Source organism: Manihot esculenta, chromosome 8 (assembly GCF_001659605.2).
Source record: "Manihot esculenta cultivar AM560-2 chromosome 8, M.esculenta_v8, whole genome shotgun sequence".
Taxonomy (NCBI): Eukaryota; Viridiplantae; Streptophyta; class Magnoliopsida; order Malpighiales; family Euphorbiaceae; genus Manihot; species Manihot esculenta.
Genome location: NC_035168.2, coordinates 18,569,569 through 18,641,657, shown reverse-complemented (window position 1 = coordinate 18,641,657; position 72,089 = coordinate 18,569,569). Strand labels below are relative to the sequence as shown.

The 72,089-nt window shown below is 37.8% G+C and overlaps 1 protein-coding gene across 5 annotated transcripts; it reads left to right on the top strand.

The window, feature by feature from the left end:
- Window positions 1-13,417: 13,417 nt before the first annotated feature.
- On the top strand, window positions 13,418-41,411 carry LOC110607443 (increased DNA methylation 1). 5 transcript variants are annotated; one of them, XM_021746549.2, is made up of 18 exons: window positions 13,418-14,791; window positions 14,916-14,984; window positions 15,078-15,279; window positions 15,700-15,784; window positions 27,138-27,209; window positions 27,325-27,406; window positions 27,511-27,570; window positions 27,799-27,851; window positions 27,931-28,097; window positions 28,517-28,673; window positions 31,579-31,636; window positions 31,743-31,799; window positions 31,890-32,141; window positions 32,583-32,644; window positions 36,290-36,346; window positions 36,491-36,584; window positions 36,676-36,816; window positions 41,050-41,411. In XM_021746549.2, exons 1-18 carry the CDS (start codon window positions 14,018-14,020, stop codon window positions 41,134-41,136), a joined length of 2,529 nt encoding a protein of 842 aa, XP_021602241.1. In that variant the 5' UTR covers window positions 13,418-14,017; the 3' UTR covers window positions 41,137-41,411. The 5 variants fall into 5 exon arrangements, with proteins under 5 accessions (XP_021602241.1, XP_021602242.1, XP_021602243.1 ...); XM_021746550.2 differs by having other exon boundaries at window positions 13,419-14,791; window positions 15,081-15,279; XM_021746551.2 differs by having other exon boundaries at window positions 13,419-14,791; window positions 27,156-27,209.
- Window positions 41,412-72,089: the final 30,678 nt, after the last annotated feature.

Sequence of the window (72,089 nt, the reverse complement as noted above, 5' to 3'; positions counted from 1 at the left end):
CCTTTGCATGCAGTTGTGGTAGAGTTTTTAGGGTTAATTGCAGAAGCAAAATCAGGCTTGGCATAAAGCCAAAATCCAGGTTCGGACATCGAAGGTTCCTTCAGCCGTCGAACCTACACTTAAGGCAACCATCTTTTTCCACCACAAGTGCCTCTGAAAGGTGGACTTTTGGATCTATAATAGAACTTTCAGCCGCTGAATCTGCCATTGAAAGTCTGTTATTCAGCCATCTCCAGTCCGTTTTCTGCATGTTTTCTTGTATGCTTTTAGGAGTGTTTTAGGATAGTTTTAAGAGTTGTAAAAATTATGTTTGGTTTCTCATTCGGATCCATCAGTGTAAGATCAAACTTAGGAGACTGTAGAGGCCAGTAGTGAAGCAACTACTTTAGAGAGAGGTTAGTGTCTGCTAAAGGTGAGTAGAATTAAACTAAACTCTTATTTTCATCAAATCAAATGTTTTAAACATGCTCATGCATCATAAATACATGTATATTTGAGTAGATTTTTTTGTATTAGATTCACAAATTTGATGCATTGTATATTTAATTGTTGTTGTGGATGGATATTGGATGACCACTAGCCTCGAGCATGATATGGTGTGTATGTATGATGGATATGAAAGTCCAGGTCGAGACTCATTTTATGCCCTTAACATTATGTAAGAAAAAGACCAGGGTGCCCATTCTACGCCCCTAACACTGTAGGTATGTTATGTTTAAGAGAAAGTCTTGAGGAGCACTTGTTGTGGGCTGAGGCACTATTGGATTTTATAGAGGGTTACTGGTGACAAGTCCATCTTGCTGTGAATTATTTATGTTATTATGCATACATGCAAGCATATGTTTTATGGAACTGTTTTATGCCATATTTTTACTCACTAAGCTATGGTAGCTTATCATTTTTTTCTAACCCTAGGTTTGCAAGATCAGAGTTGGCATGAGAGCTCAATAGCTTCCTTGGGTATAGTTTCTTGTGTAACAGTTTAGTTGTGGACATGTAATATATTATGTATTAGTATTGTGCTTTGCCTAGTTTCTTTTATGATCCCCTTATTAATGATCTTAGTATGTAAAAAGTTTTAATTTCATACTATGTTTGAACAAACTGTGGTATGTAATGATAACTATACTGGAGTATTTGATGAGAACTCTAGTATAGGTTTATATTTACAGTGATTTATGTATGCATATACCGAGTTTGGTTCATGTTATAATAATATTTTATGTATATTTTTAAGATCATATGGGGTTTGTACCAGATGTAACATGAAGTATAGTAGGCTTGCTACGGATTTTGGTAACATTAAATCTATTTGAACCCTAGCGCCAATAACTATTCAATTATTGAGTCATTATAAATTGTTATTAGAGTCCTAGGTTTATATGGTTGTATCTAGAGCGTTGGGCTCATAGATATTAGAGGGCAAGCACAATTACGAAAATACATGTCCACTAGGGATAGGATATGGAGTCCTATCTTGATGTATATATATTTATGTGTAATGCCCTGACTATGTGCATGTGCATTAATGATATGATATATATATTGTAGGTTCATGTGTATCCAAATGAACCATATGATGCTAATGTTTATATATTTAATGTTGTTTTCCAGAAGATAAGATGCATGGCTCACATCGGTCTGTATGATTGACCAATGTCTCACCTGAAAATGAGGGTATGGATACCCTTCCTCCTACTACTCCATCAAGAGCACAGGCAAGCAGAAGTAATAGAGGAGAATCATCAAGGGACCTTAGGGGGTCTTTTTATGTAAACAAAAGAGGACAGATCAGGGTAGGATGTCTACAAACGTCAGAGAATCAGTGGGAGATGAGTGGAGGAGAGACAGAAGTTTGGGCATGAGTTTTTAAAGAAAGAGTGTGGGAGAGTCTGAAGGAAGAATAGGAGGCGCTTAGGCCTCATGATCAGCTTATCCATTTCAGTACCAGTTTTACCCACAAGGACCTGGGTATCCGGGTTCATCGGATTTTTTCAGCTATCACGTTTGTCCCTTACACATGCTCTATCCTTCATATTACCCACTATATCCACCCTACCCCATGTATTCATCTCCACCATATCACTAGAATCTAGCAAATCCTAACCTAGGAAATGCAACACCACCACCTCCTCCCCCAATAAAACTAGTAATTTCTGAAATTCAACCACCTAGACCTGAGTCATCAACAGAAAGCAAGGTAAAGATGACAAATTATGTGAAGTTGGATGCTTATAACTATAAGGAGGGAGATGACCTATTTGAGTATATCAAAGCAATAAAGATAATAGCTGACGAGTTAGAAGCTAGTGATAGTAGAGCCATTCAGATGGCAAGGTTCACTCTAAAGTGAAAGAAAGCTTAGGAGTGGTTCAAGAACTACATGGAACCGAAATTGGACTGCTTGTCCTGAGAATGATTTGCAAATGAGTTTGCAAGATGGGATTTTCTAAATAGTTCAAGGGAGTTGAAGGTGATAGAGTTGGTACAGTTAAGGTAGACCGAAGAGATGAGTGTAGATGAGTACACAGACAAGTTTTTAGAGTTGCTACAGTATATAGATCAGGCTTATGACATAAAGTATGCCATGAGACTCCACTCTAGGTATTCCACAGTATAGTGGACACATATAGAAAGATGGAGGCTAGTGCCATCATTCAGGGAATAGTGAGATAGCAAGTAGCATAATCATTAGGTTTTAAAGCCTCAAGGATGGGAAAGTTTGATCTCTCTTCTCTAAGTGCAACAACCATAAGAAGTAAAAAGTGGAATAAGTCCACTAAGAAGACCAAGAAGAACAAGTTCTGGAATAGGTTGAAGTCTGGTCTAGAAATGGGAAGTAGTTCAAGTTCTAGTTCAGATAGCACTAGATATGTCAGATGTAGAAAGTTGCACAAGGCCTTATCGGTTTGGGACTATAGCTTGTTACTGATGTGGACAGGAGGGATACATGGTGCGTAAGTGTTCTAATGCAGCCAAGATGGCACAGTCCCAGCAAATAGCTTTTGGTAGTGTGGCTTAGCTCGTAGTTTTAGCCACATCTCACGGCAGAAGGCAAGGTAAAGGTAAAAGGGCAACCTTTTCTTCAGTAGGTTCCCAAAGAGAAGCTCCTTCAGCACCGGCACAGATCTTCACCATGACGTAGCAAGAGGCCAACACATCAAACATAATAGTGTCAAGTAAGGTCACTATCAGGTGTTCTGATGTGTATACTCTTATGGATCTTGTGCCTCTCATTCTTTTGTTTTTTCAAGGGTCATAGACAGTTTGGGTTTAATAGCTTCTAGGCTCGAATGTCCTCTTTAGGTCAATAGGCCCAAGTGTGGTCCGTCTTTAATAAAGTTAGTCTGTCGGCTCATTCTACTCGATGACAGATGCCTTCCAGTCGACCTTATAGTTCTAGAAAGATGGATTGTCTCTCTACTCATGATGCTACCTTGGTTTGTAAAATCAAAGTAGTTAGGTTCACAAGATATGATGGATCAAAGGTTGTCTTTCGAGGGAATAGGTCAATTACACCTAGGGGTTTGATATCTATTTTACAGGCTCATAGGTTGCTTATGAGGGGTTGTTAGGTGTTTCTTGCTTATGTAAAGAGTTTGACGGTTAGCTTATAGAACTCGCTTCAGTGCCTGTAGTTAAAGAATTCCTAAATATTTTTTCAGAGGATCTACTAGGTTTACCACCTTATAGAGAAATAGAGTTTAAAATTGAGGTGTTTCCAAGTACCAAATCCATCTCTATTCCTCCCTATAGGATGGTATCTTCTGAGTTGAAAAAGCTATAAAAGCAGTTCAACAAGGCAAGAAAAGTGAATTTAAGTTTGACAATGGAGGGATCCTCCGTTATGGCAATAGATTTGAAAAGAGATATTACGAGAAAAGCTCATAATGCCCGGTATAGTGTCCATCCTAGAGCTAACAAGATGTATCAGTATTTGAAGAAGGTATACTGGTGGCCTTCTATAAGGAGGGAAGTGGCTCAGTTTGTGTTTGCTTATGAGGTATGTCAGATGGTGAAGTTATAGCATCAGAGGCCAACTAGAATGCTCAACCCACTACCAATTCTAGAATGGAAATAGGAGCACTTGGCAATAGACTTTGTAGTTGGGTTACCAATAAAATCCAACAGACGCGACTCTATATAGGTAATGATGGATAGATTGACCAAATCTACTCATTTTATTCCAGTTAGAAGTGGTTACTTTGTGGACAAGCCAGCATAGATCTATATGGAGGAGATCATCAGGTTGCATGGGGCTCTAGTTTCTATAGTGTCAAATCAGGGACCTTAGTTTACCTCTAGATTTTGATGGAGTCTAGAAAATGCTATGGGCACAAGGTTATATTTCAGCACTACTTTCTACCCACAGATTGATAAACAGTCAGAAAGGACCATCCAAACCATAGAGGACATAATGAGGATGTGTGTGTGTTAGAATTTGGTGGCTCTTGGAAGCAACATCTACCATTAATAGAGTTTGCTTAGAATAACAGTTACTATGATAGCATTGGATGGCTCCCAATGAGATTTTGCATGGGAGGAAGTCCAAATCACATGCTTGTTGAGAAGAATTAGGAGAAAGGGTTTTAGCAGGGCTAGAGTTAGTAGAGATCACCAACAGAGTAGTGTCCATTATCAGAGAAAGAATCAGAATAACTTTAAATAGGCAGAAGAGCTATGCAGACATCCGCAGAAAAAGAATTGTCTTCCAGGAAGGAGATATAGTATTGCTTAAGGTTTCTCCTATAAAAAGAGTGATTCACTTCGGAAGAAAAGGTAAACTAGCTCCAAGGTACATTGGATCCTTTGAAATCTTGCAAAATATTGAAAATATATCTTACAAGTTAGATTTACCTGCTTCTATGGAGAGAATTCATCCGATTTTCTATATTTTTATGTTACGAAAGTTCGTGCCAAATTCGAGTAAGGTTCTTGGTGAGCCTGATATAGAGATCCTAGGAGATCTCACCTATGTTGAGCAGTTAATAAAGATTATAGACATGCAAATCAAAAAACTGAGAAATAAAGAAATCCCAATGGTAAAGGTTTTACAAAATCACCACAATATGGAAGAATGTACCTAGAAGACTAGAGAGTCGATACTTAAGTAGTACCCTCATCTCTTATGAAGTAAGTTGATAGATAGTTTTATGTGCTTCTTTGTTATATGTGCTACGTGTTTTATGTGTGTGATTGAACATTCAAGGATGAATGTTCTTAAGGGGGAAGAATGTAATACTTAGCTAAAATTCAGTGTCGAAATTTGAAATTTCTGATGGAATCCCTATCAAAATTTGAAATCTCAGAACCAGAAACTTTAGAATGGTAAAATGGGTTTTTACAAAAAAATTTAAGTATTTTGAAAATGTATTTTGAGTTAAAAAAAATCAAAAGCTTTAATGTTTGGCCGCGAACCTCTCAAGTTTGGCCGCTGAACATTAGCAAACAGACCCATCTATAAGAGGCCCTCAACTTGAAAGGGAGAAAAAGCTTTCTCCATTCAAGCAGAGATGAGTCTCAGACCCATTTTTCTGCATAACGCGAAGTTTTCAACAAATTTATCATGGATTTTATCTTGATTTGAAGATTTTTGGTTTGGAATCTCAAGTTTTGCAAGGATTGGCTTTATCTACGAGTTCTTTTGTTCCTCCTTCCAAATTTACTATTGTGTCAAGAGCTAAGCTTGTGTTTTTTCAATTTTTTATTGCTTTGGGTTACAATGTGAGATAATATGCTGCGTGGGTTTGCTCGATTAGAATGCATGCATGTCTCGATGTCTTATGAGTTTGAGAGTTGACAAATAAATAAGAAGGTTGATGCTTTTGTTTGATGCATAGTGAAGTTTAGGTTAGATTGGAGTAGTCTTTTGTATTCTGCGTTGATAATATATGGTTTCTAGCCTTTGTATGCAGTTGTGATAAAGTTTTTGGGGCTGGTTGCAAAAGTGGAATCGAGCTTGGCATGAAGCCAAAACCCAGGTTTGACCGTCGAAAGTCCCTTCGGTCATTGAACCTACACTTAAGGCAGCCATCTTTGGCCACCACAAGTGCTTCTAAAAGTTGGACTTTTCAGATCTATAAGGGAACTTTCGGCTGCCAAAAATCCCCTGTTCAGTTGTTTCCAGTCTGTTTTCTATAGATTTTTTTATATGCTTTTAGGGGTGTCTTAGGGTAGTTTTAAGAGTTATAAAAATTATGTTTGGTCCCTCATTTGGGTTCGTCTATATAGGATTGAACTTAGAAGACTATAGAGACCAGGAGTGAAGTAACTGCTTTGGAGAGAGGCCGATGTCTGCCAGATGTGAGTAGAATTAAATTAAACTCTTATTTTAATCAAATCAAATATTTTAAACATGCTCATATATCATAAATACCATATATATTTGAATAGGTTATTTTGCATTAGATTTGCGAATATGATGCATTGCATATTTATTGTTATTATGGATGGAAGTTGGATGACCCACTAGCCCTCGAGTAAGATATAATATATGTGTATGACATATATGAAAGTCTAGATCGAGACCCATTCTACACCCCTGACATTATGTAAGAGAAATACTAGAGTGCTCATTTTATGCCCCTAATACTATAGATATGTTATGTTTAAGAGAAAATCCTAAGAAGCACCCGTTGTGGGTCGGGCACTATTGGATTTTATAAAGGATTATTGGTGACAAGTTTATCTTGCTATGAAATTTTTTGTGTTACATGCGAGTATATGTTTTATGCCATGTTTCTACTTATTAGGGTATAGTAAATTATCCCTTTCCCCTAACCCTAGGTTTGCAGGATCAGAGTTAGTGTGAGAGTTCAGCAACTTCCTTGGGTATAGTTCCTTGTGTAATAGTTTAGTTGTAGACGTATAATGTATTATGGATTAGTATTGTGCTTTGCCTAGTTTTCTTTTATGATTCCCTTATTAATGATCTTAGTATGTAAAAAGTTTTAATTTCATGTTATGTTTGAACAAATTGTGGTGTGTAATGATAACTATACTGGAGCATTTGATGAGTGTTCTAGTATAGATTTATGTTTACAGTGATGTATGTATGCATATACCGAGTTTAGTTCATATTATGATAATGTTCTGTATATTTTTCAAGATCAAGTGAGGGTTGTATCAAATATAATAGGATGTATAATAGACTTGCTATGGGCTTCGATGACCTTAAATCGATCTAAATCCGAGCACCGATAATGATCCAATTATGGGTCGTTATATTGATTATATCTTCTGGTTGATCTTTTACGTGCTTACTTTTCAATATCATGTAGTCAAAGCAAACTTCATTGGTTTTCATAATCAAATATTTAAAAAGTTTGGTCATATAGGTTGCTCCTACATTTTTTAGCCCAAAGGATATTTATAGCAAAACACGGCCTTATTCATGATGATGGCTATTTTTTTTTTGCATCTTCAGGATCTATGAGGATATGGTATTATCCCGATATGGTGTCCAAGAATGAGACTATCGCATGTCCTATTGTAAAGTTGACCAATTTATCAATAAATGGGAGGTGTAATGATGCTTCCGACATGCCTTGTTCAGGTTTGAGCCACATTGGCCAACGATGTTGGGTATTAGACTAATCCTACAGTAAACAATTTATTAATTTTCTCCTTTATTATCTATCGTCTCTCGGAAGGAACCTTCCTCTTTTTTATTGTATTGGTTTGACATTTTCATTGATACTTAGCTTGTAGGTAATAATCTCTAGGTTTACCCATGTTACTTTCTCAAGACTCCAAGCAAAATGTAATGCCCGGCTAGACTCCGGTATCGGAATTCCTACCGTCCGGTGGAATCTCGGGTGTTGGAGACCTCTAGAAGGGTAAAATCATGTTTTTTTAAAAAAATGTTTTAATGTATTTTATGTTTTTAATCTAGAAGGAAAATGAGTTTTTGCATGAAAATAGCTTTGGAGGAAAACTCAGGTTCGGCCGCCGAACCTCAAGTTCGGCAGCCGAACATGCATGCACTTCGGGAGCACTTTAGGCCCCCGAAAGCATAAGTGGGGGAAGTCCAGGTTCGGCCGCCGAACATGGCATGCATGCGGAGGCACGTTCGGCTCCCGAATGTGGCCTGGCCAGCCACCTATAAAGGGGTTCCTTAGCCGAAATGGGCGAGCTTTTCTCCCCATTGTCGGCCAAGGTGAGCTCTCCGCCATCCCTCGCCGATTTTGAGTTCCTTCCTTCAAATCTTTCACGATTTTCACAAGTTTTCACTTTGTTTTGAAGATTTTCGAGTATAAAGCAAGTTTTGGAGCTTTGAGGTTCAAGAAACTCAATCTCTCCCATCTCCGAGCTAGGGTCGTTTTCCTCTCGATCTTCAAGAGGTAAGGGCCAATCTTGAGCTCACTATATGTCTTAAACAAGTTTTAAGTTGATTCTTGGGGTAGAAATGTATGTTTATGTTAGTTGAGCATTTTTAGGTTTTATGTGTTTTATGGGCAATGTATGTTGGATATGCATGTTTGATGTGTTGTAGATGGGGTTTAGGATAGTTTGAAGCCCCTAGGAGCTGATGTATGTATCTATGCATGTTTTGGTTGAGTTGTATGCTTGATTGAAGGTTTTGGGAGGCAAATGTGCATGAGGAGCCGAGTTTCTGCCCTTTTGGCAGAAACCAGGTTCGGCAGCCGAAGGACTTTCGGCCGCCGAACCTGCCTGGGAGGCAAGCCTTTCAGCTGCCGAAGTCTGCCCCCGAAAATGGACTTTCGTCTCTGGAGGGCACTTTCGGCCGCCGAAGGTGCCGCCGAACCTGCCTGACTTTCGGCTCTGGAGGGACTTTCGACCGCCGAACCTGCCGCCGAAAGTGTCCTGTTCAGCCTTCCTTTGCATGTTTTGCATGTTTGTTTTGAGGTGTTTTAGGGGGTTTTTGGGGGATGTTTTAGAGTCATGTTTTAGTATGTTTGGTCTCTCATTTGAGTCCGCCTGTGTAGGTTCGGACCCGAGGAACCGAGGACCCCAGCAGTGAGTCAGCTGCTTCAGTCATTGTCAGAGCTAGCTGAGGTGAGTAGAATAAACCTTTACGTTTTAAGGCAAATAAATTATAAAGTTTTGAGCATGTTCATGCATCATGAATGCCATGTGATATCCTAGGCTGTTTGCATTAGAGTTCACGAATATGTTGCATTGCATTCTATGATATTGATGTGGATTGGTTATTGGATGATCCTTTAGTCCTCATATGATATGATGTGATATGGTACGGTATGTCATGGTATAGAAGTCCGGTTGACCCATTCTACGTCCCGGCACTATATAAGAGAAAGACCGGTTGACCCATTCTACGTCCCGACACTTTGGAATGTAGAGGACTATTGGTGACAATACCATCCGTGATGTGATTTGTCTGTGATGTGTTGCATTCCATTATAGCATATGATTTAAATGTTTTTATTATTCTGCTCACTGGGCTCTAGTAGCTCACCCCCTTTCCCTAATCCCCCAGGGTTGCAGGTACGGGCTAGACAGAGAAGTCAAGGTGGATGAAGTCATGTGTATGTAATAGTTAGATGTGGACATGATAAAATGTAAAGTTTTGAATAGTTATGTTATGTAAAAATGATATTGAGGATTAGAGGTTGTGCTTGACCCTATGTGTATGGTGATCCCTTTTGTATACATGATCTATGTTTTATGATGTTTATGTTCCACCAAGCTTGTGTATGAGGAGATGCCCCATCGGAGCATTTGATGAGAGCTCCAGTGTGGGGTTTATGTTTATGTTTATGTATATGTTTATGGGCATGCACAGGTTGAGCTTGGTAAAATAAAAGTTTAAATTTTTATGTATATGTTGATCATGTATGGGATTAAACAGGTTTACAGGTGGTATGTCAGGCTTGCTACGGGTCCCGGCGGCCTTAAGCCGATCTGGATCCTAGCGCCGGTAGCGGTCCGATTTTCGGGTCGTTACACAAAAGTCATTTTCTTATCTTTTAATATCTGAGTCATTTTATCCATAACCTCTCCTTGTAAGGCAGTCCCAAAGTGTACCATGTTCCCTTGTTCTAAGATAATAGTCTCGCCTAAATTTGGAGGCTCATGCTTTACATAAGACTCAAGTTTTTCTAAGAGTTCATTGGGAATTCTGACTTTTTTGATCTTTGGTGGAGTGCTTGCAAAACTTCTAGGCTGACTTTTGACTTCCTCGCATAATTGCTATGCCACTTGGAGTTGGCATCTTTAAACACAAAAGACCTATATAAATTAAAATATCATGATTACTCAAGATTGATCTTCCGAGTATGACATTATAAGCCAATGGTCTGTGAACCACTTCAAACTCTACATACATCTTCCTTTCATACTTTTTATCTCTTAGTATTAGAGAGAGATTGACCATTCCTTAAAAGTGCCATAGTTTTGTCTCCTAACTCAACTAACAAGTAAGATATTTTGGCTAGGTTACTTTTGCTTAAACCCAGCTTACTAAAAACATCTAAAGTGAGAAGGTTCAATGAGCTACCTGTATCGACCAACACCTGTTTGACATCGTACTTGTTTAATTGGACATTCACCATCATTAGGTTATTGTAGGGTGAGTTTATTACCTTATTATAGGGTCCAAATGTCACTTCTTGCTTAGCTCAATGATCCTTTTCTATTGACAACACATTCTCGGGTCCTCTCTTTTTTTTGTCTTGTGATTGTTTGGCTCAACTGCAATTACATTGATAACCCTAAGGGGCTCATCATTTTCAGGATTACATTGCCTTTGTCTACAGGCTCAGTTCTTCTCTCTTCTCGGTCATTTCGTGCAAAGCTTCTTAGAGTTCCAACCCTTGTAAGCCTTTTAATCTCATCATTCAACTACCGACATTCCTCGGTTGTATGCTTGTGATCTTCATGGAAATAACAATACTTAATTTTGGCATGCCTACTTACTTTATCTGGGTTGAGCTTCCTAGGCCAACTAACCTCATTATCACTTTTCCTGATCCATATCAAAATTCAAGTTTGTGAATTTTAATGGGGTATAGTTCATGTACTTACCTCAGTCATCTTTTTTCCAAGAGATACAGTAGCTCCTCCTATCTCTCCCTCCCTCATGTCCACGTCTTTTTGTTTTCAACGCCTTCACCTAGTTGGCCTTTTTGTCTTCCCTTAAGACCTGGACCTTGTCATCCAAACGAATGTGCTTTTGTGTCTTCTCCATCAAGAGTTGGTATGTGGCTTTTGGATTCTTAATCAATGAATCCACGAATTCGATGTTCCTTATTCCCTTATTTAGGGCTTCACACACTATCTCATAGTTCAGGTCTTCTACCTGTATTACCTTTGCATTGAATCGTGAGATATAACTCCATAAAGACTCCCCCACTCCCTGACTAATCTTACACAGGTTTAAGGAAAACTTTTCTGGAGGGATGCAAGTAACAGATTTTGACTTAAAAGCTACTGCTAGCTAAGTAAAGTTTTGGATTGAACTTGGGTGAGATGTTGATACCACTTTTATTCCAAACCTATCAGGGTTGATAGGGAGACACGACATAACATGAAGTCATTGACGTTCAAGAGCTATATTGTTGTCTAGAAGATTGCCAAGTGAATTTTGAAGTCAGTGTTCCTATCATACTTATTCAAGCTAAGCAATTTGAACTTGGGCGTAGAAAGACTTGGATAAAAACTCCTCTGAAAGAAGTGAGGCATCCCCTAGCTCATAATTGGCATCTTGCTCCTTTTGAAACCTTTGGACAACCCGTATAAGCTTCCAATCTATGTCTTTAAAGGTCTTATCAAACGCCTCCTCATCCTCTGTCTTCTTTTTCCCTTTGGACTTACTCATGGTCCCTATTCTTGCCAAGCCGACCCTAGTGGTTCTAAGGGACGTTTCCTCTTTGGCTCTATATCGCTCTAACATTGCGCAGCCTCCTAGTCATCATCATCATGTCCACCTCAGAAGCTACAAGTAGCATATTTTGCCCACTTCCTATTATGGTAGATCCCATTGTTTCAGCAATCCTATGAATAACATATTTTGACATAGCACATGAATTTTCTGCCATCCATGAAAAGGAAATAATGAGAAAGAAAAAGAGTGATAGTCAAGAGAGAGGAAAATGTAGCTTTTCCAAATGAAGAAGTGATGTTGTCTTTAGATCTCGATAACAAAATCAAATGATATTGTTTGTGAATATTCTTTGACTTTTTAACCTGAATTTATTTGCAAATAATAATAATAATAAGGTGGTTGGTGCCTTGTTGACAATTACTCCGATATTCAAGCCTATAATCTATATAAATGAATGAGCTTAGAGAGTGATTAAATACTTTGAATGCTTAAAATTACGTACCTTAAATGTTACTATTATATTTATACTATAAAAAAATAAAGTTAATTATCTAATTTTCATGAAAAACTACTAGTTGATAGATAATGAATCTCATGTTTTTTTTTTAAATTCTATTGCAATTGCCAACAAAGGTCAAGCGATAAATATTAGGCTCGACTATAACAAACGAGGCTTGTCAAGACTGAGTCAAGAGCAGCATTTTTGAGGTCATCAACCTTTGATTGAGTAACAATTATGTTATTATTTTGACTCAATTAATAAGAGAAGAGTTAAACTATAACAACATTATCACTGAAGGCCGATTGAAAAAGTGTTCACGAAATGGACGAGGCATGAGTCATTTCAAGTATCAACAGTCTTCTCTTCCTAGGTAAAAGGTATTCCTTTTCATAAGCTAATCAAATTAGTGGCTCGTGACAAATCCTGCACATCAACGACCACTTGAGGCCGTGTACATGTATGGTGTACTCTTAACCGGGTGGAATAATATTTAATTTAAATCGAAAAAGTTAATCGAATTAAATTAATTTAAAAATTTTATTCGATTTTTTATTTATTTCGGTTTAGTTCGATTTTTAATTTAAAATTTTTGATTATTTTAATTTAATTCGATTTTAATTTTAAAAAAAATTAAAAAAATCAAATTGAACTAATAAGTAATAATAGTATATTATTTTTAATAATTTAGAGATATTATATTATATTAAAATTAAAATATTTTAATTAAATTTTAAAATATTAAAAATAAAATGTAAAAAATAAAAAATTTATTAAAAATTTAAATGAATGAAACTGAATTAAATCAAATTGAATTAATTTGATTTAATTTTTAATTAAAATTAAATTAATTTAATTTTTATAAATATTAAAATTTTAATATTTAATTTATTCAATTAAATTTAATTTTAAATTGAATTATTGAATGGTCACTCTACCGTCAATCAAAAAATCTTTTCGGAATAGTTAAAAATTAAAACCACGTGGAAAGGTTTGCCCCAACAGATTTCATCGAAGAAATGGTCCCACTCCTCATCCATGCGGCAATACCAAAGCTCCTCTCGATCTCTTTTTCTTTTTTCTTTTTAAAATAAATTAATGACTAGATTTTTCTCCAGTCTCTAGTCTATCTCCTTTCTTATATAGTTAAATCTGGACCGCGAACAATGCTTCTTCCACTGGTTTCTTGCCGCTCTGCACGTTCCCGCTGTATTGTTAACAGAATTTAAACCCTAACCCTAATTAGATTTAGATTTCCCATAAATCTGAGATCTACAAGATTCCAAACCTGACTTCTAGCTTCTTTATTGCGTTCTTTTATTTGAATTCCTGTACCTGTGTTTCGTTTCGATCTGGAGAGGCTCCCTTGATTCGGTTTCCGAGATTTCAATTTGATTTTCGATGTCATGGCGTTGTTATTTTACACGTGTCCAAGTTTTTTATTCTTCCAATTGATACAGCGGTTTAGCGGTTAATGACAATTTCAAAAACTATTGGGATTGATTGGAATTTCGTGATGCTTGGTTTCAGAGTTTTGGGTTGTGTTGGGCATTGACTATATGTTTGCAAATGTGAATTCTTACGCAAGTTACCAGAGAACCAATTTGGATTCAATCACCATTGAATTTGGGTTTATTTCTTGGTATTGCTTCTACCCTGAATGCTGTCGTCTGGTTTTGCGCTTCTCATAGTTGTGAGTGTGGACTTTGCCAATGGGGAAGGGTGCAGTTTGTCTGGACATCTCAACAGAGGTGGTGGGTATTGGAAAAGAGAATGCGTCAAGAACTGAATTGAAGAGAGACCATCATTTTCTGATACATGACACAGTACCAGAAGCCTTTCCTAATAAGAAACAAGCAAAAGAAGCTTCAAATGAGGATATAAAATCTGAAGTTTCCAATCCTGTAATTTCTCCAAAAGATAATGCTTCCACTTGCCAGGATATCACTAGCCAACCAAATGAATTGACCGCAGGTAAGCAAGTGGGTGCTGGCGAGGTCACATCAACGTGTTCTGGACATTCGAGTCCGCTGGACACCCTGAGCGAGGGTGGAAAACATAGGAGTCAGATCGATCCTTCTCAATGCGACCTTACTCTTAATGGTACTTCTGATTCTGTCACTACAACTCATGTTGTATTGGAGATCCCCAAGCATGCTAGGTCATCTGGTATTAGGAAGATTACATTGAAGTTTAGCAAAAGAAAAGATGATTATGATACCCAGAACTTCACTTCAGTTGCTAATCGTCTAGGTAATGGGATAGGTCAAAAACATTTTTGTAGTAAAGAACGCGGGAAGAACTACTCTGCTTGGGTTGATTCAGGAACAGAAATTCTTGCAAGTGAAGATAGATATTTTTGTGCTCCCAATATGGAATTGAAGATGTTTAAGAAGGTTGCTCCCAGCAACTACCCCACAAATGTCAAAAAGTTGCTATCAACTGGTATACTTGATGGAGCTATGGTTAAGTATTTTTCTCCGGAGGTAAGTTTTTTCATTTTTATTTTTATTTTTTTTAATTAGTCCTCTCTGGTATGTTTTTAGTTTTGCAGAAACTGTTATTTGTTTTATTACATGTATCAGTCTTGAGTGTTTAATGGCTTGCCAGCGAGAGCTAGATGGAATTATATGTGGTGGTGGATACTTGTGTGGCTGTAGACTGTGTAATTTCTCAAAAGTAAGTTTTCCATAATTAATAAAAGTATTGCTTACTCTGGAGCTTTTATTCTGTAACTTCTATTACTGGGGTTGACTGAATGGTAAATATTAGCAGGTTCTTAGTGCCTATGAGTTTGAGCAACATGCTGGTGGTAAAACTAGACATCCAAACAATCACATATACTTGGAGAATGGGAAACCAATTTGCAGTATTATTCAAGAACTAAAAACTGCTCCGCTTAGTGTGTTGGATGAAGTTATGAAAGATGTTGCTGGTCCGTCCTTAAATGAGGAATTCTTCCAGGCTTGGAAAGGTGATATTTGATTTGTCCTTTTGTCTTTATTGGCTTGGAGGCGTTTTTGATGGTGCTAAGATGAATCAATCTGTTATGGAGAAAGAGTTGTGTGTTGTGATGTAATGTTTATTGTGGTTGCTTTTTTAGCCAACCCAAGAAAATGTGGGAGAAAAGGAATATCTTGGTTGTGTTTATGTCTTGCCTAATACAGATTTTTTGCCTATCGGACATAAGCTTATAATTATATGACGCTAGTGTTAAACAAACCAATGGAATAGTTGGAACTAAGGAACATTTGCAGCCCGATACTTGTGCTTTGTGATGTAATGTTTATCATTGTTGCTCCATGGCTGAAAAAGGACTTTCTTGGTTGTATTTATGTCTTTCCCAGTGCATAGATTTTCTGATTGTTTGACGTAAGCTTATAATTATGTGCAGCTAGTCTTCAACAAAGCAATGGAATAACTGGACCAGAGAGAACATGCTACAGCATGCTTCCTTGTTCACCTAGTTCGCTTGCAAGGTAATTATACAACATTTATAACTTCAAACATTTCCGTGTTAATGCCTGAAAGAAATCACTCTAAGTGGCTTATTAGCATTTATTATTTTTCTTATTTGATGTTCTCAAGGAAAATTTTGGATTGTCATTCTAAACGGTTTATAGCTGTCAGCTATTTTTTGTCTGAATGAGAAAGATAGGTGAAAATAGTCTTCCTAAAATCTGAGTACACACTGTTAATTATTAGTAAGTTAGGTTTAAAAGATAACTGTTGAATTCCACATCTGTTATAGAAAGGGGTAATGTGCCCCTTGTATGGGCCATAGGCACTCCTCCCCCTTGAGCTAGCTTTTGGGATGAGTTAGGTGTGGCTCAAATTTAACATGGTATCAGAGCCTCCCTCCCCATCTGATGTTTGGCCTCCTATAAATATGTCAAACACCAGTAAAATTCTGGGCATGAGGGGGTGTGTTGAATTCTACATCGATTGTAGAAAGGGGTAATGTGCCCCTTATATGGGCCATAGGCACTCTTCTCCCTTGAGCTATTTTTTGGAGTGAATTAGGTTTGGCCCAAATTTAACAATAACCTTATTCCCTTTTCTTTTCTTTGACACCTTTGCACATTGATCCGAGTTTTCTCTTATTTGAGCACTAATTGGAATGAGGACAAATCAAATTTGTGAACCTGCTGTTGTTAATGCATTAATCGTTTATGAGCTAGGTTTCAAAATCAACCTTATTGCATCTTTCTTGTTGCATTATACTTTGGTAGGAAGTTTTTAGAGGCAAGGTAAGAGTTTCTAAAGTAATGCTCTTATTTGGAGGAAGTTTTTTTAAGCGAAGTAAGGTTTTGGAGGTTTCAGAACTTCCAAAAACTTACTTGCTCAACCCACCAAATTAGTGGATGGGGGAGGTTTTGGTCCCTTATTCCATTACCTTGCTTTATTTTTGTTGACTTATTTGTTGATCCTAACTGATTCTAGGGATATGATTTGATTTGATTAGAATCCTTAATTATCTTTGTAATTATTATTTGATTATTTGCTTCCTGTTTAGATATAATTCTTTGTGTATAAATAGGCATATAGACCACTTGTAAAGATTAAGAGTGAAATACAAGAATTCTCTAAATTTTTTCAAAATTCTTCATGGTATCAGAGTTTTTTCCTGATTTTAGGGTTCAATTTTTTCCTCTTTAGGGTTTCAAAACCCAGATCTACCTTTTTTGGTACTAACCCATTTAGGAGTCTTTCCTCCTCTCACCGCCGGCACCAGGACTGTCGCCGGCCGATCGTCCAGCTCCAACGCCGGAAAAGCCTGCGCCGCGTCCCGGCGTGTGACCAATCGCCTGACGCTACTTCGCCGCTCCGATCACTCCGGCGACGATTTCGACCATCTTTCTGGCCTTCCCGTGCTGCTGCCCGGTCTTTTGGTGAATCAATTGGGCTCTCTTGTGTGTACAACCTTGGGTACCTTCTATTCTTTCACGGTTCATAAATCTTTACTATGGCAGAAGGTAAAAGGGTCTCGATTCCTGACTCTGATTACTTGTCCTCCTGTGCCACATCTAATTTTGTAAAGTCAGGTAATGCTTCCTCTCTTAATAATGTTCCATGGATTATCGATTTTGGTGCGAATAGACACATGACAGACTCTTCTAAAGGTTTTCTCAATTATTTTCCTTCTCTAACCAAAGATAGTGTCAGAATTGATGATGACTCTTTTACTCCCATATCCGGAACAGGTTCTATTATTTGCACATCCAACATTAAATTATCATCTATCCTTCATGTTCTCCACTTTTCTGTCAACCTTTTATCCGTCAGTGCTATCACCAATGCCATTAATTGTAAAATTGAATTCTTTCCTGATCATTGTGTTATTCAGGACTTCGCACAGGAAAGAGGATTAGCAATGGTAGGCTGCATGATGGCTTATATATGTTAGAGGGTGATCCAGGTTCTTCGATATCTCAAGCCTGTTTTGGAGAAAATAAGGATGTCAATCAGGAAATAATACAGTGGCACATACGGTTAGGGCATCCATTATTTTTTTCCTTAGAAAAATTTTATCCTAATTTTTTTGCTAGAACTCAGTTTGATTCTCTATTTTGTGATGCTTGTGAAATGCTAAACACACTAGAACATTCTATTATTTGAGTCATAATAAAAGTCAAATTCCTTTTACAACTATTCATTATGATATTTGGGGGCCTACTCAAACTGTCTTATTGTCTGGTAATCGATGGTTTGTCACCTTTATTGATTGTTGCACTCGAATGATTTGGGTATATTTGATTAAAACTAAAAGTGATGTCTTTTCTTGTTTTCAATCCTTTCATAAGATGGTTTGTACTTAATTTGATACTAAGGTGAAAATTTTGAGAACTAATAACGGAAGAGAATACATGGATAGTAGCTCTTCTGCTTATTTGGAGAGTAATGAGATAATACACCAGACTAGTTGTCCTTATACTAGTGCTCAAAATAGAGTTGCTGAGAGAAAAAATAGGCATCTATTGGAGATCGCTCGATCTCTTATGTTCACTATGAATCTACCCAAAGCATATTGGGGAGATGCAATCCTTGCATCTGCTTATCTTATCAATAGAATGCCTCTCAAGACCCTTGACTTTATGAGTCCTTTGGCGGTTCTACAAGAAAAAAATTCATACGTTGTTCCACCAAAAGTATTTAGGTGTGTTTGCTTTGTCCATACTAGGATGGCAGAGAAATTGGATCCCAAGGCTCTTAAATGTGTGTTTGTTGGGTATTCTCCAACACAGAAGGGATACAAGTGTTATCATCATCCCTCTAGGAAATACTTAATCAATATGTATGTTACCTTTCGAGAAACTGAACCCTACTTCAGTACCACCCATTCATCTCTTCAGGGGGAGAATAATGAGCAAGAAGAGGTGATCCCGAATTCTGTGATTCTGAATGATATGGTTCAACTAAAAATTTTGAGTTCTAGTAGACAGGGGAGATGTCCAATTAAGGAGAGAGAATTGGTCGTTTGGACAAACCAGATTTGAGAAGGTATTCGAGGAGAGACAAGGCAGAAGAAGCCATCATGCAGTCTACTCAGAGTCAAGAATCTTCTTCTGGTGAGTTACTCAGTCAAGAATCTTCTTCTAGTGAGTTACCCACAACTCTTGAATGCTCTAATGACTTAGATAAACCTATTGCACAAAGAAAAGGGGTCAGATATTGTACTAACTTTGTTTCTTATGAATCCTTGTCTCTTTCTTTTAGAGCCTTTGCTTTGTCTATTTCCTCCGTCTATTTCACAGGATTGGAAGAAAGCTCTTGCAGATCCTAAATGGAAGGAAGAAATGATTGAAGAGATGAAAGCATTGGCTAAAAATGAGACCTGGGAGCTTGTCACTCTCCCACCTGGGAAGAAACTCGTTGGCTGTAAATGGGTGTTCACAGTGAAACACAAACCTGATGGCACAATTGAACGATTTAAGGCCAGATTGGTTGCTAAAGGATTCACCCAAACCTATGTAGTGGATTACCAAGAGACATTTGCCCCATGTTGCAAAAATGAACTCAATCAGAGTTCTGTTATCCTGCGCAGCCAACTTAGTCTGGGATTTGCAACAATTTGATGTGAAGAATGCTTTCCTCCATGGAGATTTAGAGGAAGAAGTGTTCATGGAAATTCCTCCTAGGTTCGCTAATGAGAAGACACAAGGAAAGGTGTGCAGGTTAAAAAAAGTTTTGTATGGGCTAAAACAATCTCCCAGAGCTTGGTTTGACAAGTTCAACAGAGCCATGATGTCCTTTGGTTACCAACAAAGTAATGCTGATCACACTCTATTTATCAAACATCACAAGGGTAAGATCACCCTTCTTATGATTACATTTTGGATCTTTTGGAAGAAACTGGTATGATGGGGTGTAAACCAGCATAATCTCCCATTGAAATTAATCAGAAGTTGGAAGTAGGAACTGGTGAGTTTGTGGATATTGGAAGATACCAGAGATTGGTAGGAATGTTGATTTATCTCTCACATACTCGATCGAATATAGCCTATGCTGTTAGCTTAGTTAGCCAATTCGTGCATAACTCTTGCGAGACTCATATGCAGGCTGTACTTCGCATCTTAAGATACTTAAAGTCTGCGCCAGGGAAAGGGCTTCTTTACTCCAAACATGGTCACCTCTGAGTTGAAGTTTTTACAGATGCAAATTGGGCAGGATCTCTTGATGACAGGAGATCCACCTCTGGCTACTGTACAGTTGTGGGAGGGAACCTTGTCACCTGGAGGAGCAAAAAACAAAGTGTTGTTGCTCGGTCAAGTGCTGAAGCAGAATACAGAGCAATGGCTCAAGGTGTGTGTGAACTCTTATGGTTACAGAAGTTATTGGAGGAGTTTAGGTTGCTTGAGAGAGACAAAATAACTTTGTATTGTGACAATAAAGCTGCTATAAATATAACACAAAATCCGGTCCAACATAACCGGACAAAGTACATTGAAATTGATCGGCACTTCATTAAAGAAAAATTAACAGACGGTGTCTTGAGCCTAGTTCATGCGACTTCTACTGGGCAACTTGCGTATGTGTTTACTAAAGGACTCAACAACAAGATCTACCATAATCTGATTTGCAAGTTGGGTATGTGCGACATCTTTGCACCAACTTGAGGGGGGAGTGTTGACTTATTTGCTGATCCTAACTGATTCTAGGGATATGATTTGATTTGATTAGGATCCTTAATTATCTCTGTAATTATTATTTGATTATTTGCTTCCTATTTAGATATAATTTTTTGTGCATAAGTAGTCATATAGACCAATTGTAAAGATTAAGAGTGAAATACAAGAATTCTCTAAATTTTTCCAAAATTCTTCAATTTTACTTTGTGAAACCTCCCCTCATTCCATTGGAAAACACTGTTGGACTTAATAACTTTTTCCCTCTATAGTGAGTTCGGCAAATGGAAAAGAGTATATGAGAGTTACTAATACGGCGTAGGGTTGTGTTTGGTTGTTAGAATTGCTAAGGAAAGTAACTTGGGAATGTCAAATTCTTTTATTTGGTTGGGATGACAGCCTTTTTCCTAGGAAATTAAATTCTTAAGTTTGTGGGAACTTTACTTTCCCATCTCAAAAGGTTGGATAGTTACTCCTCTGTTGGTTAATATAGTTGAAAGTAATAAATTTATATTATTTTCCTAATATACTCTCAACTCATTTTTCAATTATTAATTTATCTTTAAAATTAAATTAATAAATTTTACTTTTTCCAATCCATATTAAATGAGAGTGTATTAAGAATCTAATTGAGATTACTATCTCAGAAAGGAAAGTGGCCTATGATTTAGGATGGATAAAAAAGAAAGACAAACCCATCTTTATGGGATGGAGGAGTGATATTTAACTAAAAATGGCCTCCTATATATCAGTATTTACAAAAAAAATAGCAAGTACATAATTCTTTTAAAAACCTCTAGAATTATTTTAGGTCTTATCATATAGGTGGTGAGTTGTTGAAATCAATATTTTTTTTTGGCTACTCTAATTCACATTGTTTTATCCTGGTTATGATGTAATTTTCTATGACAAAATTGTTTATAGTTGTAGATTATCAAATCAAATATATTTAAATTAGAAATAGCATACATGATCTACTTCACTTTATTTGTATTTTTTTCGTATATTAAACAAATGCATTCATTATAGATGAATTTGGAGAATCTCTTAGTGTATTTTTGCATTTCTCACTTAATCTTTACAAGTAATTTACATACCTATTTATACACTAAGGATTACAACTATAAAAAGAAAGAAAATAATTACATAATTACAAAAATAATTAAGGATTTTAATTTGTATCTAGAATCAGTAATGTAATCAAATCAAATCATATCACTAGAAATTAGTAAATAAGTCAACGCTTCCCCTCAAGCTGGTGTATAGATGTCGCATATGCCCAACTTGCAAATCATATTATGATAGGTCCTATTGTTAAGCCCTTTAGTAAACACATCTGCAAGCTGTCCAGCAAAAATCACATGAACTAGACTCAAGACGCCGTCCATTAATTTTTCTTTAATTAAGTGCCCATCAATCTCAATGTGATTCATTCGGCACATGCTGAACTGGATTTTGTGCTATACTGATGATGGCTTTATTGTCAGAATACAAAGTTATCTTATCCCTCTCGGGCAACCTCAGCTCCTCTAATAACTTTTGCAACTATAAAAGTTCACACACGCCTTGGACCATTACTTTATATTCTATTTCAGCACTTGATCGAGCAACAACTTGGAGCTTGCTTCTCCAAGTGACAAGGTACCCTTTCACAACTGTGAATTAGCCAGAGGTTGATCCCCTGTCATCAAGAGACCCCGTCTAATCTGTATTTGTAAAAGGTTCAACTCGGAGATAACCATATTTGGAGTAAATAAGCCATTTTCTCGGCACAGACTTTAGGTATCTCAAGATGTGAAAGACAGCCTGCATATGAGTCTCGTGAGGGTCCTACATGAATTGTCTGACTAAGCTAACAGCATAAACTATATTCGTCGAGTGTGTAAGAGATAAATCAACCGCCCTACTAATTTTTTGGTATCCTTCAATATCCACCGGCGCACTAGTTCTTGCTTGTATCTTGTGGTTACTTTCAATGGAAGATTTTGTTGGTTTACGATCCAACATACCAGTTTTCTACAAAAGATCCAAAGGTACTTTTTTTGGAGATAAAGATCTCTTTTTCTGATCTAGCCACTTCAATACCTAAGAAATATTGATAAGTGATTTTGCTCTTGTGATGGTTAATAAACATACACAATAAGAAGTGTGATTTTACCTTTGTGATGGTTAATAAACATGGTATGATCAGTATTGCTCTGTTGGTAATAAAAAGATATCATGGCTTTGCTAAACTTATCAAACCAACCTCTTCAAGAATGTTTTAGTCCATACAAAATCTTTTTTATTCTGCGCATCTTTTCTTATTGTTCTCCCCCCTGAAGAGGGGTGAGTGGTGATACTAACATAGGGTTTAGTTTTTCTCAAGGCAACATCCATGCTGAGAAAGTACTTCCTAAATGGGGGGTGATAACACCTGTATACTTTCTGTGTCGGAAAATATCCAGCAAACACACATTTAAGAGCTTTTGGATCCAACTTTCTTGCCGTCATACTATGGACAAAGCAAACACACCCAAATACTTTTGGTGGAACAACGTATGAATTCTTTTCTTGTAGAACCTCTAAAGGACATAAAGTTGAGAGTCTTGAGGGGCATTTGATTGATAAGATAAGCAGACAAAGGACTACATCTCTTCAATATGCTTTGGGTAGATTCATGGTGAACAAAAGAGATTGAGTTACCTCTAGTAGATGCTGATTTTTCCTTTTAGCAACTCTATTTTGTACACTAGTATAGGGACAACTGGTTTAGTGTACTATCCCCATTTGATTCTAAATAAGTAGAAAATTGACTATCCATATATTCTCTTCCATTATCAGTTCTTAAAATTTTCATTTTAGCATCAAATTGAGTACAAATCATCTTACGAAAAGATTGAAAACAAGAAAATACATCACTTTTAACTTTAATCAAATATATCCAAGTCATTCGAGTGTAATAATCAACAAAAGTGACAAACCATCGATTACTAGATAAAAAAATAGTTGGAATAGGCCTCCAAACATCAGAATAGATAGTCACAAAAGAAATTTAGCTTTTATTATGACTCAAAAGATTAGAGTTTCTAGTGTGCTTAGCATACTCACATGACTGCATCCTTAGTACAGTCTAGTCTGCCAGTACTGATAGTAGTCAAGCTCTTGCCACTAGCCACATAGCTCACAATAAAATTTGAAGGCAATCACTTCTTTGCGTTTAATGTAATGTATCTTATTCCGAATATCATAAATTTGGACATTATTCCCAATTTTGAAGTAAAAAACAATGCTTTCCATATCTTGCAGCAGTATCAAGCAACAATTAAGACTTAGAGATATAAGGTTGCATAGAGATAAGTAACCACGTCATAACAAGATAATTATTGAGTCCCATCGAGAAAAATTTGGATCACTCTCATCCATTTGCCTTTTATTATCAGTGATATAACCATGTAGTCCTCTAGTTTTGATAAACAATAAACAAGGTCTCGATCAAGCAAGATAATTTTTTCCATCAAGTTTTGCGGAACTAATTTGTAAGGAAGGGTTATCATTACTTGCAACATGGGCTTCTTTTCTGCTGCCATGGAAAATAAGAAAGAAACTATATGAAAAGAAATTTACTGTAAACACTAAAGAGACCTCTTATCCACACCGAACGGAGCCAAATACAGCAAAAAGGCACTGGAAAAACTGACGAGACACTGTTGACGTCAATTAGAAAGCAGAACAATGCCGAAAAGGGTTGCTACGTGTCGACAGAGGCGGTGCGTGTGATGCATGCGCCAGGATCTGGGTTGCCAGAGTGGATGATCGGCCATAGAGGAGGTTTTGACGGCTCTGAGGATGGTGCTGAGAGTGGAAGAAGGGTCTACTTGGGAGAGTACCAAAATGGGTGAGTTCTATTTTTGGGAGAAATTGCCAAAATTGGCAGAAATTGAGCACCAAATCAAGTTATACAATATGGATTACAACTACAAAGGAAGAAAATAATCAAATAATTACAAAAATAATTAAGAATCATAATTTATGTCTAGAATTAGTAATCAAATCAAATCATATTACTAGAAATCAGCAAATAAGTCAACAATTATACATTTCAAAGAAAATTTAAATTTATTCAAACGTGATAATGTTACATTCCTAGAATCATTTTGTTGAAAATCTACTCTCATAAGAAAATGATTCCAGATAGGAATATTGATTCCAACAACCAAACACGAGATGGAAAAGGCAACTTTTCTGGGTTCTCTTCTCCATATGGCCTTTCCAGATAGATCCATATTCTTTCCTTTTTGTGGATTGTCCTGTTGAATGAAAGGGTTAGGTTTTTCCCCTGAAAGTTTGAGTCTCACATGGTTGTGCGTCAGTTATATGTAATTTAGGTTTAAATTTAACCTTATCTCCATTCTCCTTTCTCTAAAGCTTTTCTATCTGGATCCAACCTTCTAGAGGTTGGGTGAAAATAATTTTCTTAGACAGAGTGCAAGTTGGTTTGCAATAGTTATAAGTAACCGACATTTAAATGGCTACCTAATCTTGCTATCTTTTGTTGAGGCCTTTCTAGATAAAAATATAGATAAAATGGTTGTTCTTGGTTACGCTAACAATGGCAATTTAGTTATCTCAGCATTTTTATTGAATTATATCTTAAATGTTAACTTAATAATTTCAATATTACAAAAAGGAAAATTATGATATTTGGTGGTTATTTTCATTATTGAATTTATTTTCATTTATGTTATTTTTTCTATTTGATTTCACTTCCAATATTTTCTGCAATTGCTAGTTGCTTGAACCTACTTAATTGATCCGTATGCTCTCTGATTTTTTTATAATTTGGAGTGAAAGTAAAATAATGATGAGTTTTGGTGAAATAAAAATGATGATTTATTGAAATGATTTTCATGAAGGTAAAAGTTGGTTTATGGCGTGATCTTTTTTTTTTCCTTTTTTTCACTTTGAAAATTTCTTTGGGTAAATATGATTTTTTAAACTTGCAGATACTCTAGTCAATCTTTAGAAGATAGTTTAGCATTGCTTCAAGCCCCTTTGTGTATGATAGCTCTGTTAGACAACAAAAATATATGGAGAGTTCAGAAGAGCAAAAACGTGCACCGAAGCTGTTCACTCGCTCTCTATTCTTTTCATTTAAGTTCTCATAGATACTGGATCTTTTATTGTGATCTAGTATAAATGAAATGTGGTAGAGCTACTAGCTAAAGGAAGGGGCCTCCTAATGGCCTAAAAGAATAATCATAATGAAAAAGGTGTATAGATTTGTTATAGGTTATAGGAGGTAAATATGTTAATATAGGAAGTAAATATTGATAGATGGATCAGTTGCTTAATCTTAGGGATTGTATAATTATAGGCTTGATTTTCTTTTCTGTTTAGATACCGTTTATCATGTATAAATATCATGTATAAATAGGTTGTAACCTCTACTGTGAAATACAACAAATATTATCTTTCTACATGATATCAGAGCTCTGTTCATTTGGGTTACCAATAAAGGGTAACGTTTGGAGACTTAGAGCTCTGTTCATTTGGATTACCAATAAAGGTAACATTTGAAGACTTAGGGCTCTGTTCATTTGAGTTACCCCTAAAGGGTAACATTTGGAAACTTAGGGCTCTGTTCATCGAGTATTGTTCACGGGAATTGTTCATCGGGTAGTGTTCACGAGTACCGTTCATCGGTTACTGTTCACGGGTACTATTCTTCTGATCCTTTGTTTGTTTTGATTGTTTTGGGTTGGTTGTCTTTATGGCTAAGTTAAAACTACCTTAACTGATGTGATTCTTGTGATGACTAAAATCATGGAACACAAATTAAATAGATCTAATTTTTTGGATTGGAGTAAGACTATTCGTATTTATTTACGAAGTACTGAAATGGATGATCATCTTACCAAGAATCCTCCAACTGATGAAACTCGTAGAGATTGGATGAGGGATGATGCTCGTTTATTTCTGTAGATTCGAAATTCTATTCATAGTGAGGTGATTAGTGTTATTAATCACTATGAATTTGTTAAAGAATCAATGGAGTATTTGGAATTTCTATATTCTGGCAAAGGAAATATTTTTTATATTTATGATGTGTGTAAAGCGTTTTACTGAGCTGAGAAAATGTGGTCTCCCGTTCTAGTGCTGAACCTGAATGTCGAGCCATGGCACAAGCCGTTTGTGAAGTCTTGTGGGTACATCAACTATTGGAAGAAGTTGGGTTCACAAATTCGGTGCCTGCTAAGTTGTGGTGTGATAATTAAGCAGCTATCCACGTTGCCTTCAATCCAGTATTTCACGAGAGGACTAAACACATCGAGATTGATTGTCATTTTGTTCGTGAAAAGATCCAACAAAAGATAATATCAACAGGATATATCCGAATTGGAGAACAATTAAGAGATATTTTCGCTAAAACTCTAAATGGGCTCGAGTTGATTATATATGTAACAAGTTGGGCATGATTAACATTTATGCTCCAACTTGAGGGGGAGTATTATAGGTTATAGGAGGTAAACATGTTAATATAGGAAGTAAATATTGATAGATGGGTCAATTGCTTAATCTTAGGGGTTGTATAATTATAGACTTGATTTTCCTTCCTGTTTAAATACCATTTATCATGTATAAATAGGTTGTAACCTCTACTGTGAAATACAATAAATATTATCTTTCTAAAAAATTCTTCTATTGTGCATTTGTGTTTACCTAGATTACAATCGTTTTACAGACCTGCATCACTTTTGCAACAAAAGAAGACAAATGGAGGAGGCACCAAGAGAAGGTTCTCCATTAATTTATTTATTTTTTAATTATTTCCTGGTCTATTCTCTTTTTATGCTATGGAATTTTCATTTGATGAAGTTTGTAACCTGGAACTTCATTCTATATGTTGAAAGGGATAACGATCTTCACCGCTTACTTTTCATGCCAAATGGTCTTCCAGATGGGGCTGAATTGGCTTATTTTGTCAAAGGACAAGTGAGCTGTTTGACATTTAAATGAAATGGTTTTTAAAATATTTTTTAATTAATCTCAATATATTGATGAATATAGTTGACAAATTTTAAATGATGTCTTTCCAGGAACTGTTGACTGGTTACAAGCAGGGAAATGGAGTAGTCTGCAGTTGCTGTGATAACGAGGTGATACCATTAAGCTGTATATTCACATTAGATTTAGAATTCTTCATCTGATTCTAGGAAGGCCTTTCTTTTAGTGGTCATTGTGCTGTCATTTCATTTGTGAATAGATTAGCCCATCTCAGTTTAATCATTAGACACAAATTCACATTAGATTTAGAAGTTTGTATATGTTGCTTGGAATCCTCTCTTATTCACTCATAATTATGTCGTTGTTTTATTGGTGGTTAGATTAGCCCATCTCAATTTGAAGCACATGCTGGAATGGCTGCCAGGCGTCAACCGTAAGCAAATCTCAAAAGTGGTTGGCATGTTGGAGTGAATTGGATTTTTTTTCCTAAAAATTTATAGCATCCTTTGCAGATACCGTCACATTTATACTTCTAACGGTTTGACGCTCCATGATATAGCTATTTCATTGGCTAATGGGCAAAGCATTACAACTGGTGTAAGTGATGATATGTGTGCAAAATGTGGTGAAGGAGGAGATTTAATCTTTTGTGAGAGTTGTCCTCAAGCTTTTCATCTAGGTAGATTCCTTGTGCTTTCTATCATCAAATTTTTTTCTGTTGATGGCTTGATGCTATGATTTTGCATATATTTCAGTTGCTTCCTAGCAGAACTCGTGCTTTTCCATTGTTCTCTTGGCATTTTTAGTATATATAATTTTCTCTATACGTTAGGTTTGCTTAAATTATTCATAGTTTTAAAAGCCTTCTCTCCCTATAGGTTGTTTGGGATAGGGACCTTGTCACCACCCAATCCCTATTTCTCTTTCTACTAGAGCATTTATTACTCATTGTGACCGTGATGCACATACTAGTTAATTATGCTCTCTAACCTTTCATTAGAGAAAATAGATTAAAAAGTTTTACCTTTATGAGCTTATGGATCGATAGAAGTCATTTTTAGTTCTTTTTGATTCGGTTGGATTTTTTTTTTGTGGCAGTGTGTTTGGATTTGCAGTGTGTTCCGGAAGGTGTTTGGCGATGTTCAAACTGTAATACATTTGCACATGGGGCGAATTTTGCAAGGCCAATTGTTATTCGATTGACTCGAGTAGTTAAACCTCCAGAATATGAAGTTGGTGGTTGTGTTTTTTGCAGGTTAGTTCCTCGAGAATTTCTAGTCTTTTATATTTTGCAAAATAGTTATAGGTATTTTGTGTATATAGCTTGTTACCGTCCGGGTCACGGATTGTTAAATAAAAATAAACCCCTTATACAGTAGGTAGAGGTTCATACAATCATAGAAATTCTAATTAAAAGAGAAAATTAATTATTTAGATAATAAATTATTAAGATAAAGTAAGATAATCAAAATCTAATGACAAACTAATTAGACAAGTTGAGATAATAGACATGAGACTAGTAATAACATATAATTTGTTTGTTATGGATTTGATCTATCCGTTATCCATAACATAGCTAAGAAAAAAGGATTTGATGTTAGCCTTTGTGGGAAAAAAAACTCAGTTTTCCTCCTTGTTTATGTGCAAAGGAATAAAATTCATAGCACAAGGGATTGCAATCCACAGTTAAAAACAGCGAATAATTTACACGAAAGAGAATCAACAAAATTTATGGCTTCTACTCAACACAGACTCACAAAAGCAGCAACTAATTTACATGATTGACAAAAGCAGAAAAGCTTCTTGTTCTATCTTATCTGAAACACCAAGAAATCAGCTCCCAACACATATTCACAACTGAGCATGCAAACATTCAGATCTTCTCAGTGCATTTAGAATGTAAAAGCAAAGTGATTGACTGATTTTGTCTCACTTTTACAGGAAAAAAAAATTTAATTAAAATCTTCCCTTGAGGGCATCTATGGTTTGGATTTCTACTCTAATAAAGTTATGTGCATATGTGTCCTCAATAGCATTTCATGAAAAATTAGATCTACCTTTCTCTGTGGTCTGTTGACAATAGTGAAATATAAAATTTCACGCAAAGGCAACCCATATCAGATCTCATTCATGCTGCCTTGTTTCTCTACTCATTCCAAGCACCATATATATCTATTTATATGTATATATATTGAATCCAAGAACATTGGAAGTATCTCTTATCTTCTAATATTGTGTTTTGTATAAAAGGTATATCAAAGATATTTGCTTGCTATAAACAACATTGAATCTCTTTCTGAGACAACAAATAGAAACAAATTTGGCTATTTTAGGGGAATTTATGACACTAAAACTTCATGTTGAAAAAGAATAAATATACTAATGCTCCAAAACTTATGGAAGAAATGTTTGTGTTCCTTGTCCCTATATTACTCTCTCATCTTTTCATCCTTTGAAATCCATCTACCATGACCCTTGTCATGGTTCATTTGCAACACTCCTAAAATGCAAATATAATTTCTGTAACATTAAACCTTCCAAATTGGGATGGCAAAGTCGAGTACTTTTAGGCACTTGATTTGACTGGACCCTATTGAGAAGGATTTGAGTAGTATATGACAAGGTCTCATCGTGGTCGGTTGTAGGTTAGGAATTAATACCCATGGTAGGTTCGGTTAGTTTGAGCTTATATGTTGGATACCCACCTGTTTATGGAAATGATTATTGAATATAAAAAATATATTTTTATGATGATTTTGTAAACTTTTATAAATTCTATTTTTAAAGAAATATACTTTAAAATTTAATGAATATAAAAAATATATTTTTATGATGATTTTGTAAACTTTTATAAATTCTATTTTTAAAGAAATAGAATTTAAATATTTTATAGAAGTATTAAATTTTAAAGTATAAATTATTAATGAAGAATATTTTTACATAGATTATTAATTATTATATATGAAATGAAACGGGTTTGGTATTATTTGAGCAATAATATGGGGTTTAGAACGTATTCTAATCGGGTTTGTGATGGGTTTAAAGATTGAAATTGCTAATTGAGTTTGGATAAGGTGATATTTCCTGATTCTCTACCTGTTGCCATTCCTGCTTTCTAACTTCTCACCTAAGAGAGCCATGCTACCCAAAGAATCATGCTCAAATTGAGTGAATTTGATTTTAGCAAAAGATAATTTTGCTTGTGTATCTTAGGTTTCCTTCATTCATGTTATTGTTTGAAATACCCATTTGGTTAAAAAAGTAATAACTTTTGTCTGTCATAAGACCCTTGCATGCTCATGTTACTACGGAAGAAAAAACTGCAAGTGAATTTTCTTGAATCATAAAGGTCCATACATCAAAGTTAAACTATGTTTTATTCATCATTTTTATATGTCAACTCAACTATACCCAACTTTCTCTCAAGTTAGTTATATGTGGATGTTTTTGCTTGTTGTTCCTACCGCATATGAGGATATTTCTTTTCACTATTGTATGTTTATTGTGTAGCATGTTGTTAGAATTATATGATTCTTATGGTATGATTCTCTAGCCTACCAATGCAATTCTATTAAACAAATGAAAGGTATCTTGAATTAAGGCTGTTTCAGTGAACCAGTTGCGAATCAGGTGAATTGATATGACTGATTTAGTTGATGCTTTCCTTATTGAGTGTATACGTTGAAAGACTCCCTAAGCCCTCACTTAGGTGATTTGAACTATAATTAAGAATAGAAAAATAGTGCCAAAAAGGAATGGATAATGTTGCTAAGGTTAATTATGTCTTTTATTGGATCAATTATTGCTCTTCAGTGACATGGTTCAATGGAAAATAAATCAATGAAAAAAGAAAAACGACAATGACAAGGGACGAGTTTGGGAGAGAATTAAAAAAAATGTTAATAACAGTATCAGCTTCTTTTTTTGTTCACAAGAAGCTTAAATTTTTATGTTTTCATGATATGGATTCCCGATTCTGAATAAGTGTCTGATAATAGGATTTGCTTTTGTTTTATGGTACCAAAATTATTTTTTTGAGTTGAGGTTTCTCTATTTTTGTTTGTCTAATCTAATTTAGTTAATAATGGACTCTTTGTTCAAGTGATGTACTTGTCATATTTTGTGTCTTGCTTATCTTGGTTTTTTGTTATGTTTACAAGGCGTCATGATTTTAGCACAAATACCTTTGATGACCGAACAGTTATCCTTTGTGACCAAGTATGTATTATCCTTCTATTTTTAGCATCTCCACTGGCTTCCCCCCCTTTTTCGAAAAAAAGGTGCTTACTTTTTATTGGTTACCTTACTTTGTGTTCCATTTCAGTGTGAGAGGGAGTTCCATGTTGGTTGCTTGCGGGAAAGTGGACTATGTGATCTAAAAGTACACCTATAATTTTGCCATATTTAGTGTTTATGAGGCTGCGAAGGAACTTGCTAATTTTTTTCCTTTTTTTGGCAACTCTCTCCACAGGCCCTCCCCAAGAATAATTGGTTCTGTTCTAATGACTGCAATAGGATCTACATGGCTCTAAGGAGTTCTGTTTCTAGTGGAATACAGATGATTCCTCCTTCACAGTTGAATATCATAACTAAAAAGCATGCTGAGAAAGGAGTATCTATTCATGGACCAGCATACGAGGATGTTCAATGGCGAATTTTAATGGGAAAAAGCCGTGACAGAGAAGATCTTTCATTGTTGTCTGCAGCTGCTGCAATTTTCCGGGTATGTTGCTGATATCCTGTTTGATTTCTCACTTCCTTTCTCTCCCCTAAAACCTCAACTATGATTAGTAATTGTTTTCATTTACCTACTATATGGTTCATTTGCTTGCCAAGAGTTGTACAGTGTACATTTAATTCACTATACAACTATATATGAAAATTTTAAGGTTTTTTCCTCCCCAACCAAAGGGAGAATTTAACCTCTGAATCTGAAGCATAGATACAACTGTATTCATTTCATTTGGATCATATGAGTGGTGAAAAGGAGGTTAAGGGCTATTTGTTGTTTATTTTGTCACTTGGAAATTGGATGGTCATTGGAAACTAATATGGACTTTGTCTTCATTTACCACTTTTTTACTTCCAATTTATTACAGAAATTTTGTATACCTTTTTCTAGAGAATTATTTTTACCTAATTATGTGCTGTGTTCTTTTGGCAGGAGTGTTTCGATCCCATTGTTGCAAAAACTGGTCGTGATCTGATTCCTGTTATGGTCTATGGGTAACTTGCCCTTTCTTTTTTGCTTTATCTCTTATGTTAAGACATTTTTCTGCTTGAATTTTGTTGCTACAAAAATTATTTTCATTACACTGTTGTACTTGGTTAAAGCAGCCATCATCTGAGGTTTCTCTTTCTCAGCTTAGTCCCGAATCCTTGATATGCATGATATACTTTATGGGGATACATTTCTTTCAAGTCTTTCCTCAATAGTACATTTGATAAGGCTGAGGGCTCAAAAACAAGAAATTTTAAGGTATATTTCAGGAGAAGGAAGAAACAGAGTGCACACAATTGATAGTCATACAGCTGGCAGATTTTGGGAATAATGGGTAAGGACAAGTGGCAGGAATTAGTTAATTGGGAAGATTCCCCTCCAGTTTTTAAGGAGGAGTTGGGCAGAGAATCAGGCATCTTTTCTCAGTACATTTTTCTCTACTCTAGAGAGGGCAGAAGGTCTTCCTTTTGCAGGGGAGAGTGTCTTACTCTTGGAGCTGTTTACAGCCATTTTTTCTTTTCTTTATTTTGTATGGTAAGGGCAGTCTAAGAGTGAGTCATCATCTTCCTTCTCGAGAAACTTGATTTGTATTTGCGTTTGAGAAGTTATTCAACCAATTAATATAAATGGTCTCTCTTTCTCTCTTGTGTCTCCTTGATAAAACTCTCACTCTTTACTCTATCAACATTGGACACAATGCCAATTTTCAGGATGTCCCTGGACCTTGTGAGGAGACATTTTCTTAGCGACTTGTCTTATTTAGTAGAATGAGTGTTACTAGAAAATTGCATGAAGAATAATCAGGAATCTATTCCAAATATCTTTGTTAGTTTTCTGTCCCCTACCCTCTATTCTCTACTCTCCATAGCCTCTCCCTCTCTTTGTCTCAAATTCCTCTCTTTTATTTTTAGTTTTCTCACCACTTCTTTGTCCCCATACACCCAAGTCAGGCACACATGAGCTTGCTTGTTTAGAGAGATGGGTGAAAATGGGGGCTTGAAAAATGTAGGAAAAGATAGTAGTTTCTTTCATTTTTGTTGGTCGTATGGAGTGAAGTAATCACAAAAAACGGATCCCCTCTTTCCTTTATGGCACTCAAATTGGGGAAAAAAAAAAAAATGTATATATATATAGAGAGAGAGAGAACATCGAAACAGGAATAACATGTGACATGGAGAAAAAAAATTGTCTTTCTCTTCTTTGAAGTCTTTCCTCATAGCAATGGATGTAATATAAGTATTTGCAGGATGTCCCTTCCTCCCTGGACATTGTGAGGAAACATTTTTGCATGACGACTTGATTCAGTTAGTATTACTAGGAAATCACATGAAGAATGTAGAAATATAATATTTGATGTTGTATTTCATAATAAAGATTACAATCTATTTATATATAAAAGACGGTATCTAAACAGGAAAGAAAATCAAGTCTATAATTATACAATCCCTAAGATTAAGGGACTAACCCATCTATCAATATTTACTTCCTATATTAATATATTTACTTCCTATAATCTATAACACTCCCCCTCAAGTTGGAGCATAAATGTTAATCATGCCCAACTTGTTACATATATAATCAACTCGTCCCATACAACTTAACAGACACCGAATTTGTAAACCCAACTTCTTCCAATAATTGACGTACCCACAAAACTTCACAAACAGTTTTTGCCATGACTCGACATTTAGATTCAGCACTAGAACAGTAGACCACATTTTCTCAGCTTGGTAAAACGCCTTACTGTGAATATAATTTCGAATCCGTGAACATTACTCGTGAACAGTACCCTATGAACGGTACTCGTGAACAGTACCCGAGGAACGGTACTCGTGAACAGTACCCCCGATGAACAGTACTCGTGAACAGTACCCCGATGAATCCAAGTGTTACCCTTTATGGATAACCCAAATGAACATAAACCTAAATCTCCAAATGTTACCCTTTATGAGTAACCCAAATGAATAGAGCCCTAAGCCTCCAAATGTTACCCTTTATGAGTAACCCAAATGAATAGAGCTCTACGTGAGTAACCCAAATGAACAGAACCCTAAGTTTCTAAATATTACCCTTTGTGAATAACTTAAATGAACAGAGCCCTAAGCCTCCAAATGTTACTCTTTATGAGTAACCCAAATGAACAGATCCAAATGTTACTCTTTATAAGTAACCCAAATGAACAGATCCAAATGTTACTCTTTATGAGTAACTCAAATGAACAGATCCAAATGTTATTCTTTATGAGTAACCCAAATGAACAGAGTGCCACGTCTCCAAATGTTATCCTTTATGAGTAACCCAAATGAATAGAGCCCTAAGTCTCCAAATGTTACCCTTTATGAGTAACCCAAATGATAGAGCCCTAAGTCTCCAAATGAGTAACCCAAATGAACAGAACCCTAAGTCTCCAAATGTTACTCTTTTATAGGTAACCCAAATAAATAGAGCCCTAAGTCTCCAAAAGTTACTCCAAAAGTTACTCTTTATGGGTAACCCAAATGAATAATATCAAAAAGACGCATTCACCCAACACCCAAACGGCAAACGAACCACACATCTGACAAGAGAGCTGCAATGCGACTTTGACATCCTCTCTAGGTGAACGGTGAGAGACAAATATTATCCTAGATGAATAATATCAAAAAGACGCATTCACCCAACACCCAAACGGCAAACGAATCACACATCTGACAAGGGAGCTGCAATGCAACTTTGACATCCTCTCTAGGTGAACGGTGAGAGACAAATATTATCCTAGATGGATAACACAAAAGAACAGTAGTCCTGAGTCTCCAAAAATTTAAAACTTGACGAGAGAGAAAATAAATCTCCACAAACCTGGCTCTGATACCATGTAGAAATATAATATTTGATGTTGTATTTCATAATAAAGATTACAATCTATTTATATATAAAAGACGGTATCTAAACAGGAAAGAAAATCAAGTCTATAATTATACAATCCCTAAGATTAAGGGACTAACCCATCTATCAATATTTACTTCCTATATTAATATATTTACTTCCTATAATCTATAACAAAGAATAATAGCGGAAGTCTTCTCCAGATATCTTTGTTACTTATCTCTTCTTCCCTGCCTTCTCTTGTCTCCTCTCCCTCTCTTCTTTGTCCCAGATTCCTCTTGTTTTCTCACAATTTCTGTCACCAAGCACCCAAGTTAGGCCTCATGAGTTTGGGTCCTAACAAATGCTTGCTTATTTAGAGAGATTAGTGAAAAGGGGGTTGAAAAATAAGGAAAGATTACTGATTTCTTCCACTTTGGTTGGTTGGATGAGATAAGGAACAATGAAAAAGACACTATATTTCCTTCCTGGCACTCAAATTGGAAGGAAAGAAAAAATAGAACATCAAACCAGGAATAAATTGTGGATCTTTTATCCACATTGGGAAAAAATTGACTTTGCATTCCTCTCTCATGTAAGTAGAAGGAAAAGTAGCTTTACATCTTCTATTTATTTTCTTTGGCTTTTCCTTCTTTTCTTTCTGATTAGTATAATAGTACAAGGGTTGAAAATTGTTTAAGTTGTCTTTGATTTGTGTAATTTCTAATTGCTTTCAACTCTTAGGGTCTTGTTATTTACAAGTCATAATTTTCTGTTATAATTATTTATCTTTGAATTTTTTACAGGAGAAATATTTCTGGACAAGAATTTGGGGGGATGTACTGTGTGCTCTTACTTGTAAGGTATGTTGCTTTCTGTTAATTGCTTCTTTTATTTGAGCTTTTGACTTATTTTTCTTCTTCTCCCTTCTCGCTTTTTCATTTATTTGATTAATTTGTTTGGGATATGTGCAACATTTAATCATTGCATGTTTCATGCTTCCACAGGGACATTGTTGTATCAGCTGGTCTTCTTAGGATATTTGGTAGGGAAGTTGCTGAGCTTCCTCTAGTTGCGACAAGTAGAGAACACCAAGGAAAGGTGAGTACTTACTTTTTAATTTCCCCTATTCATGCTTCTTCCTGTGTTTCTTGACTTGCTAATGGATAACCTTGAGAATTCTTTATTCCAGGGATATTTCCAAGCACTATTCTCATGCATTGAGAGGTTATTGTGCTCTCTGAATGTGGTAAACCTGGTGCTACCAGCAGCAGAGGAAGCTGAGTCAATCTGGACAGGAAGATTTGGCTTCAGAAAGTTGAGTGAAGGACAAGTAAGTTTCTAAACGTGCATGAAACTGAGTAAATCATGAGCTTGTATGCTTTGGCTGCAATAATGAACTACATGCACATGAAATGGGATGGCTTCTTGCTTTAATTTAATGTTGGATTTTTTTTTTTTTACTTTTTGTTGAAGAACATCATTAAAATTATTCATAGGTAGGCCAACTCCTAGTTAATAAACAAGAGGTCCAAATGAGATGGATGGCTTTCATATTATTGAATGAGAATGTTGTAAGATATTTCAAATTGAATAATTTGCTGAGATATGATTATGATTTGCTAGCTGTTGACATTTTGTAATTATACTGATTTCATAATTATAGGGATATGTTTGTAGCTGTACATGATTTAGGAGATTTGTCCATTCCTAGAAATTAGGAAAAGATATTTCTTTCTTATTTTCTTCTGTGTAAATCCTATAAATACCTACTTTGTAAATCAGTTTTAAAGTATAACAGAATCATACAACTCTGATTCTATTTCATTATTGAGTGCAGCAAGATTAAAATTAGATGTTGACTGCTCTAATGTACAAAAGGAGACTAAAAAATCTGTTTAGAAGCAGATTTAGATTTACGAGATTCACAGAACACCAAATCAGTCAGAGACTGATAGGGATAGGAATGGGTAAGCTTCAGAGTATGGAGAAACTTCTAGAATTGAGTGAGCTGGAATATTCTTCTTAGAGAGAATTTGAAAGGAAGATACATGAAAAGGGGCCAGCTGAAAAGAGTATAAATAAAGGATGAAATGGGGGGCAAGGAGGTTTGGTTTTGAGTACAAATTTCTCTGTTAGGGGCAGACTTCCTGCACGGGACATTGATCCTAGGGTTCTTGTGAGCCATTTTAATTTTCTTGTTGGTTCCTTTTATTGTTCTTATTTTTGGGTGGGAATTGTAAATCTGTGAAAGGGTTGCATTGTTATAGTTGTATCCATTATCAATCGGTACAAGTTCTCAATATTATTTCAGATCCTCTCCATTGTTCTTTCTATTTTCAAGTCTTTTTTGTTCCTAACTCTATCAATTGGTCCGACCTGTTGGATCTTAAAGGCCGGTCCACAATGGAAAATAAAATAGAGAAGGTAGAGAAGAGATTAGGAAAGATAGAGAGGAACATGACAGCCTTTCAAGAAAACCTAAATATCTACTATTGTGAGCTTAAAGAAAAATTTAATAGGATTGAGCATTTACTCTTCTATTATGGAAGAAGGCATCAAATGGAAATAGTGAAGCTTTTCAATATCTTCGTCTACATCAAATCATTGGTGAGTTTGTGACTATTCATAAAGAAACAGGATACCCGAATGCACATTTGGGGACTACCCAGCAGTTGGAAACTATTACAGGGTATATCGATGATGAGGTTCCCCGGTCAGTGCCCGTATCAGTTCCTTCATATCCTATTTACAAGGATTATCTATTAAATGAGTTGCAAGTAGAAGTCGAGGTGAGGATGGGTTCTCACAAGGCCCTTGATTCCTTTCGGAGGAAGCGGCAACACGAATTTTAGATAGAAGGCTCTAGATTCATGCAAAAAGCGACCTATTTTTGTGTTATTTTTCTGGGTATATGTTGGAGAAGATTCAACGGGCCTAATATTTGGTCCTCTAAAGTTATTACACCACCAGGTCAGGCCTCCAGAGAAATGTATCAGCCCAAATAATTTTGAAAGCCCACATCCCAAGCCATCAGATCTAAGCCCAGCAAAGTTGAGAAACATGGAGACACGGCCATTGTCTTCTCCAATGATGCATACATTTTTCTCCCTTCTCGATTTCTCCAAACCTGTTCATATTTCCAGCAAATTTTTTCCTCTTAATTTCAACTCAATGGAGCTGTAATTAATTTTTAGATTTTGAGATTTTTCAATCAAGAGAACTACAAGAAAGGGATCTATTACGATAAATCCATCCATCTACAGTGTTGAATCTCACAACCGTTGTGGAAAGGGTAATGTGCCCTTATACAGGTCCACAGACACTTATACAGGTCCACAGACACTCCTCCCCCTTGAGTTAGCTTTTGGAATGAGTTAGACCTGTTCCAAATTTAACATGATATCAGAGTTTTCTCATCAGAGTTTTCTCCTCTGATGTTAGGTCTCCTATAAAAATGGTGCAAATGTCATGCACCAGTAAAAATTCTGGGAACATGGTATCGGAGTTTTCCCATCTAATGTGCCCTTAGGCCTGATCCAAATTTAACATGATATCAGAGTTTGAAAACTCTGATGTTAGATCTCCTGTAAAGTAAAAATTCTGGAAATATGGTATCAGAGTTTTCCCATCTAATGTGCCCTTAGATCTGATCCAAATTTAACATATACTATGGCTGGAAAGCTTTCAGCGAGGAGAGTGGTAATTTTCCCTGTCGCAAAACTCGGTTCCACATTTTCTGATTCAGATTTAAGATGCATTACAATGTGCTACATTTTATATCAACTCACAGCTTATGGCCATTTTTCAGGTTTTGAAGGTTAAGTAGTCCCTATCTACTTATTTTCTCTTGCATAAATTTAGTATTGCTTTTGAAAGAAATGTGGAGGTAGTTTCTATCCTGCACTCAAAAGCGCAGGATTTAATTTTTAGAAATATTTGGGTAAAAGTTCTAGAAGAGGTGTTGATTAATTGGTTGAAAATTCCATCTTCAAAAGGGAGAAAGCGTTCACACTGATTCAAAACATAAATTATATTGCAAAGATGAATTTCTGCATGGAGTTGCATTTTTACCACAGAAGCTGCAGATTTATATTTTCACTTCAACAGTGGAATCGAGAAAATTTTTAGGGATTGATGCCAATGCTGGGGAGTTAATGATATGGCAATTGCTCTTCTAAACAAGCAATTATGCATCATCTTATTGATAGGAAAGATTAAATATTATTCTGTGCAAATTCATAATGCTAGAGCAAGGGTGGATAAGGTGAAAATAGAGCTTAAGGATCTGCCCTCTCAAACCTTTTATGCCTTTTACATATTAATGGCATTGTTAGAGAATTTCTTGCTTAAATGAATTCTTTTGTATTTATCATGCAGTCTTGAGGACAAAGACTATTTTTAAGGGGTGGTATTAATAGGGATAGGAATGGGTAAGCTTTAGAGTGTGGAGAAACTTCTAGAATTGAGTGAACTGGAATATTCTTCTGTTAGAAAGAATTTCGGAAAAAGATACATGGAAAGGGGCCAGCCGAAAAAGAGTATAAATAAGGGATGAAATGAGGGAGTAAGGAGGTCTGGTTTTGAGTACAAATTTCTATGTTACAGAGGGGCAGGCTTCCTGCACGGAACATTGATCCTAGGGTTTCTTGTGAGCCATTTTAATTTGCTTGTTGGTTCCTTTTATTGTTCTTATTTCTGGGTGGGAATTGTAAATCTGTGAAAGGGTTGCATTGTTATTGTATTGTTTTCCATTATCAATCAGTACAAGTTCTCAATACTATTTTAGATCCTCTCCATTGTTCTTTCTATTTTCAAGTCTTCTTTATTTCTAACTCTATCAAGACTCGGCTGCTTATTATATTCCAACAGAAGGGATAAGCATGGAACCTATAAATATTAGCACAAATCCATAATTTCACACAAAATCACACATGGACATAGATGTTTATGTGTTGGCAAGTTGCCTATGTGGATACACAGCTGCCTGCTTTTCCACTGTTAGGAGGAGAATATTACAAGCCCTATCTATAGAGTTGAAATGTCTTTTAACTGTCAATTAACTGTATCTTCTGCTAGATCCTAGTTCGCAAGGTGTTGGACTTGTACTCGTATTTAAAGTTTGAGATTTGAGTCCGTCCACATCTTAATAGTTGGGATTTTGGGCATCCATCGCCGGAGTTCATAACTATTTCCATGTGGAAGCCCGTTCGCTTTACATGAGTCCTTCAGTGAACATCATTCTTTTTTTTCCAAACAAATATGAGACAAGCAATACGTTGGACATTATTGAATTGATCATTTTTTTCTTCATATTTGCCCGCTGGATATTGCATTTTTGTCCACTTTAGTAGTGTAGACCATCTGCAAGCTGTTGACCGCTTTATTCTGGCAATCTGGCCCGGGAGCGTCTTTGTCCAATAAGTAAAGCAAATGGAATTTCCTTATTATGTTTTGTTACATAGGGCTCATTTTAGCAAATAATGTATTAGAAGCTTGTTGGCATCTTGTTGTGGTTAGGAGTCCTTGAATGAGCACTGATAAGAATGAAATTTTTTTTGCTCAGCTATCAAAGTATACAAGAGAGTTGCAGTTAACAATATTCAAGGGCACATCAATGCTGGAGAAGGAGGTCCCCAAGATAATCGAGTAGCAGCTTCAACTCCCTGGAATTATAGAATACAAAAAGAAAAATGTTAGGACTTAAATAGGTTTTAGTTTTTTCTGGCAGTTTCTCCATTTCTGTAATATGCTCTGCTGTTTTTGTTTTGTGGGTGGCAGGCAGCCCCGTCTTATTGAGGATTGTTTTCTTTGTACTAACTAGAGTAGAAAGGTAGAAGAAGAAGAAGAAGAAGAGGGGAGAAATGATTTTGAAAATAATCAGAGCATGCTGACCTTTTATAATGCAGGCTTCATGAAGTCCAAATATATCTTGCTTTCTCTTTTGCTTTTTTCCCTTTCCTATGAGCTAGATAAAGAGCTCAGTTTTGAAATAGCAAGGATCAAAATGGGTTAATATTCTGTTTTCCAATAACAATCAAGTCTTGATTTCAAAATAGATGGGGTTATCTATGTGAACTCTTTCTTGTTATTCAACTGTATTATACACTAAGAAACTAGAAATTTAAAAAATATATATATGAAATTTTGAAGGAAATTTATACTATAGTAAATATTTATTATGGATAGTATTATAAGAAAATTCAAAGAAAAATATACTAAATTCAAGCTTGGTAATTTTTGCAATGCAATTGAAGTGTAGAGATGATTGTGATACACCCATTTAAATTAATGGATGGTAGGTGAAATTTAATTATAAATTAACATACAAAATTAATATATATATATAAATGACATTAACTAGTTATAGAAATTTCGATGATTCTATAACTGCCGTTGAATGATTTTTTTTATTATATAACTTGAAATTTAGAGGCCTAAACCAATTGAGAAAAAAAATAATAAAGGTTTCACTATAATTTTCTTCACTAACAATTAAACACAACCAAAAACTGCACAATCGAAGACTATTTTCTTGGTTATATTCCAGTAAGTTTGCATTTGCTTTTTTTTTTTTTAATTCCGAAATTTGTCTACTTTCAGAAAGTTGTGAGAATCTGACTTAATTTCCAATGGCATTGGCTTTGCAAAATCTAATACACGGTGATAATTGGGAATACTTCAACTGTAGAGGAGAACTAAGCAGTCGCAGTGAGAGTAGTTCAGACATTAACAAACATTCTTAAGCACAGAATGGAGCATTAGAACAGAGATTTTTACTCAGTTGTAACTAAATCCAGTTGGTATTTGGCTTATATCGTGAAAATTAACTTAAGGAGAATATTTAAAAAAAAAAAAAAAAAAAACCTTACAAGTACTATTAACACTTGGTACTTGATATAAACTCTAGTTAAAATTACTTCAATTATGATTGGGTGTCTAAACGCGAAACCATAATCTGGCCTGGGCATAACTCGGAATTAGGAAGGTTTTTCATCCCGACCTTTCACTATTCTGATTCCATCTTTTATGGGTTTTGGTCTTCTTGCAATCTACATTTCTAATTCAGTCAAAATGAGCTTCTGGTGCCTATAAATAGCAGCCTCCTCGTATATTTCTCTTTTGAGTTCTTTTGTTTTTTCTTTCTTTCTTTTAATCGGAGGCTATTATTAACTCAGGTATGAGATTAACCCACACTTAACTATACCATATTTTATTTGCTTTGCAGATCTAGCCCTGCGAGAAAATTAAGAACAACGTCATTAGTGTTTTCTGTAAAAAAAAAAAAATCATTATTTGGTTGTTATTCTTTTTCTCTGATATCCCAATCATACCCTTTAATACAGTAGTTGAAGTTGTTTGTACTAATAATAATGTTTGAGCTCAACATCTGTGTTAATTGCACTAATGCTAACAACAACATTAATTGTGTTGGGAGTCAACTATTGCTTGCAAATGGCAATAGCCAATAGGGTCGTGCACAATTTTTAAGTGTCCATTTCAATCGAAAAATCGTATTAAAATGTTAAGTATTATTTAATTTTAGTTTTTCACTCGTACCAAAATTGAATGATAACTGATTTTATATAAATATTTTTCTATAATTTTTTAGGCATTTTATATACTGTAAACATAATTATATTTATTTTTATGTCCTAATATTATAATATTTGTATATATATTATAATTATGAACAATTTACATTCTGTTATTATCTCACTTTTTTTTAATAATTTTAGTTATAAAAATATTAAAAATTAATTTTTAGTTATTTGATACAAAATCTACAACTTTTTGTTATTTTGAATATAATCTCAATTTTTAAAAATTAAAACCATTTAACTCAAAATTTTTAAATTTATTCTCTTCCACTGCTAAATCTCTATAAACCTAATTTTTTCATCTCCATTTAGTATTGCTAAATCTCTAATGTAATATTTATACTTGTGTATATTTACACTATTCTGCAGTATCAGAGGGTTGAAATTTGCAAAATTAATAGCACGAGTGAGACTAGAGTTTCTATTTTTAATAACAAAATATTTTTTTATAATAAATATAATTAAATTTATTATAATAAATACCTAATAAAGTATTTAAAAAGAAAGAAATTAATAGATATAAGACTTGAGTAATTTTTATTAGAATTAGTGATAAATAGAAATTTTAGTTCAGTTCCTTCCTAGGTAAACCTCAAAATAAAACCAAAACCAAAACCAAAATCAAAATTGCACATCCTTAAATAGCACCACATGTGGCAAGTTCAACATAGAAAATCAATAATTGGATGTTTTAATGATTCACAAGTATATGTGAGAGAGAATCAAAGTCATTGAAGTTGAATTGCATAAAAAACAAGAGGGTTCTGAGGCTCCACAGGGGAGTAAAAATTTGGCAAAACCCTAAAGAGAGCAGAGATGAAGTTGTTTCTAAAAAAATTTATAGAAAGTCATATTCAAAAGCAACAGAAGTTAACTACACTCCAAGTTGATGGAAGCAATAAAAAAAATCTGAAAGGAACATCTAATGATAATTTTAAAATAGTTGATGCTGAAATGTGATCTGAAGTAGCCTTCCTAATTTTAAGTTTCTCGCTCTAGTATGATGAGAAAAATGACCCTTGTAGTTACTTAGCTAATTTTCATATTATCATATCGTTACAAAACATGAATAACTTAAATTTCTACTGGGCATTTCCTTTACACTTATTAGTTTATTTGTGAAAGTGATATCAATATTTTCCTCCTAACTCCATTCAACATTCCAAATAGCTTATTGCAAAACTTAAGCAACATTTCAACACTTGCATCCCTTAATTTTTCATCAGATTTGCAACAAATACACAATGAGGAAAGTGAATTATTTCGAAATTTCATCAACCATTTGAATATTGAGCCATTCAAGTTGATAACTTGACTCTTGAAAATTTGTGAAGCTATTAAAAAGAGTACCTAGAATGCAAGAGTAAACTTTGTGCATATCACCACGTGTTCGACCTACTTATTGTTGAAATACCCATTATATTTGACTAGACATTATATGTATTATAATATGAGATTCACTATTTTACTTCTATTAGTATCTCGTACTAATCTGTGGAGATAAAAATAGATGATAGTATATATATATGCATTATGTCCAATAAGCCCTTCTCAACTATATATAGACTTGTGGCATTTATATTGGATAGTTCTATTACTCATATTCTTAATTCTTGAAAATTTTAAAACTTGCAAAAAAATACCAATTTATCATTTATTTTAATCTAAAATTATTAAAATAAAAGATATATTGTAACGACCCGAAATTCGGACCGCCATCGGCGCTAGGATTCAGGTCGACTTAAGGTCGCCGAAACCCGTAGCAAGCCTGCTATATTCTCTGTGTACCTGTAATTCCCATACATGATCATTCATTTTCTGTGAAAATAAAAACTCTCTTCTGAACCAAGGCTCAACCTGTGCATGCACTATCTATGTACACAGACCTCCTTGCCAGAGCACTCATCAAAGCTCTAGCTAAGTCCACACAGTATATGTTAAACCTGGTTATCCATACTCATCAACTGGACATATACATAAAAACAGACCATGTTTACAAAAGGATTTATAATACAAAATAACTAAGTCAAGCACAACAACTAGTACATCTCTATAATATTACATGTCCACACTCTCTCATTACACAACTCTGTTTTCTTCCTGTACCCTGCCGGACTTCCCCTGTACACTGATCCTGCAAAACTGGGGTTAAGGGAGTGGGATGAGCTCTATAGCCCAGTGAGTAGAACAATAAAACAAGTCATTAAAACATGATTGTAAGACCCCGCTCGTTCAGACATCGGAATTCCTACCGTCCGGTGGAATCTCGAGTGTCGGATCCTCTTTGGGGGGTAGAGCAAGGGTAAAGGAAGGTTTTCTAAAATGTTTTTAAGTGTTTTATGGTTTTAAATAGAAAAGAGTTGAGTTTTTGAAGAGAAAGACCAAGGAGGCGTTTGCCAGGTTCGGCCGCCGAAAGTGAAGTTCGGCCGCCGAACATGTGAAGGCTTCGGGAGCGCCTTTGGCCTCCGAAAGTCTTGTGGGAGCAAGCCAAGGTTCGGCCGCCGAAAGTGAGGTTCGGCCGCCGAACATGCATGAGTTTAGGGGGCACGTTAGGCTGCCGAAGGTTGATGACCAGGCCACCTATATAAGGCCCTCAGATCGGAAATGGGCGAGTTTTCTCCCCATTCTCGAACTCAGGTGAGTTTCCGCCCTCCCTTGGTTGTTTGTGTGTCTTCTCTTCAAAATCCTTCAAGTTTTCATAAGATCTACCCTTGGTTTGAAGTTTTGAAGCTGAAGTAGGAGTTTTGGGAGCTTGGAGCTTTTGGAGCTTGGATCCTCCACACCTCCGAGTTAGGGATCGCACCAACCCTCGATCTTCAAGAGGTAAGTGTAGATCTTTGTTTCCCTTGAGTTTTCATGAGGTTTTAAGTAAGTTTTATGAAGGTTTTATGTTAGAATGGGTAGATATGCATGTTAAGGGTTTATGTGGGTTTTATGCCCAATGTATGTTATGTGATGATGTGTTGAGGAGTTTAAGTTAGTTTCTTTGCTCTCTTTGCTTGTGGGAGTGTGTATGCATGCTTGGGAGAGAGTATGTGAGGTTTGGGGTGTTTTGTGAGGTTATGGAGGCTGATGTGCACGAAGGCTGAGTTCTGGATGAACCCAGGTTCGGCCGCCGAAGGTGGTTTCGGCCGCCGAACGTGCCTTTGGATGCATGGTTTGGCCGCCTAACCTTGCCCCCGAAAGTTGAGTTGTGGCTTGAAAGCAGACTTTCGGCCGCCGAAGGTAATGTTCGGCCGCCGAAAGTGCCTGACTTTCGTCTCTGGAGTGAGGGTTCGGCCGCCGAAGGTGCCGCCGAACCTACCCGAGTTTCGTCTCTGGAGGAGACTTTCGGCCGCCGAAGGTGCCGCCGAAAGTGCCTGTCCAGCCTTTTCATGGCTGTTTTCTATGCATGTTTAAGTGATGTTTAGAAGGGTTTTTGGGGAGTTTCTTATGAGTTGTTAGAATGTGTTTAGTACCTCATGTGAGTCCATCTGTGTAGGATTGGACCTGAGGAGAGGTGTCTAGCTTCAGTGCTAGTTGACCCTGAGTTTGTTGAGCAGTGGCTTCAGGTGAGTAGAACTAAACTTAATCTTTTATTTTAAGAAATCTAATGCCTAAAGCATACTCATACATCATGTTATGTAATAGGATGTTTGCATTAGCTTCACCATGCTCATGCACCATGTTTATATGTTATAGGATGATTGCACTAGTTTCACGAAGGTGACGCATTGCATAATGTGCTATGTATATGATGTGATGGGTGGACCAAGGCGACCTCAATAGCCCGCAAGTCTGTCAATGAGTCTTTGTCAGTCGGGTGAGTACATATAGGAAAGCCCCATGAGAGCTCCTTCGGGGCCAAGTTTTGACAGAGGGAATGTTGGGGTCATGTCTAACCCTGAGGGGAAGGACGTTACGTGAACCCTCTAAAATCACCCGCAAGAGGAAGAGATTTGCTAGCATGAACTCAAGCGGGGGTGAGATGTTTGTTGTGATATAATTGTGTTATGACGCATCTCATGAATGCATGAATAAGAAGAATAATAGAATTGAATAAAATGTCTTTATAATAAAATACATAAAAAGGGTGGAACAATAAAATGAATAATAATATACCTAAAAATGGAGGAACTAAATCAAATGTTTTTCTCTGTTTCTACTCACTGGGCTCTTGTAGCTCACCCCTTTCCCTTAACCCCAGTTTTGCAGGGCCAGAGTAAGTAAGCCAGAGTAAGTCAGAAAGAGCTATGGAGATAGAAGAGGTTCAATCATGGGTTGCCATGTTTGGTTGTAATAGCTTAGTTGTGTTTTGTTTATGTATAAGAGATGCTTGTATGTATATGTTTATGGATATAGTGAAAGTTATGTAAGGAAGTTGCTAAAGAGATGATATGTTATGTAATGCTATGTATGTTTTGTATGTTGTTTAGCTTAGTGGTGGACATGATGATAATGATGATATATGGACATGTTAGATGGACTTGATGTATGGTCCTCATGTATGTAAGGGATATGAAAGAATAGAAAGAGTAATGTTATAAAGAGATAGAGCCAAGTTAAGAAAAGTATAGAATTGTGCTTTGCCTAGAGTGTTGGTTAATCCCTTTTTGTTATGCATGATCTTGAGAAAATGTTTTAAATGTTATGAGTTTTGAATGGCCCGTGAGGGAAGAAAGGGTTTCAATCCCTTGACCCAAAGCGGATATGTTTTAAAGCAAGCTTGATGACCCATCTAGTATGAGGTTCTATGTTTTCATGCATAGGTCAAGCTGATGTAAGAAAAATACGTTTAAAGGTTTTTACGAGATCCAAGTTTAAGTTTTCAAGCATAGTTTGATCATGTATGGGATTATACCTAGAGTTTCAGGATGTTTAGCAGGCTTGCTACGGGTTCCGGCGGCCTTAAGCCGATCCGAATCCTAGCGCCGAGCAGGTCGGGCCGTTACTAGAGGGGTACCGGTTTCCGGGCTGTTACAGTTGGTATCAGAGCATAGGGCCTCAAGAGTACGGTGTTTTGATGCGAAGATGCTCAGACATCGGAAAGAGGTTGTGCTAGATGTTAGGAGGGCAAGCACATTAAGAAAGATTGAGAGTAAGATCATGTCCACTAGGATAGGATGAGGAGTCCCGTCTTGCTTGATGATGTGTAATGCCATGTGTGATGCATGTGCATTTATGTTGTATTATGGATGTTGATAGTCCCTTAGCTACAAGATGGCATGATATGTACTGATATGAGATGAGCTGAGCGACCAAGAGTGTCCCTTGGCACAGTTGGTCATGGCATGTTTTGCTATGTTGTAGGCTGTAGGTGACAGGTTCATCCATGATATATGTTGCATGAGGGGTCATGTGTTCATCACGTGGACCTTATGATATGATGCTATGCTATGTGTTGTGAGTTCATGTGTTTGTCATGGACCATATGATATGATGTGATGCTTATGTGTGCTTGTGTGCCTGTTGTGTTTCAGACAAGCTGAGATGCAAGGTGCTAGGAGCTCTATGGAGTCAGATCCATCTGAGTGGGAAAGTGAGTCTTTTCCCCTTGCGAGGTCAGGTGGAGATGACAGGGCAAGAGACCCTGAAAGGTCTGTTGAAGTCAGCAGAGAAGTTATGGTGCAGAGGAGGGATGTTAGTTTACAAGTGAACATGGATGAGGAAAGTATGGAAAAGTCTAAGGATTCTAAGAGTTCAAGTTCAGGAGAAGTTGATCCCTCCATGATGAGTACAGCTACCAAGAGAGGTAGAAAGTGGGGAAGAGCCAGAGCCCCTAAGCAATGGGGCAAGACTAGAAAGGGTCGGTTGTGGAAGAGGTTTAGGCCTGATGCTGAGGATGGTTCGAGTTCTGGCCGAGGAGCTACAGGATGTTTGAGGTGTGGGAGACCACACAAAGGAGTTTGTCGAGTTGGGACAACTGCATGCTTCAGGTGCGGACAGGTAGGGCACTTCGCACGTGATTGTCCTACTGCGCCCAGGAGAATGTGGTCCCAGCAGCGAGCTGCAGGTGATGTGGCTCAAGCCAGTGTTCCAGGAAGGGGAGCAGACACATCGAACGCAGTGATGCCAGGTATGCTCACTTGTTCATGTTCTGATGAGTGTGTTTGTGCTCTAGTGTGTTTCCCTTTTCTGTTGTTGCTCTAGGAGCCTTTGAGAGGTTGAGTTGATAGCTTCTGGGTGTAGAGTGTTCTCTTTGGGTTAGTAGACCGGAGAGGATCCATCTGTGACTGAGATTCAGGCCAGTGTCCGATGAGGGTAGATGCCTTCCACCCGAGCATGAGGTCCTAGACTTGATTGTCTGGATGTCAGCCGGGGGATGGATTGGTTTTCTACTTGTGGAGCTGGTGATACTTGCGTCTGCAGCGCAAGGTGGTCGGGATCGAAATGCAGAATGGGTCTGAGGTAGGCTTCAGAGGGGACCGTGTAGGATGCCTAGAAGTTTGATATCAGCTATCAGGCTCGTAGAGTGTGTAGGAGTGGTTAGTAGAGAGTTCTAGCTCGGGTTTGTGAGCTGAGTAGGCAGGTCTAGGAACCAGCCCTAGTGCCATAGATAGAGCAAGTGTTCAGAGGTTCCAGACTAGTATCAGGTTTACCATCGGTCAGGGAGGTAGAGTTTGGTTTAGAGGTGGTGCTTGGTACCCATAACCATTTCTCTCTTTCCTTTCGGGATGGTACCTGCAGAGAGTAAGAGTATAGCAGAGGAGAGTAAGAGTAGAATAGAAAGCAGAAGAGAAGAGTAAGATCAGTGAAGGAAGAAGAAGAGAAGGATCAGAGTAGCGCAGCAGAAGCTTGTGGCGTTCAAGCGCAAGTTTGAGGTTTTGTTTGTTTGTGTGTTTTTGTTTGAACATTCGGGGACGAATGTTCTGTAAGGGGGGAAGAATGTAAGACCCCGCTCGTTCAGACATCGGAATTCCTACCGTCCGGTGGAATCTCGAGTGTCGGATCCTCTTTGGGGGGTAGAGCAAGGGTAAAGGAAGGTTTTCTAAAATGTTTTTAAGTGTTTTATGGTTTTAAATAGAAAAGAGTTGAGTTTTTGAAGAGAAAGACCAAGGAGGCGTTTGCCAGGTTCGGCCGCCGAAAGTGAAGTTCGGCCGCCGAACATGTGAAGGCTTCGGGAGCGCCTTTGGCCTCCGAAAGTCTTGTGGGAGCAAGCCAAGGTTCGGCCGCCGAAAGTGAGGTTCGGCCGCCGAACATGCATGAGTTTAGGGGGCACGTTAGGCTGCCGAAGGTTGATGACCAGGCCACCTATATAAGGCCCTCAGATCGGAAATGGGCGAGTTTTCTCCCCATTCTCGAACTCAGGTGAGTTTCCGCCCTCCCTTGGTTGTTTGTGTGTCTTCTCTTCAAAATCCTTCAAGTTTTCATAAGATCTACCCTTGGTTTGAAGTTTTGAAGCTGAAGTAGGAGTTTTGGGAGCTTGGAGCTTTTGGAGCTTGGATCCTCCACACCTCCGAGTTAGGGATCGCACCAACCCTCGATCTTCAAGAGGTAAGTGTAGATCTTTGTTTCCCTTGAGTTTTCATGAGGTTTTAAGTAAGTTTTATGAAGGTTTTATGTTAGAATGGGTAGATATGCATGTTAAGGGTTTATGTGGGTTTTATGCCCAATGTATGTTATGTGATGATGTGTTGAGGAGTTTAAGTTAGTTTCTTTGCTCTCTTTGCTTGTGGGAGTGTGTATGCATGCTTGGGAGAGAGTATGTGAGGTTTGGGGTGTTTTGTGAGGTTATGGAGGCTGATGTGCACGAAGGCTGAGTTCTGGATGAACCCAGGTTCGGCCGCCGAAGGTGGTTTCGGCCGCCGAACGTGCCTTTGGATGCATGGTTTGGCCGCCTAACCTTGCCCCCGAAAGTTGAGTTGTGGCTTGAAAGCAGACTTTCGGCCGCCGAAGGTAATGTTCGGCCGCCGAAAGTGCCTGACTTTCGTCTCTGGAGTGAGGGTTCGGCCGCCGAAGGTGCCGCCGAACCTACCCGAGTTTCGTCTCTGGAGGAGACTTTCGGCCGCCGAAGGTGCCGCCGAAAGTGCCTGTCCAGCCTTTTCATGGCTGTTTTCTATGCATGTTTAAGTGATGTTTAGAAGGGTTTTTGGGGAGTTTCTTATGAGTTGTTAGAATGTGTTTAGTACCTCATGTGAGTCCATCTGTGTAGGATTGGACCTGAGGAGAGGTGTCTAGCTTCAGTGCTAGTTGACCCTGAGTTTGTTGAGCAGTGGCTTCAGGTGAGTAGAACTAAACTTAATCTTTTATTTTAAGAAATCTAATGCCTAAAGCATACTCATACATCATGTTATGTAATAGGATGTTTGCATTAGCTTCACCATGCTCATGCACCATGTTTATATGTTATAGGATGATTGCACTAGTTTCACGAAGGTGACGCATTGCATAATGTGCTATGTATATGATGTGATGGGTGGACCAAGGCGACCTCAATAGCCCGCAAGTCTGTCAATGAGTCTTTGTCAGTCGGGTGAGTACATATAGGAAAGCCCCATGAGAGCTCCTTCGGGGCCAAGTTTTGACAGAGGGAATGTTGGGGTCATGTCTAACCCTGAGGGGAAGGACGTTACGTGAACCCTCTAAAATCACCCGCAAGAGGAAGAGATTTGCTAGCATGAACTCAAGCGGGGGTGAGATGTTTGTTGTGATATAATTGTGTTATGACGCATCTCATGAATGCATGAATAAGAAGAATAATAGAATTGAATAAAATGTCTTTATAATAAAATACATAAAAAGGGTGGAACAATAAAATGAATAATAATATACCTAAAAATGGAGGAACTAAATCAAATGTTTTTCTCTGTTTCTACTCACTGGGCTCTTGTAGCTCACCCCTTTCCCTTAACCCCAGTTTTGCAGGGCCAGAGTAAGTAAGCCAGAGTAAGTCAGAAAGAGCTATGGAGATAGAAGAGGTTCAATCATGGGTTGCCATGTTTGGTTGTAATAGCTTAGTTGTGTTTTGTTTATGTATAAGAGATGCTTGTATGTATATGTTTATGGATATAGTGAAAGTTATGTAAGGAAGTTGCTAAAGAGATGATATGTTATGTAATGCTATGTATGTTTTGTATGTTGTTTAGCTTAGTGGTGGACATGATGATAATGATGATATATGGACATGTTAGATGGACTTGATGTATGGTCCTCATGTATGTAAGGGATATGAAAGAATAGAAAGAGTAATGTTATAAAGAGATAGAGCCAAGTTAAGAAAAGTATAGAATTGTGCTTTGCCTAGAGTGTTGGTTAATCCCTTTTTGTTATGCATGATCTTGAGAAAATGTTTTAAATGTTATGAGTTTTGAATGGCCCGTGAGGGAAGAAAGGGTTTCAATCCCTTGACCCAAAGCGGATATGTTTTAAAGCAAGCTTGATGACCCATCTAGTATGAGGTTCTATGTTTTCATGCATAGGTCAAGCTGATGTAAGAAAAATACGTTTAAAGGTTTTTACGAGATCCAAGTTTAAGTTTTCAAGCATAGTTTGATCATGTATGGGATTATACCTAGAGTTTCAGGATGTTTAGCAGGCTTGCTACGGGTTCCGGCGGCCTTAAGCCGATCCGAATCCTAGCGCCGAGCAGGTCGGGCCGTTACTAGAGGGGTACCGGTTTCCGGGCTGTTACAGTTGGTATCAGAGCATAGGGCCTCAAGAGTACGGTGTTTTGATGCGAAGATGCTCAGACATCGGAAAGAGGTTGTGCTAGATGTTAGGAGGGCAAGCACATTAAGAAAGATTGAGAGTAAGATCATGTCCACTAGGATAGGATGAGGAGTCCCGTCTTGCTTGATGATGTGTAATGCCATGTGTGATGCATGTGCATTTATGTTGTATTATGGATGTTGATAGTCCCTTAGCTACAAGATGGCATGATATGTACTGATATGAGATGAGCTGAGCGACCAAGAGTGTCCCTTGGCACAGTTGGTCATGGCATGTTTTGCTATGTTGTAGGCTGTAGGTGACAGGTTCATCCATGATATATGTTGCATGAGGGGTCATGTGTTCATCACGTGGACCTTATGATATGATGCTATGCTATGTGTTGTGAGTTCATGTGTTTGTCATGGACCATATGATATGATGTGATGCTTATGTGTGCTTGTGTGCCTGTTGTGTTTCAGACAAGCTGAGATGCAAGGTGCTAGGAGCTCTATGGAGTCAGATCCATCTGAGTGGGAAAGTGAGTCTTTTCCCCTTGCGAGGTCAGGTGGAGATGACAGGGCAAGAGACCCTGAAAGGTCTGTTGAAGTCAGCAGAGAAGTTATGGTGCAGAGGAGGGATGTTAGTTTACAAGTGAACATGGATGAGGAAAGTATGGAAAAGTCTAAGGATTCTAAGAGTTCAAGTTCAGGAGAAGTTGATCCCTCCATGATGAGTACAGCTACCAAGAGAGGTAGAAAGTGGGGAAGAGCCAGAGCCCCTAAGCAATGGGGCAAGACTAGAAAGGGTCGGTTGTGGAAGAGGTTTAGGCCTGATGCTGAGGATGGTTCGAGTTCTGGCCGAGGAGCTACAGGATGTTTGAGGTGTGGGAGACCACACAAAGGAGTTTGTCGAGTTGGGACAACTGCATGCTTCAGGTGCGGACAGGTAGGGCACTTCGCACGTGATTGTCCTACTGCGCCCAGGAGAATGTGGTCCCAGCAGCGAGCTGCAGGTGATGTGGCTCAAGCCAGTGTTCTAGGAAGGGGAGCAGACACATCGAACGCAGTGATGCCAGGTATGCTCACTTGTTCATGTTCTGATGAGTGTGTTTGTGCTCTAGTGTGTTTCCCTTTTCTGTTGTTGCTCTAGGAGCCTTTGAGAGGTTGAGTTGATAGCTTCTGGGTGTAGAGTGTTCTCTTTGGGTTAGTAGACCGGAGAGGATCCATCTGTGACTGAGATTCAGGCCAGTGTCCGATGAGGGTAGATGCCTTCCACCCGAGCATGAGGTCCTAGACTTGATTGTCTGGATGTCAGCCGGGGGATGGATTGGTTTTCTACTTGTGGAGCTGGTGATACTTGCGTCTGCAGCGCAAGGTGGTCGGGATCGAAATGCAGAATGGGTCTGAGGTAGGCTTCAGAGGGGACCGTGTAGGATGCCTAGAAGTTTGATATCAGCTGTCAGGCTCGTAGAGTGTGTAGGAGTGGTTAGTAGAGAGTTCTAGCTCGGGTTTGTGAGCTGAGTAGGCAGGTCTAGGAACCAGCCCTAGTGCCATAGATAGAGCAAGTGTTCAGAGGTTCCAGACTAGTATCAGGTTTACCATCGGTCAGGGAGGTAGAGTTTGGTTTAGAGGTGGTGCTTGGTACCCATAACCATTTCTCTCTTTCCTTTCGGGATGGTACCTGCAGAGAGTAAGAGTATAGCAGAGGAGAGTAAGAGTAGAATAGAAAGCAGAAGAGAAGAGTAAGATCAGTGAAGGAAGAAGAAGAGAAGGATCAGAGTAGCGCAGCAGAAGCTTGTGGCGTTCAAGCGCAAGTTTGAGGTTTTGTTTGTTTGTGTGTTTTTGTTTGAACATTCGGGGACGAATGTTCTGTAAGGGGGGAAGAATGTAAGACCCCGCTCGTTCAGACATCGGAATTCCTACCGTCCGGTGGAATCTCGAGTGTCGGATCCTCTTTGGGGGGTAGAGCAAGGGTAAAGGAAGGTTTTCTAAAATGTTTTTAAGTGTTTTATGGTTTTAAATAGAAAAGAGTTGAGTTTTTGAAGAGAAAGACCAAGGAGGCGTTTGCCAGGTTCGGCCGCCGAAAGTGAAGTTCGGCCGCCGAACATGTGAAGGCTTCGGGAGCGCCTTTGGCCTCCGAAAGTCTTGTGGGAGCAAGCCAAGGTTCGGCCGCCGAAAGTGAGGTTCGGCCGCCGAACATGCATGAGTTTAGGGGGCACGTTAGGCTGCCGAAGGTTGATGACCAGGCCACCTATATAAGGCCCTCAGATCGGAAATGGGCGAGTTTTCTCCCCATTCTCGAACTCAGGTGAGTTTCCGCCCTCCCTTGGTTGTTTGTGTGTCTTCTCTTCAAAATCCTTCAAGTTTTCATAAGATCTACCCTTGGTTTGAAGTTTTGAAGCTGAAGTAGGAGTTTTGGGAGCTTGGAGCTTTTGGAGCTTGGATCCTCCACACCTCCGAGTTAGGGATCGCACCAACCCTCGATCTTCAAGAGGTAAGTGTAGATCTTTGTTTCCCTTGAGTTTTCATGAGGTTTTAAGTAAGTTTTATGAAGGTTTTATGTTAGAATGGGTAGATATGCATGTTAAGGGTTTATGTGGGTTTTATGCCCAATGTATGTTATGTGATGATGTGTTGAGGAGTTTAAGTTAGTTTCTTTGCTCTCTTTGCTTGTGGGAGTGTGTATGCATGCTTGGGAGAGAGTATGTGAGGTTTGGGGTGTTTTGTGAGGTTATGGAGGCTGATGTGCACGAAGGCTGAGTTCTGGATGAACCCAGGTTCGGCCGCCGAAGGTGGTTTCGGCCGCCGAACGTGCCTTTGGATGCATGGTTTGGCCGCCTAACCTTGCCCCCGAAAGTTGAGTTGTGGCTTGAAAGCAGACTTTCGGCCGCCGAAGGTAATGTTCGGCCGCCGAAAGTGCCTGACTTTCGTCTCTGGAGTGAGGGTTCGGCCGCCGAAGGTGCCGCCGAACCTACCCGAGTTTCGTCTCTGGAGGAGACTTTCGGCCGCCGAAGGTGCCGCCGAAAGTGCCTGTCCAGCCTTTTCATGGCTGTTTTCTATGCATGTTTAAGTGATGTTTAGAAGGGTTTTTGGGGAGTTTCTTATGAGTTGTTAGAATGTGTTTAGTACCTCATGTGAGTCCATCTGTGTAGGATTGGACCTGAGGAGAGGTGTCTAGCTTCAGTGCTAGTTGACCCTGAGTTTGTTGAGCAGTGGCTTCAGGTGAGTAGAACTAAACTTAATCTTTTATTTTAAGAAATCTAATGCCTAAAGCATACTCATACATCATGTTATGTAATAGGATGTTTGCATTAGCTTCACCATGCTCATGCACCATGTTTATATGTTATAGGATGATTGCACTAGTTTCACGAAGGTGACGCATTGCATAATGTGCTATGTATATGATGTGATGGGTGGACCAAGGCGACCTCAATAGCCCGCAAGTCTGTCAATGAGTCTTTGTCAGTCGGGTGAGTACATATAGGAAAGCCCCATGAGAGCTCCTTCGGGGCCAAGTTTTGACAGAGGGAATGTTGGGGTCATGTCTAACCCTGAGGGGAAGGACGTTACGTGAACCCTCTAAAATCACCCGCAAGAGGAAGAGATTTGCTAGCATGAACTCAAGCGGGGGTGAGATGTTTGTTGTGATATAATTGTGTTATGACGCATCTCATGAATGCATGAATAAGAAGAATAATAGAATTGAATAAAATGTCTTTATAATAAAATACATAAAAAGGGTGGAACAATAAAATGAATAATAATATACCTAAAAATGGAGGAACTAAATCAAATGTTTTTCTCTGTTTCTACTCACTGGGCTCTTGTAGCTCACCCCTTTCCCTTAACCCCAGTTTTGCAGGGCCAGAGTAAGTAAGCCAGAGTAAGTCAGAAAGAGCTATGGAGATAGAAGAGGTTCAATCATGGGTTGCCATGTTTGGTTGTAATAGCTTAGTTGTGTTTTGTTTATGTATAAGAGATGCTTGTATGTATATGTTTATGGATATAGTGAAAGTTATGTAAGGAAGTTGCTAAAGAGATGATATGTTATGTAATGCTATGTATGTTTTGTATGTTGTTTAGCTTAGTGGTGGACATGATGATAATGATGATATATGGACATGTTAGATGGACTTGATGTATGGTCCTCATATATGTAAGGGATATGAAAGAATAGAAAGAGTAATGTTATAAAGAGATAGAGCCAAGTTAAGAAAAGTATAGAATTGTGCTTTGCCTAGAGTGTTGGTTAATCCCTTTTTGTTATGCATGATCTTGAGAAAATGTTTTAAATGTTATGAGTTTTGAATGGCCCGTGAGGGAAGAAAGGGTTTCAATCCCTTGACCCAAAGCGGATATGTTTTAAAGCAAGCTTGATGACCCATCTAGTATGAGGTTCTATGTTTTCATGCATAGGTCAAGCTGATGTAAGAAAAATACGTTTAAAGGTTTTTACGAGATCCAAGTTTAAGTTTTCAAGCATAGTTTGATCATGTATGGGATTATACCTAGAGTTTCAGGATGTTTAGCAGGCTTGCTACGGGTTCCGGCGGCCTTAAGCCGATCCGAATCCTAGCGCCGAGCAGGTCGGGCCGTTACTAGAGGGGTACCGGTTTCCGGGCTGTTACAATGATCTTATAGAATGCATCATATCACAGACCATTCACATTAAGGGTAAACCTGTCACCACATAGTTCCAGTATCTGTTCCGTGCTAGGCCGTAGAATGGGGTCCTGGTCTTCCTGTACTGTATATGTATACGTGTATATAAAACCTGTACTTACCATTTGCCAGGGCATAGACTGGGCACCTGGTCTTTACTATACCTGCCAGGGCGTAGACTGGGCACTTGGTCTTTACTATACTTGCCAGGGCGTAGACTGGGCATCTGGTCTTCCTGTCTGGAACTATTGGATCATTCAGCATTTACCCACATCAACAAATAAGTATGCAATGCAACATCTTCGTGGTTTCTAACCTATTGCATAATCATGGTGCATGAAATATGCTAAAAGCATTCAATGTCTCAATTAAAACGAGTATTAAGTTTAGTTCCACTCACCTCTGGCTATCTCTGAACTGACTCTGCAAACTCTGAAGCAGTATTCACTGCTGCTCTCTTTGGTTCCTCTGGTCTATGCCTACACAGATGGACTCAAATGAGGGACCAAACTAGCTCAAAAACACCTCTATAAAACTCCCCAAGAATCCCCTTAGACACCTTAATACAACCATGCAAAACATGCAAAGGAAGGCTGGACAGAGCACTTTCGGCAGCAGGTTCGGCGGCCGAAAGTCTTCTCCAGAGACGAACCTCATGCACCTTCGGCGGCCGAATCTCTACTTTCGGCAGCCGAACCCTTTCGGGGGGAAGTTTCGGGGGCTGAAAGGCACTTCAGAGACGAAAGTCCATAACCTTCGGCGGCACCTTCGGCGGCCGAAACTCCCCTTCAGAGCTGAAAGTCCAAACTCTCGGGGGCAAGCTTAGGCAACCGAAGCCACCTCCTCAGCACATTCGGCGGCCAAACCTTTCTTCGGCAGCCGAAGCTGGGTTCATCAGCAAGGCAGAACCTTGCTCTGCCTCACGCCAAAACATACCAAACTCTTTCAAACTCAAACATCTCAACTCCTCAACATACATATACTCTAGTATATGCACAAAGGGGTCAAAAACTACCTAAAACCCCAACTCAAACATAACACAACACACATAAACATGCTTTGATCAACAAAACACCAAAAACTCACTTTTTACCCTATTCATGCAACTCTACCCAAAACCTCCATAAAACTTCCATAAAACATACAAAGAAGCTCAGGATCTTCACTTACCTCTTGAAAACAAGAAGATGAACGATCCCAACGTGGAGATATGGAGCAACTCTCCTTCAAACTCTCCAAACTTCCAAATCTTGGGTTTTTAACTCCAAACCTTCAAAATAACATGAAAACCAATCAAAACTTTGCAAGATTTGATGAAAACATGAAGAAACTCCAAGAAAGAGATGGTCTCACCTCTGAAAAGTGAAAGAAAAGTGAATACTTATCCTTCCACCGCTTGAGGGCCTTTATAGGTGGCTGGCTAGACCACCTTTGTAATACCCGGCTAGATCAGGCATCGGAATTCCTACCGTCCTGTGGAAGTCGAGGAAGTCAGAGGTCTCTGGCAGGGAAAGAGGAAGTTTTTCTAAAATGTTTTCAAGTGTTTTAAAGGGTTAGAATGGAAAGGGATTGAGTTTTGAAGAGAAAAGGCCAAGGAGGCATTTTGCCATGTTCGGCTGCCGAAGGTAAAGTTCGGCCACCGAAAGTGCCCAATGTTCGGCCCCCGAAGTTCAAGTTCGGCCCTCGAATGTTGCATGGTTTTGCATGCGATTCGGCAGCCGAAGTTGAGTTGGTCAGCCAGCTATTGTGCACTCCTCTGTCGGTGAACTGGCCAGGTGTTGATTTGGCATCACAGACAGAGGATTAGGCCACGTCTCTCATGACTCATCTGCAGGGTTTATCACCCCATGCACAGGTTTGGTGTTTTTCAAGTGATTTTGACAGTTTTGGGTCAAAAGGAGAGGTTTGGTGGTTTGGAGCTTTTGGGGAGGTGTTAGTCCATAGATCAGCTTTCTGGTTGTTCCTCTTCTGGTTGTTCCTCTTCTGGTTTCAGAAGGTAAGGGAAGGTTTTGAACTTCTTTTACTGATTGATAACGCTTTTAAAGAGGTTAAGGGTAGAGTTGCATATATAGGTTTGAAAGCTTAGTTTTGATGTTGTAATGGTGTAAGCATGAGTATATGTATGGTTGTTGTTTGTGTTGGGGTTGTTAGGTAGTTTTAGACCCCTTTGAGCATCTATTTAAGTATATGTGAGTTGAGGGAGGAGTTATGCATGTTTTGAGAGTTAGAAGTGGATGAAGGAGGGAGGTTGCCGTCGGGGCTGAGTTCTGGATGAACTCAGGTTCGACAGCCGAAGGAGGATTCGACCGCCGAACATGCCAGACTTTCGTCTCTGGAGGAGACATTCGGCCGCCGAAGGTGCTGCCGAAGGTGCTCTGTCCAGCCTTCCTTTGCTTGTTTTGCATGCATGTTTTGGGATGATCTAGAGGGGTTTTGGGGAATTGTTTATCAGTTACATAGAGTATGTTTGGTGCCTCATTTGCGTCCTCCATTGTAGGATTGGACCCGAGGAACCGAAGAGTTTAGCAGTAGTAGCTGCTTCAAAGGTAGAGGTAGCTCAGAGATAGCCAAGTAGAGGCTACAGGTGAGTGGAACTAAACTTAATTCTTTTAATTGAGAACTGAAATGCTTTTAGCATGATCCAGGCATCATAAACTGCCATGTTATGTATTAGGTTGTGTTGCATTAGAATTCACGAATATGATGCATTGCATAAGATGTTGTTCCTGTGGATGAATGATGGATGATCCTTAGCCCTTGATAAAGAGCAGATACAGAGTTATGGCATGTGGTAGCCATACCAGGTCGCCCCTGGATAGGCCAGGTCACTCCTGGTACTATAGTCAGAGCAAAGTTAAGTGTAGACCAGGTGATGACAAAGTCTCCTTGGCACAATTGGTCATATTATGATATCAGAGCAGAGATAAGTGTAGACCAGGTGATGACATAGTCTTCTTAGCACAGTTGGTCATATTATAACATGTAGTTGAGGGCTATTGGTGACAAATTCGTCCTTGAGATGAGATGTTTGTGATGTGATGCATTTCATGAGAGCATGTAATTAATGAACTGTTTTATTGTTTCTCCTCACTGGGCTATAGAGCTCATCCCACTCCCTTAACCCCAGTTTTGCAGGTTCCGAGATAGCTATGGGAAGTCCCAGTCAGCAAAAAGTAAAGAAAGATATGCATGAATGTATGTTTATAATAGCATAGTGGACATGATGTAAATAAAAGATTAGTTGTAATGTACTGTATAGATCTGTACTGTCATATACTGGATAGACTTGTGCTTTCCCTAGTGTCATTGCTATAGTGTGATGTATGATTAATCCCTTGTACATGAATCCTGTTTTACGTTTCTTGATGAGAAATGTGTGTATCAGGCTTAACGTATGGCTTGATGGGATACGAGTGCATTGTGTTACAGATTCAAAGGGTTTCAATCCCTTGACCCACAGCAGATAGTAGGCACTGGTATAGGCCCTGAGGGCCATTTCAGATTTGCATATCTGTGTAGCAGTAGTTAAGCCTGGAGAGTTTTATAGGATTGTTGAGTTATGTTTGTATCATGTATGGGATTTATCAGGTACACAGAGAGTATAGTCGGTTTGCTACGGGTCCCGGCGGCCTTAAGCCGATCTGGATCCTAGTGCCAGTGATGGTTCGGACCGTTACAGAGGGGTACCGGTTCTCGGGCTGTTACAACCTTCGGCGGCCTAACGTGAAACCAAAAGCCATGCATGTTCGGCGGCCGAACATCACCTTCGGCGGCCGAACCAGGCTTTTCTTCCTTGGCTCATTTCTTTCAAACACTCATTTCCTTATACTTTAAAACTATGAACATATCAAAACATTTTTAGAAAAACATATATCTTACCCTCTAGAGAATTCCGACATTCTGGACTCCACCGGAAAAATAGAATTTCGATGCCGGACTCTAGCCGGGTATTACATATATATTAATACTATTTTATAGGGAGTTATTATTATAAACTCATAACATAATAATATGCTATAGGGCATATTATTAGTACATACAAGGCAAAAAGTGACAAAATAAAAGAAAAGAATGCTTTATGCCCAAAGATAGATGAATTGATACCCCTCCATTTGAAATTAAGAATTTTATAAGAATTCAATTCAATTGATTTATTTTCTAATAATTTTTTTATTTGGAATGAAAAAAATCCAACTCTTTCTTTAAAATTTTTCATTTTAAAAAAGTTGAAATCTCGCATGATTTTGTAAGAAATCAATTTAAATTCTTTTCACTGTAATGGTAGTAGAAATAGAGTTGGATTGCCTCTAAATAGTAATTTGGTCACCTCCTTCATCATAGAGCTTCTCATTTGGTCAATTTTTGACTTGAAGTCTAACTATATTGATCTAGACGATATGATGTAGCTTGCCTTTCATCTTCAATTTGCTTCTCCAACTCATATATTCGTTGTTGCAAAGCAACATTATGAGAATCAAATGATGACCTTCTAGAGATATTAGAAAAAAAAAAGAAGATGCTTCATATCCAAGACCATATACCTTTTACCTCGTATCTCCTCCTATAACATTCAAATAAATTTTATTATCAGCAATATTGTTCCTCTCGATTTGTGAGAGGTTATCCCTCCTAGCCATAATAGTATCTTAAATTTTAATTTTGAAGAAAAATATGATTAAACCGTGAAAGCATATAATAACAAAATTATTTATAATAAACATATAGAAGAGTACCATACATGTATCTGTTTAAATTTCTAATCTATCAAAGTCACTTTATCATGATTGCAAGTATAAGTGTGTACAAACAATTCACTAGCAGTTGGCTTTCGTCAGAGTTCTTTCTTCTGAATAAATTGGTGATAAAACATCAGAAACAATATTGTTATTTATTTTACTAAGGTAATTACTTCCATATATTATACATTATTATAAACATAATATAAAATTGAGCAGAGTTTCCTCTATATTGACACTATCACCCTATAAAAAATCGATACAAAGTTCAACAACTTGCATAATTTATATTTCTATCAATCGAATATTTATCACATTGATTCATTTATATCCAAAGTAAGTTATTTTTATTATAACCATATTTATATATTAAATCTATTTCATAGAAAATACTTATAAGTTTTTCAAACCATTCAACATATGATATTGATCCACCTATATGAGTAGACGGTTGAAGAGCATTTACAACACTTCAATGATTCTTTGGGTTCTCATGCTTAGATATACTCCCCTTAATTTTTTACATGTGATTTAAGATTTGTATTTGATAATTAAGAAAGTAATTAAATAATTTAACGTGAAACAAAATATAGTTAAACTATAATTAAATATAATGGACTTGCCACTGGTGAATAGTCAATTAAATAAACAACAAAGTAATAAGCAATAGCTCAATTGAGTTTTTATCCCAAACTAATAGCCTTTAGGATCCTATCATGGGATGTAACTAATTTTAAACTATTGTCAGCCTTTTGAAATAATTGCATATATTAATTATAGTAATTTTATCATCTAAATACAGATTTAAAATGAAAAGATAGTTATAGGGAATCAGCACTTTATAAATATGATACTGAAGTTTAGTTGTGGGTTATTTTAAGAATATTTTTTTTCTCTTTCTTGATTAATTTTCTTGAGAAGAAAGAAAGACAGATCGGAGGAAAATAATAATAAAGTTTTAATCCAATAACTTATTTGGATTGGTTATATGGGTCTTTTTTATTATTTTGCTCTATTTGAAAATAATTTTTAGTTAATATTTAAAAATTATAAATTTTTTGATTCTAGTTTAATCCATGTCATTTTAGGTTTCCCCTCTTCTTAACCATTAACTTATCACAATTCATATTTAAATATTTGATCTTCTATATTAAATATGGTCAAACCATCTTGATAGACTATTTTGTGGACTATGTTCATGTTAAATATAGTCAATTCATCAATATATTCATGTTAAGTCCCATTGGTTTAATCCTCTAGATTAGTTCAATATTTTTCAGAATAAAATTTGCTCAATAAAAACACAAATAGACCATATCAATTTCTACTGAAACATATAATTTTGAAAAAATATAATTTTAAACTAATTTTGTAATACCCGGCTAGACTCCGGTATCGGAATTCCTACCGTCCGGTGGAATCTCGGGTGTCGGAAACCTCTAGAAAGGTAAAACCATGTTTCAAAAAATGTTTTAATGTGTTTTATATTTTAAGCATGAAAGAAAATGAGTTTTTGCATGAAAATAGCCTTGGAGAAAAACTCAGGTTTGGCCGCCGAACCCCAAGTTCGGCCGCCGAACATACATGCACTTCGGGAGTGCTTTAGGCCCCCGAAGGCATAAGTGAGGGAAGTCCAGGTTTGGCCGCCGAAACTCAAGTTCGGTCGCCGAACATGGCATGCATGCGGAGGCACTTTCGGCTCCCGAACGTGGCCTGGCCAGCCACCTATAAAGGGGTCCCTTAGCCGAAATGGGTGAGCTTTTCTCCCCATTTTCGGTCAAGGTGAGCTCTCTGCCATCCCTCACCAATCTTGAGTTCCTTCCTTCAAATCTTTCAAGATTTTCATTAGTTTTACCCTTGTTTTGAAGATTTTGAGCATTTGAGCAAGTTTTGGAGTTTGGAGGTTCAAGGAACTCTCTCTCTCTCCCATTTTCTGAGCTAGGGTCGTTCTCCTCTCGATCTTCAAGAGGTAAGGGCCGATCTTGAGCTTATTGTATGTTTTAAGTAAGTTTTAGGTAGATCTATGGGGTAGAAATGCATGTTAGGTTATTGTTATGTTTATGGGTATATGTTGTGTTTTTAGACAATGTGGATGTTTAATGTGTTGTAGATGGGGTTTAAGATAGTTTGAGGCCCCTAGGAACTTGAATGCTTGAGTATGCATGTTGTTGAATAGGAAAAATGCATGTTTGGAAGGTTTGGGAGGCATTGGTGCATGAGGAGCTGAAGTTTCTGCCCTTTGGCAGAAACCAGGTTCGGCAGCCGAAGGACTTTCGGCCGCCGAACATGGCTGGGAGGCAAGCCTTTCGGCTGCCGAAGCCTGCCCCCGAAAAGAGACTTTCGTCTCTGGAGGGCACTTTCGGCCGCCGAAGGTGCCGCCGAACCTGCCTGACTTTTGGCTCTGGAGGGACTTTCGGCCGTCGAAAGTGCCCTGTGCAGCCCTCCTTTGCATGTTTTTCCATGATGTTTTGAGGTGTTTTAAGGGAGTTTTTGGGGAGTATTTTAGAATCATGTTCTAGTATATTTGGTCCCTCATTTGAGTCCACCTGTGTAGGTTCGGACCCGAGGAACCGAGGACCCCAGCAGTGAGTTCAGCTGCTTCGGTGTTGTCAGAGTCAGCCAGAGGTGAGTGGAACTAAACTTAATCTTTTAAATTGAGAAATTAAATGTTTATCATGTTTCATGCATCATGAGTATGCTATAGGATGATTGCATTAGATTTCACGAATATGTTGCATTGCATTCTTTATTGTTGATGTGGGTGAATGTTGGATTACCCAATTAGTCCCTGAGGGAAGACCAGGACCCCATTCTACGGCCTGGCACGGAAATGAAAAACCAGGACCCCATTCTACGGCCTGGCACGGATATGGGACTCGAAGACCAGGAGCCCAGAGGAGGCCCTGGGACAATGGTAAGTAATGTATGATATGACAGGAAGACTAGGACCCCATGCTACGGCCTGGCACAAATGATGCTGGGACTATTTGGTGACAAGTTCACCCAACCCTTATGTGAATTGTTTGTGTTATGATGCATTTCATTGGAGCATGTTTGTTAATATGTTTTTTTGGTTCTACTCACTGGGCTTTTTAGCTCACCCCTCTCCCTTTAACCCCCAGGCTTGCAGGTACAGGATAGAGCAGGAAGTCGGATAGAGTAAAGTCATGGTTATGTAATAGCTAGCAGTGGACATGATTAAATTGTAATGTAATGTCTTATACAGTTATGGTATGTGATGATGATGTATTGAGGATTAGAAATTGTGCTTGACCGAGTTTGTGTAGTAATCCCTTTGATATATGATCTATAGAATGTTTTATGATGTTTATGTTCAACCAGGCTTAATTCATGTATGTTATGATACCCCATTGGAGTATTGGATGAGGGCTCCAGTGTGTGGTTTACGTTAGGTTATGACTATGCACAGGTTGAGCTTGGTTTATGGAAAGGAAAAGTTTACAGGTTTATGAGTATGTATGATCATGTATGGGATTTGACAGGTTCACAGGTTATATGTCAGGCTTGCTACGGGTCCCGGCGGCCTTAAGCCGATCTGGATTCTAGCGTCGATAGCGGTCCGATTTTTGGATCGTTACAAATTCTCTTTTAAATTTCAAATTTTTATTCATAATATCAAATTTCAATTTTATAATAAAAAAATAGAGATAAGGTAACCTTTTAGCTTTTAACTGCTCAAATAAAATGTCTTTCATCAACGTTACGAATATTGTTGGATTGAAGAGTCTCTTTCCATCCGAAGGTTTAGAAGGCCAATTATAAACTCATCTCTTTCCATCCGAAGGTTTTGAAGGCTAATTGTTAACTCATCTACCTCTTATATCTTCTCACTTACACAAATCAATAGGAAAAACCATATCTTTTCTGTTGTATGTGAATGTCAGTGAGAAATTTTAATTTTATTTTCACAATTTTCAAGAAGATGAGGCTCTAGCTTTTATTCTTGCAACTCCAAAATTTGAATTCAATATGAATCAAATTAAATGTAAAATTATACATATTAAAAATATAAAAAGAAAAAAATAAAGCTAATTACCGAGCAAACCAACGGGAGACAAACACAAATCTACTCCTAAGTTGATCCTTCAATTTTACCTATTATATTACCTACTATCGATACTATGTAAGTAATTATTTTAATTTCCTTTTATAAAGTAAAATTATCTACGATACATATGTAGTGGGTAATTTGCTACTATGCTATATTGTAGGTAAAATTTCTAATATTTTCAATTTTATCGCTTATATTACCTATATTCCAAAATTATATAGATAATTATTTAGATATTTTTTACAAAGCAATAGTATCTACGACATCCTTGTTATTGGTACTTTGCTATCATACTACGTTGTAAGTGATATTTTAAATATTTGTGTATTTTACTAATTATATTACCTACAACCAGCAGTTGTATTGGTAATTATTTCAATTTTATTTTAGAGAGTAATCTTGTCTACCATACCTCTATGGTACTTTACGGTCTAGGTCGTAGGTAATATTTTTAATTTCTTTTTGCAAACTAAAATTATCTCCGACGCATATATAGTGGGTAATATGCTACTATTCTATGTCGTAGGTAAAATTTTTAATATTTTCAATTTTATCTGTTATATCTTACCTATACACTAAAATTATGCATGTACTTATTTTGATATTTTTTATAAAGCAATAGTACCTACGATATCCTTATAGTTGGTACTTTGCTATCATACCGGATTGTAGGTGATATTTTCAATATTTTTGTATTTTACTAATTATATTACCTACCATAGGCAATTGCATTGGTAATTATTTTAATTTGTTTTTTTACAAATTAAAATTATCTACCACAACTCGGTAGTTGGTACTTTACTAATGTACGAGATCATAGGTAATATTTTCAGTTTCTTTTTACAAAGTAAAATTACCTACAATAGTGGGTAATTTGCTACGACAATATGTTGAGACAAGATTTTCAATATTTTTAATTTTATCTCTTATATTACTAACACACCAAAATTACGTAAATATTTATTTCGATATTTTTTACAAAACAATAGTACCTACGACATCCTTGTCATTGGTCTTTACTATCAAACCATTTTGTAGATAATATTTTTAATATTTTCGTATTTTACCAATTATATTATCTACACCCAGCAATTGCATTGATAATTATTTTAATTTTTTTTAATAAAGTAAAATTGCCTACTATATATCTGTCGTTGGTAATTTGCTCCCGTACCAAATTGCAAGTAATATTTTCAATTTCTTTTTACAAAATAAAATTACCTATGATACATATGTAGTGAGTAATTTGCTACTATGCTATGTTATCGGTACGATTTTTAATATTTTTAATTTTATCTTTTATATTACCTACTCCTAAAATTATGTAGGTACTTATTTTGATATTTTTTTACAAAGAAATAGTACCTATGATATCCTTGTAGTTAGTACTTTATTATCACACTATGTTGTATGTGATATTTCTAATATTTCGTATTTTACCAATTATATTACCTATAAGCGGCAATTACATTGGAAATTATTTCAATTTTTTTTACAAAGTAAAATTATCTACTACACTTCTGTTGGTAATTTGCTATTGTACCATGTCATAGATAATATTTTCAATTTCTTTTTACAAAGTAAATTACCTCTGACACATATATAGTGGGTAATTTGCTACTATGCTATGTCGTAGGTATTATTTTCAATATTTTCAATTTTATTTGTTATATTACCTATACACTAAAATTATGTAAGTACTTATTACGATATTTTTTTTAAAGCAATATTACCCACGATATTCTTGTAGTCAGTGCTTTGCTACCACATCATATTGTAGGTGATATTTTCAATATTTTCATATTTTACCAATTATATTACCTACCACCAACAGTTGCATTTGTAATTATTTCAATTTTTTTACAAAGTAAACTTGCCTATCGCACTATTGTCATGGGTACTTTGCTTGTAATACCCGGCATGTTCAGACATCAGAATTCCTATCGTTCGGTGGAATCGAGGATGTCAGAGCATCCCTGAAGGGAGAGTGGAGGTTTTCTAAAATGTTTTTAGATGTTTTAAGCTTTTGTTTTAGCAAAGGAATAAGTTTTGAAGAAACAAGGCTAAGGAAAGTTTTGCCACTTTCGGCCCCCTAAAGTGTAAGTTCGGCCGCCTAAAGTAGCTCATGTTCGGCCCCCTAAACTCAATGTTCGGCCCCCGAACGTGATGAGGTGTTACATGTAGCTTTGGCCACCGAACGTGAAGCGGTGGTTCACCTTTTTTAAGTGGATATGGCCGACTATGGAGGTGCTTAAGCTCTCCTTTGGGTCAGGAACAAGCACATGTTTCCCCTTGGTGATTTTCTTGAGTTTCTAATCAAATCTTTCAAAGAAAAATAAGTTTATGGTGAGTTTTAACTAGTTTTGAGAAGTTGTGGAGTTTGAGAACTTGTGAAGCTTGAATCTTCATTTCTTCAAGTTTGGGGTCACGCCAGCCTTTGTTCTTCAAAGGGTAAGAGTGAATCCTTTGTTTTTATCATGTTTTAAATGAGTTTGATGATGGGAAAGGGGAGTTGTGCTTGAGTATGCATAAGTTGTCCATATTAGGGTGTATGGATCCTATGCTTTGTGTATGGTTGTTGTGTGTTGTTTGTTGGAGTTTAATTTATTTGAAGCTCCTTTATGCTTATTGAAGTGTTTATGCATGTTTTAGAAGGGTTAAGTGCATGTGTTGAGGTCTGAGCAGGTGATGGAGGGATTGGCAGGCGTCCTTGTGCACGAAACTGAGTTCTGGATGAACTCAGGTTCGGCCCCCGAAAGTCCAAGTTAGGCCGCCGAACATGCCTGACTTTCGTCTCTGGAAGGGACATTCGGCCGCCGAAGGTGCCCCCGAAAGTGCCCTGTCCAGCTTTCCTTTGCATGTTTTCTATGTTTGGTCTAAGGTGTTTTAAGGGGTTTTAAGGGGAGATGTTTAGCGGTATGTCCGAGTATGTTTGGTCCCTCATTTGAGTCTATCTGTGTAGGCACAGAGCAGAGGAACCAGAGAGAGCAGCAGTGAGTACTGCTCCAGAGTTTTCAGAGCCTGCAGAGTCAGTCAGTCCAGATAGCCAGAGGTGAGTGGAACTAAACTTAATGTTTTTTTTGAATTGATCAAAGACATGTTTTAGCATATCTCATGCATCATGATTATGCCATAAGTTGATTGCATTAGTATCCACGAATATGTTGCATTGCATTGTTACTTGTTGATGTGGGTAAATGCTGAATGATCCCATAGTCACAGACAGGAAGACCAGGAGCTTTTGACTACGCCCTGGCAAGTATAGCAAAGACCAGGAGCCTTTGACTACGCCCTGGCAGGTATATAGTAAAGTCCAGGAGCCTTTGACTACGCCCTGGCAATGGTAAGTACAATGGTGTTATATACACATATACATATATGACAGGAAGTCCAGGAGCCTTTGACTACGCCCTGGCACAGAGTTACTGGGACTATGTGGTGACAGGTTTACTCTTGATGTGAAATGTTTGTGTTATGACGCATTCCATGAGAGCATCTGTTAATGAATTGTTTTACTGTTCTACTCACTGGGCTATAGAGCTCATCCCACTCCCTTAACCCCAGTTTTGCAGGTTCAGTGTAAAGTGTACAGGAACAGTCCAGCAGAGTACAAGAAAAGGAAAGAGATCTGTAATAGTCTAGAGTGGACATGTACTGTTAAAGAGATGTAATAGTTATATATGTGCTTGACTTAGTAGTTGTAAATCTATTGTGTTGTACATGATCGGTATATGTATATGTTTTACTGTATGTGGACTACCAGGCTTAACAGGTATGAATGAACCCATCTAGAGCAAGCTCTAGTCAGGGGTACAGAGTACAGAGTACAGAGTACAGAGTACAGAGATAGTGCATGCACAGGTTAAGCCTTGGGCCAGAAAAGAGTTTTCATTTTCACAAAAAATGTATGATCATGTATGAGATTTACAGGTACACAGAGAGTATAGCAGGCTTGCTACGGGTTCTGGCGGCCTTAAGCCGACCTGAATCCTAGCGCCGGTGACGGTCCATTTTGGGGTCGTTACAGATTGGTATCAGAGCCCTAGGTTCACATGATCGGACCTATAGAGACAGTGTTGGGCTCAGACAGGTTAGAAGTGGTCAAGCACAATAGGAAATCATGTCCACTAGGATAGGGTCTTGAGTCCTATCTGCTATAATATGCCATGAGTATTGTATGTGTATGATTGATATGTGATATTTATGTGCTAAAATGGTATGTTATATGTTGTGTTTCCAGAGTTAAGATGCGAGGAACTCGTCGATCAGCTCGATTGACTGGAGTCCCACCAGAGAGTGAGAGACCAGCTGCTCGTCCTCCTGCATTGCCAAGGGCAAGGTCTCAGAGATCTAGCAGGGAAGGTACGTCAATAGACCCTAGAAGGTCTGTGGACGAGAGCAGAAGAGGTACAGCAAGAGGAGGAAGATCAGAGGAGGAGATTGAGCAGTCGAGGGATGACAGTATGGGTATAGGCAGATTTGAGGAAGGTATGGGAGAGTCGCAGGGAGGCGCTCAGACGTCAAGCTTCGGCTACCCAGAGTATCAGATGGGAGGTATGTCGGAGTACTCGAGTTTTGTCCCCTATCCTCCTTACATGCCATATATGCCTTATCCTTCTTATTACCCACCATATCCTATGTATCCATCTTCCCCTACTCATCCAAGTGCAGCACACCCAGAACCAAATGAACCAGTACTACCACCAGAACCAGTAGCCCCTGTTGTTGACAGACATGACCCTAGCTCATCTGGAGGTAAAGTCCAAATGACGGAGTACTTGAAATTGGATGCTCCTAAATACAACACGGGAGATGATCCATTTGATTACCTCAGAGCCGTTAGGATGATAACCAGTGAATTGGGAGCCGATGATAGGAGAGCCATTGAGATGGCAGGTTTCACAATGAAATGTAAGAAAGCCAGAGAATGGTTTAAGAATTATGTGGAGCCTAGAATGGACAGCATGTCATGGGGAGAGTTCGCCAATGAGTTTGCAGGGTGGGCTTTTCCTGACAGTTCGAGGGAGATGAAAGTAATTGAATTTGAACAGTTAAGACAGACAGATGAGATGAGTGTTGATGAATTCACATATAAGTTCCTGGATTTGCTTCAGTATGTGGGTCAAGCCTATGATACTGACCAGAAGAAGGCAAGGAGATATACTATGAGATTGCATCCCAGGTATTCTTCCTTGATTCTTCCAGCAGAAAAGGAGAGTTTTCATACGATAGTAGATGCAGCCAGGAAAATGGAGGCTAGTGCCAATATTCAGAAACAGTCAAAGGCACAGGCTTCGAGTTCTAAGGTCCCTAGTGCAGCAGCCGCAGGTGGCAAGAGATGGGATCGAGCAAAAGGAACAAAGAGTAAGTTCTGGAGTAAAGTGAAGTCAGGTCTGGGAATAGGTAGTGGCTCAAGCTCTGGCACAGCTACAGTCTGCAGAAGATGCGGAAAACCACATGGCGGAGTTTGTCGGTTGGGATCTACAGCTTGTTTTAAATGTGGACAGGAAGGGCATATTGCTCGGGATTGTCCTCAGATGACTTTTGCACCATCCCAGCAGATGAGTTCAGGCAGTGTGGTACAGCCAGGTGTTCGGCCAGCAGCTTCAGTCATGCCTCAGAGTAGCGGTAGAGGTAGAGGGAGAGGGGCAGCCTCTACTTCAGCAGCAGGTTCCCGAGGTGGAAATCCGGTAGCCCCAGCACGGATTTTCACTGTGACACAGGAGGAGGCTAACACGTCGAACACAGTGGTGTCAGGTAATCTCATCATTGGGTGTTCAGATGTGTATGCTTTGATGGACCCCGGTGCTTCTCATTCCTTTATTGCTTCGAGAGCCATAGAGAGATTGGGTTTGATCAGTTCTGAGTTAGAGTATCCTCTCTGGGTCAGTGGACCTAAATGT

What these genes read in the sequence shown, in the direction of transcription:
- LOC110607443 (XM_021746549.2), top strand. Translation starts at nt 14,018, where the DNA reads ATGGGGAAGGGTGCAGTTTGTCTGGACATCTCAACAGAGGTGGTGGGT. An exon ending in ATGGCTGCCAGGCGTCAACC is followed by an intron (nt 27,852 to 27,930) that starts GTAAGCAAATCT and finishes CATCCTTTGCAG; the next exon opens with ATACCGTCACATTTATACTT. An exon ending in CAGCTGCTGCAATTTTCCGG is followed by an intron (nt 32,142 to 32,582) that starts GTATGTTGCTGA and finishes TTCTTTTGGCAG; the next exon opens with GAGTGTTTCGATCCCATTGT.